This window comes from Equus asinus, chromosome 3, assembly GCF_041296235.1.
Source record: "Equus asinus isolate D_3611 breed Donkey chromosome 3, EquAss-T2T_v2, whole genome shotgun sequence".
Taxonomy (NCBI): domain Eukaryota; kingdom Metazoa; phylum Chordata; class Mammalia; order Perissodactyla; family Equidae; genus Equus; species Equus asinus.
Window position 1 is genome coordinate 42,404,511 of NC_091792.1, and position 60,948 is coordinate 42,465,458.

A 60,948-nucleotide genomic window follows, 5' to 3' on the forward strand; every position below is an offset into this window, starting at 1 on the left:
ATAATACCAATTGCATCTTTGTTAAAACACAAAAAGTAGAAAAGAAATTGCTGACTAAAAAAAACATGACAATGAAAACAATGTTCATTATTGCCAGAATACCAAAGAAAACATTCCCTGGAGGAGGGAGAGGAAACTTTACATATAAACTATGGTTTTCCTAAATAAGATAGGAAAACTGGAGGGGTAAAGTTTCAAATTACTGTTTTCAGAGATTCTCTAGTTTCAGGGTGGGAAGATAATAAGTGTGGTCTTGGCTCTTATCATTTCTTTCTAAAAGGCATATCTTGCCAAGGCATATCTTGGGCAGGACATATCTAAAAGGCATATCTTGGGCAGGACAAAAACAGTCATTTTTTTCTTCTCAGCATCATGTCCCTGATCCAGTGTTGTGCTGGAGCTGGACAGCACTGATTCAAGATAGCCCATTATGCTTATATACTCCCAACTCCCTCTTCAGTTACATCACAGTGGTAGCTTGAAGTCAGCCAAAGCAGGGGAACATTTACATGACAGAAATTGGCAAGCACTCAAATCAGCCCTCCATAACAGAGTCCATTGTTAAAGATTTACCAGCACACCATTGCCCTGATCCTGTAAATTCTAATCCCCATCTACCTGTATTTGCTTTGTCTTCCCACAGAAATCCTGAGTGACTATGCATGCATAGGGAATAAGCCACTAAACTCTCTCCCAGATTCCAGCCACAGCCCCTGTCCTCCTTGCTCTCGTAGTTCCCAAAATTATAGCAAAAAATGTTCGGTAAGGAACCTGGTATTGGGTGGAAATTACAGATAATAGCAACAGAGTGATAGAATCCCACTGACAGGTATATCATAAGGGCTCAGTGAATATAAATTGAGCTGAACTGAATAACTTTCCCCATCTGATTTGGTCAATGCACATTTCTCAAAGGCACAGGCAACAGTCAAAGCTGCCCAGATCTATTAGATGGCCCCAACATTTCAAAGGGCTCAACTTATCTTCAGGCAAACTATTTCACTCTACAGAAGAAACATATCTGTAGCATAGAAAGGGTAGATTTTTAAATCTCCATCATATAAAAGTTTCAGAGAAGCATAGAAAGATTAAATCATATGCTAAATCATACAGCAAGCTCATCATGGTTATAACTTAGAACCCCATCACTCTTTACGCCCCACAAAAGGTCACCAATTCAACATAAGATTCTAGAGCAACAAATATGATCTTTGTGGAAGAAGTACTGATATTTTGGAAATGCAGTAAAAACATATGTTTTGCCTTACGAATGTATCATTTTCAAATGAATAAATGCCATTTTGGAACAAAAGTGAGCAAGATTGAGAATTCTATTTGAGCATTAGTATCTATGTTGAAGACAGTGGCTATCTGAAAATGCGTAATTCTTGGATAGTCTTAGGAATTCTCTTATTGTGACATGTATTTTCCTGTAACAACAATTCTTTATATTTGTATTTTTTTATAGTTTACAAAGTACTTTAATCACAGTCTCATTTCAATTTTATTTTTGCAACATTCCCAGGGAGCAGTAAATATTATTCCATTTAATATTAACTACAGTTTAGGGGAATTGTCAGTTGCTCAAAGTCACAGAGCTTAATTAATTGGCTTCTGATATATCTTTTGTTTTCCTGTATTGTCATTGCAGGCCAAAAATTATTCAAATATGCATATTTTTGTTTTAATATGTTAATTAAAATCTTAATCTTATAACAATTTATCTTGATAACAGTTTGAAATGCAAAGTATTGATGTTCTTTTTTATAGCATGTTTTTTATTTTGGACATCATAATAACAACTACCACTGAATGCTTATTATGTGGCAATATTGTGCTAAGCACTTTACCTACACATCCTCATTCAAAACTCCCAGGATAGTATATCACCCATCTTTATACAAAGCAACTGAAGCTTAAAAGGATAAAGAATCTGCCCAAGACCACATGGTGGTAGGCGGGACCTGCAGTTTAGCACTGATCCTACAGCCTGAGTTTCATTGGTCTGTGAGTATTGCTTCACCTACCACTTTGCCCCTCAGTGCTTGCTCTTCTCCCTCTGCCTTCTGAGAGTTTTTTCTTACATAAGTTAGTCCAAATGTATTCTAATTTGTGGCCAAATATCCTTAAAACAATTTATAAGTCTTTGCTCTTAACTTTAATAATTTTCCTTTCTTTATGGCTTTTGTCATTTATATATTAATTCAATATTTATCCAATAAAAAAGGAAATGTCCAGTCATTGTTAAGTGCACAGGCTCTGAAGTCAGACTAGCTGAGCCTGAATCCTGACTCTGCTCTCTTGTTGTGATGTGTTACATGATGTACTTGCATTCTCCTTCTATGATTCCTCCTCTGTAAAATGGGGATAAAATGATATCTCTTACTGATTTTTGTAGGATGATTAAATAAATGAATACACATGTGGTACTTAGAACAGTGCCTCACATGTAGTGTTAGTTATTTACAATTCGTATATACATCTCCTATATATAAGTAGATGATGTTAAATTGCTCAGAAAATCTATTCAAGGAGTTATATTGCACTTGAAATTTTGTTTGCAAATTCACACTTCATAAGTCATAGCAAAAAGATCTAGCCTCCTAATTTGCAAGAAAATGTCATATAGTGAAGAGTTCAAGTTAGATTGAATATCAGTTCTTCAGTGCATATTTAATTAGAGTCTCTATGAGCTTCCATTTCCTACTTTATAAAATGGAAGTATTTATATCTAGTTCACAGAATTGCCTAGAGGACTCCTTCTCAAATTTGTAAAAGTCAGGACAAGTGTAGAAAATACTTGTATCTGAGCTGCTCACCAGGGTGAAGAGGCGAAAGTGCCTCAAACTCAGGCATCTCTGGCTCTCAGCATCTTGACCCACCTGTACCCCATTCCCAGGTCCCCATGGAAAGCTCTGGCCTAGGGAACCACATGCAACGTCAAAGGATGCCAGAGTGCCTGGCAGAAAGAAGACACTGTGTTAGTTCCACTTGGCTAGCTCAAATTAATGAGACTTTGCTGTGTTTGATGAAAACTAATGAATATCACAGGGTCTGAATGGTGTCTGCTGTATGTAATTTTTGTCACTGTTTTCATTCTAGCATGGCACTTTATCCAACTCCCTACCATTCAACTTTCACTTTCTGCGAGCTGGAAAATTCAATTATCGAGTATTTGAAGTCATGTCATTAAAATTGCTAGTAATTTAAGAGTGGAGCTCTCCCTTTAGGAAAATATAGGAGACCAGTGGTGTTAAGGAGCAGGCATGATAAGAAGCAAAGAAAACCATTGTGTGATTTCTCCTAATTGTTCAGGAATGCCACTCTGGGGCTGGTTCTTCTCTCATATACTCTAAGACAGGCTCCATACATTTTCTGGGCACTCTCATAGTGAAAAGACCTTCAGCAATTTATTTCTTAAAAACACGCTCCTTCTAGTAACTAAAATGCCTAGTCCAGTGTAACACCTGCAACTTGAGAGTTGATTAACAGCTAAAAGTCTCCTCGCTCATAGCTTGCTCTGCTCCAGCAAGAAGCCTGCAGTGGAAAGGGGCTTCGGTGGCCTTCTTCCCTCTTGATTCACCCTGATACTGGCATTTTCTCTCCTGGAGCCCTTACACACATCTCCCCTGCTTCCCATAACTAAGAACTGCAATTTCCAGCTGGCTATTTAAGACGCCATTCCCAGCCCCCAGCCATTCAATTTTGAACACCTCAGGCAACTTTCTTGGGAGGGCTTTCTGCCTCTCCAGGTGACCCATTAACACAAAATGTCAGGCCACCCCTCTCATCCTTCTCAAGTATGGCCCATAGGTCCATAGGAAACACATACCTCAGAACTGTAATCAGTGCCTGTGCAGTTTCTTTTTAAAACAAAACCACAACTCTGCTGTAGAAAGTCTCTTCAGGCAGACTCTGACAATCAAGACTTCTCAGATACAAGCCATCAGTTCCCTCTGTCTTTCCAATGCAGGGGATCCACAGCAAGTTTTTTTGGTGGTCAGTTGAAGCCCCATCACTAGTCTTGAGGAGAACAAACAGCTCTCATTCCTTCACTGTGGTGGTGGTATGTGGTGGGGGTGGGCACACAGCTCAGCTCTTTCTAAAGAAAGCCTCACCAATCTTCAACTTTCCTAGCCACTTCAATTTCAAACCTTTTATATTTTTGGTGAGTGCCTAAGTGTAACCCCTCTTTGCAAGTTCTGCATGGCTGACTTAGTACCTTACTTAGAAATGGGAAACTGGTTAGTGGCTACAATCTTAAATCTGCTATTAAAAAATCAGCTTTATTGGTTATATTTGGATAATTTAATTATCTAGAAACATGTCTTCATCCAGGTGAAGTAAAACTGTCTTAAAATCAGGAAAGCTTCTGTTTTAAAAATTATGGGTCATGCAGAAACTCTTCTAGGGAATACTATAATTTTGGGTAAATTCATTGATAGTTTAAATCAACAGCCAACAGACTTTTAAATTATCTTAAAGAACATAATTACATTTTACATGACGTGAAATTGGAAATAGTGTTTACAATTTTAGTATGCAAGACTGGAATTCAAGGCACCCCTGATAGGATATTAGAGGCCAGATAAATAATTATTCCTGTTACTCTAATCCTGGGAGGTTTGCCAGATTCCAACTGATTATGCTGCAACCAGGACATCCTGGTGCCTTGGTTGCCCAGCAACCATTCTCCTCCCATTTTTTCTCTTCCAGAGGTGCAGAATACAATGTCATTTGGGGTTGAAGTCGGCAGATAAGAAATTCAATCTCATTGCATCAGTCAGGTCTTGTTTGATGTGGACACAGCCTGGGCTATAATGTCAGACAAATCCAAACTCAAATATTGACCTTGGAAAAGATAATTAATCTTTTTGAGTTTCCTTTAAAACTGAATATTACATTTCTGGCTTATGCCCAAGTCTTCTAAATGGAATTGTCCCTCTTGCAGTCCACTGCTCAAGAAGGCAGCACTTAAGACATTCTTGAAGGGGCCGGCTCCGTGGCCGAGTGGTTAAGTTCATGCGCGCCGCTGCAGCGACCCAGGGTTTGGATCCTGGGCGCAGACATGGCACCTCTTGTCAGGCCACGTTGAGGCGGTGTCCCACATCCCACAAGTGGAAGGACCTGCAACTAAGATATACAACTACGTACGGGGGGGAGGGGTTGGGTAGATAAAACAGAAAAAAAAAAAAAAGGTTGGCAACAGTTGCTAGCTCAGGTGCCAATCTTTAAAAAAAAAGACATTCTTGGCTTGGAGATGACCACTCCATCATACAGAAGTCGGCTGGCCTGTGATCCAGGGGAGACCAACCAAAGTTCTGTCAATAATCCAGAGAGGTGCCCTGGAAACTCTCTGCCAAAGGAAAGTGATAGTAGTTAGCCAATGAATTAATTCATTTTTTCATTCAAAAATAGTTATAGAGTGCCTCTTATATGCTCTATAAATTGTGCTGGGCAGTACAGATTCAATAGTGAGGGTGAACACAATTGCTGCCCTCATGTAGCTCACAGTCTAATGGATACAATGACAACACATGAGTAAATAGGGAATAAACAAGAAGTTTACAGGCTGTGGTTATTGCTAGGAGAGGAACAAACAAGGAGGGGTGGGGGTGGTTAAACAGAAAATGCCAAGAGGAGACCTCACTCAGGCATTGAGATTAGAGACGTTCTCTTGAAGAAGGGACATTTAAGATGAGACCCAAGGAGCCTGCCAAGAAGAGACCCTGAGTTGGAAAAGAAAGGGAAATAGATCAAAGGGATTTGTATATTGGGCTGAGTGTGGAAAAAATAGTAAGGCATGGAAGCTTTAGCTGGCTGAGGAGTTCTCAGAATACTGAGTCCCAAGAGTCCCCTCAGGCATCTCAGACTTGTAAAGCCCTGGTCGGGAGACTTCCCTGTGGTGGTGTAGTGCAAACCAGGGGAAATCCTGTATTGTTCTATTTCTTTCCAAACCCATGTCAAACACCGTAGGAGTGAGCTAAGAACCAAGGATGTTAGCTTATCGTGAAAAACACATGAATACAAACTGGAATCCTCAATTCTTTAAGAGCAGCAGCTGTTTACCACTAAACCACAACACGACACTGGGAACATACAGAAGGCGCTCAATAAATGTATGCAAAAATCTGTAGGACATGAATAAATGAATGGCCTAGGTACTAAAGAACAGTGTGACGATGAGCTATTCACTAATTCCACTTGCAAATCTTAATTAATTATTGCTTAAAATGTTCTCATGAAGCCAGGACAAAAGGTACTGTGAAAATAATAACTATTGCTGTTATAAAGTCTACAGACTTCTTCCATAAACACATAGACTGGATATGCCTTAATGCCTTAATTCTCTTTGTCAAAATATTTATTTTTCATTGTTATTTTCAAACTTATTTATAATACGCAAAATATGACAGTTTATCACTGTTTGTAAAAAGGAAGAACTGCCTGTAAACCATGCCTCTATCATTAACTCTGTGACCTCTAAAGCACAGAAGGAATTCTCATGACAAATTAGCATGCATATCATTTGGAAGAGGCAAATAAAATTGTGCAGACTGCTGTAGTAGATTACTGTGCACAGAGTCTATTAGCTTTTAGAAATGGATGGAATTTTCCCAGTGGACATAGGTAGAGAATATTTTTAAAACCTTGGTAACCTTTTCCTTTCTTATGACCCAGAGCCCATTTACCGTAAAAGTATATCAGCCCCATCTCTCATTCCTACCACCAACATTAACAATATTCAAAACCACAATTAAATTTATTGAATGTATAGATTTTTTTTCAAATTCTCTTGACAATAATACATTTTAAGACCTATGTTTCAAATTTAAAATAATTTCCAATTTTAATTATTTCCAAAGCAACCCAAGTTAACCAAATTAAAGACAGGATAATAATGATTGAATAAAAAAAAAGAAAAACACATATAAACCCACTCACCAAGTAATAAACACAGTGTAACTTTTGTGTAAATGTTCTAGACCTTTCTCCATTTTGTTTATTTGTATGTTTACATATTTCTTTTTTGTTTCTTTTTTTTTTTGGTGAAGAAGTTTGGACCTGAGCTAACATTTTTTGCCAATCTTCCTCTTTTCACTTGAGGAAGATAGTCCCTGAGCTAACATCTGCGCCAATCTTCCTCCATTTTGTATGTGGGATGCCGTCACAGCATGGCTAGATGAGCAGTGTGTAGGTCCATGCCCAGGATCCAAATCCACAAACCCCAGGCCACTGAAGTGGAGCATGTGGACTCAACAACTACGCCATTGGGCTGGCCCCCATATTCCATATTCTTTAATGTGATAGCTCATCCATAGTTTTCATCAACCATTTTTTACCATAGCTTATCTCCATGTAGATAAAATTATGTTACATTGTTTTAGTAATCACATACCTTTACACATAACACACACACAATACATACATCAGAATTTAATTTTATCACTCTCTATTTCTTGACATGTAACTATTTTTCAACTTTTAATCCTTGTAAACAATGCCATACTAAACAATATACTTAACTAAATTTTGCACATATTTCTGACTATTTCCTTAGGATCCAGAAATGGAACTTATTAACCAAGATTTTATACATTTTTAGGCAAGGGATTCCATTGTGAGCTGCCCTCCAAAAATGTAAAACTTTGTGCTCTCACCTACACTGTATGGCATAACCATATTCTGAAGCTAAACCAAGGAGAAGGTATCATGCAATCTGCAAAATTAAACTGAGATGAAATTATGTGCTGATTTTAATTGATGTGCTAATAACAATAATTTAATTATGTGCTGATTTTAATGACGTAGAACATCTCAGAATTGCCTTAGGGAAATAGCCATCTCTTTTTGGAAAAGAGGATGACAGGGGTAGGAGTTTAAATTCTGACTCAGTTTGGAGGATGTTTGGTTACAATGTGGCTTGACTCAGAAGTGCAAATTGCTGTGAAAGATGTTCAGCTGGCCATTAAGCAGCCGCGCACAGGCAGGAAATGACAGAGCACATGAGGCTTTTGTTTACTTATCACACACTCAGTGAGTTGTACTGAGCAGCTATTTTCTGCTCAGTGCTCTTCTAGGCACAAGGGCAAGTAGAAAAAGTGTAGCTTTGTTTCTTATCCTCCAGGGTCTTATTTATTTAAGAGAAAAGATGTCTACAACTGAAACATTCCACAGACATACAAAGAAATATTTGAAAAATAATAACTAAGTGGTACAAGTCAGCTTCTGACTGACTTGTACAACTAAGGTTAGACTAAAGTTATAGAAGTCTGGGGAAAAGAAATCTTGTGTAGTCTAAATAGGAATTTATGGGAAAAATGAGAAATTTGAACTGGATACTGAAAGACAAGTAGGGTTGAGATAAGAAGGAAAGTAATAGAATCCAAACACTCAGAAATGAAAATAAGCAGGTCATAACTAATTTTCACAATTTTCACTAGACCTCTTTGACTGGAATGGGAAGATTCTGTTGGGCAAGTGTGGAACGTAATGTGGGCAGATTTGCCAGGACCAGATATGAAAGCACTGGGTTCTAGGGTAAGAAAATTCCACTTCAACTTACAAATTAAAGTGAGTCATTTGAAGGCTTTTGTGTAGGGAACTGAAATGAAAGTCGAAATTCATCAGCTCATGCAGGTGTGCATCATAAATATTTTTCAGAGACATACTACGAACTACACATTAGGAAAGAGAATTCGATTCTTTTTAAGAGTCCTTGTACTCATAAATCCTGCAATTTGGGCAGAATCATTTATTGTGATATTGACTTTACTTTGGATTTGCTGCTGTAGACAAATCAGAGACCAAGAGCTCCTGTGGGGAAATCACCTTGCCCTTGTCATGTGTTCCCGTATTCAGGGAGAGGCTGTAGAAACACTTACGTTTTCTCTCCCTGCTATGGACTCAGAGCTCACCATGAGAGGAAAAGCAAATTATCTGTAGTCTGAGGTTGGAGCCCTTCTAGGCTCTGTCTTTTAGAAACAGTCTGTCACATCCTATCCTTGTTCAATTGTGACCTTTCTAGCGGGCGCTGCCCCTGCTGAGGAGACCTGAGATTGTCCGACTGTGCCAGTAACTAAGTGGATAAATCTAGTTCCCAGGAGGTTAAGTGTTTATCATACTTAGTTGGCCACACATCTAAAACCACGCTTTCCAGTCAGCTTTCTCAGTAATGAAGCCAGCCTTCTGATCTCTATTGGTAATCTCTGACCACCTCTCAAATGGTCCTGAAATAATGAGAGGAAGAAAGGAAGGATTTGCTCTTCCCCGCAACAAAGCTACATTTTGATATGGTACAAAAAGTAAAAGATACCTGAAGACATTTTCTTTCAGGTTTTTCTTCTCTGAAAGCTTGAACTCTGGAGGATATTTTAGAAATAATGATGAGAGAAACATACGACTGTGAAGGGGGCGAGGCAAGGGCTCAGAGGGTAATGAGAAGCTTCCCTCAGTCTCAGGTAGACATGGAGTCCACAGGCCTTGGGGATTGTGGCTTTGTCCTCTGCTCCCTGGCAGCATCCTGGCAGATTAGTAACACCTGGAGGAATGACAGTGGGTGTATCTCACAAGCCTTGACACTCAGCTCAGAGTCCCCAGCTTCAGCAGAATCCAGTGCCCAGGCCTGGCATGAAAGACACTGAGTTCCTAGATTGAAAAGGGCAGCACCATGCGTGTCAGTTTTCCTGGAACAGTCCTGGTTTATTTTGTGTTATTCTGGTATGGTTTTTATTTGTACTCCCTTTCACTCTTAAGAAGGTCCCATTTCGGATGATAAATTATATGATCACCCTTAAAACTTTTAAGAGACCAGGCAGAGATGTGCAATAAAGATTCTAGTAGTGAACAGTGTGGGCAACAGTCAATGAGCAAGAAATTCTTCAACCGAACCTCGAGTAAGTGGAAGGCCCTCATATGGAACCTAAGAGCGACCCTTCTCAGGGGCTCAAGTGCCACCACCTTCTTCTCCAGCTTCCAAAACTTCACCTTCTCAGTCTGTAATGTAATGTAATGCTTCAAATTCTTCCAAAATATTGTGGACAGATCTTTCACCAGGACCCACAAGCCCAGTAAAATCAGGAAATGTCTAGTATTATGGACTGAATGTTTGTCCCCCCCAAATTCATATGTTGAAATCCTAATGACGAATGAGATGGTGTTAGGATATGGGACCTTTCAGGGATGATTAGGTCTGGAGGGTGGAACCCTTATGAAGGAAATTAGTGTCCTTATAGGAAGGCACACTAAGATAGAGCTCGCGGCCTCTCTCTGCTCTCTGTCCTGTGAGGATACAACAAGAAAGTGGCTGTCTGTCAATCAGGAAAAGGCCTTTCACCAGAACCCAACCCTACTGACACCCTGATCTTGGACTACTAGCCTCCAGAACTGTGGGAAATCTTGGTTGTTGGTCTCCCACTCTATGGTATTTTGTTAGAGTGGCCCGAACTGATTGATACCTAAGGATTTTACATGCAATAAATCACATGCAACTCCTTTATCATAATCCGTCTTTTACTACTGTTCCCCTGTTCACTTCCCCTGAGGCACACGGGCCTCTTCGAACTTGTGAGCCAGGCCTCTACCTCAGGCCTTTTGCCTTGGATATTTCCTCTTCCTGGGATGCTCTGCTCTCAGATATATGCATTTCTTGCCCCCTCGCCTAATTCCCTTCTCTGCTCAAATGTCACCTTATCACTGAGCTCTTCCACAGCAACTCCAGGAAAGGGTATCAACACTGCCCCTTCCCTTTCCTCTGCCCTATCAAGTCCCTTATTGTGCTTTATTGTTTCCCATAGTTCTCAATAACTTGGTATACAATGTCTTTATTTGTATCTGATTATTATTTTCTCTCTCTATAAGCTAAGCTCAAGAGGTCAGGGGTTGTTTTCTTGGCTGCAGCCCCAGCTCCTTGAATAGTGCCTGGCAGATAGTTGGCACTCAAGAAATATGTGCTCAATTAAAGGAAAAAAGTGACTAATAGAGCCATGAAAACTTGCTCACTGAATAGAATGACACATAAAGCCACCAGAGTCTTGGTCTCATTCATGAAAACATACTCTGCATCTTTCCTGTTTATAGCTCAGCTTTTTAACTGCAATAACTCGAAAATACTTTTTAGCGTTGCTGGAAATTATGCTTTTGTTTACTTTGTTCTTGAGAATCCTATTCACATATCCTCCATTTTTGTAAATGTCACCTTTCTAAAGGAAGAAAGAAATCAAATATTCAAAGTTAATGATTTTTACTGGATTTCGTAGGCACCAGTCAGTTTAGGCATGGTTTTACCAGATCTTGAATAAATACTAGGCTACCTTAGAGGCTTCTAGAGGAAACTGAGCAATTGAGTGACTATTTAAAAATCTGTTCTCCAAGTACAACAAGAAAAGTAATCCTTGGTAATTTCAAATCATGTCAGAGTGAGTGGGTTATCTTCATTGAACCCAGACTCAGAGGTTTAGCCCAAATCTAAAGAAGCCCACATAGTTTGATCCTAATTGACACAAACTGGACAAAACAGAGAGTTTCCTAAAGTCCACTCTTAACTGCTGGGATTTAAGACTTTTGCATGGAGCATATCAAAGATCTTGACATGAAGCATTGTTGGCCTATAGCCCATAGGTCTTTGCAATATCTTAAAGACAGTGTATTTATGTTTTTTGCTTTTGGTCCTTGGGGAAGGTTGTGTCAGTCAAATCATCTTTTACTTGCTTGCTAAAAACATCTAGTAGCATAGGCAATACATTTTCCTGTTTTAAATGGCCTAGTTTGTTGAAATGCAACCAGCAACTGAGCTCAGGGATTGAAAGGCATCCTAGATGCCAGGGGCACACTGCCTGGCTACTCAGTGAACATTAAAGGCATCGTGCAGAATTTTCTGCCCTGGCTAGTCTTTCATGGTAGGCTATCAACTGTACATCAGAGATGATTAATGAGGAAAAATGCCTGTTCCACAGATGTAGCATAAATAGATAGTCCATCCAGTCCAGTTCAGGAAAATCTGTCATTTATAAACACTATTTTGACCTTTTTTTCACATTTTCTTGCAAAGATTTAATATTTTATTTTGATTTTGGAAAAGTAAAAACAAGCAGCAAAACTTTATCACCACTAGACCAAAATATCCATGCCAAATAAGTTGCGATGAACAATGTTATACCTTAGAATAGCAAATTATTCTTTAACTTGACTATGCTGGCATATTTTTAGAGGTTTCGTGTAAAAGGCTGTTTGGTAGCGAATCTCCCTCAGTATTACCGCTTGTGGCAGCCATCAAAAAGTGCTGCTCTGATCTCCTCCTGCAGGGGGCGTAATTGGCTGATGACCCCAGCTACTGTCTCTGAATCTGTTTCCGTGGTTGCTCCTAGCTCATGACAGAGCATGGTGGAAGTACCAGGCAGACCCTTTCCCGTAAGATCTGAGACTTCCAGTGGGCACCGGTTGTTCCAGGACTACACATTGGCCTAGTCAAACATTCTTTAGAACTGTGCTGTAGTCCAGCGTTCTTTCTACTCAGTACTCCTCCTTCCTCGCTCTCCTTCCACAGAAGTCACAATCTGAAGCCCCCTCACCCCACTTCCTCTTGCTTCCTAACAAATAAGTCTCTTGCATGACTAATCCCATCTTGGCATCTGCTTCTCAGCAGACCTAAATTGACGCACCATTGAAACTTACAAAGCCCTCTCATCAGAAGTCTCTTTTATCCATTCAACAAGTATTTATTAAGCATCTGCTTGTGCCAGGCAGCGTCCTCATGACTGCAGATGTAGCTGTTACACAAATAGTGAACATATACGTTAGATATAGACTTTATGCTATTGAGGAAAATATATATGAAGCACATAATTATGAGTGTAATGAAAAAAATGGTTCAATGGGAGCACAATTTGGGGGAGCCAATAAATTTTAAGATTTGAGGACAGTCACTCTGAAAAAGAGAGTTTTAAGCTGACACCTAAAGGTGGGGTGGGAATTAGCTAGGCAAACAGGAAGGAGTTTTCTAAGTAAACTCTGAGAAAACAAAGCCCATGGTTTGTTCTGGCAACTAACAGAAGTCCAGTATGGATTGAAAGAACCCACAAGATACATATAAATTCAATACGATGAAGAATCTGAAGAATGTATGTGAGCAGTGCTCCATGCATCCACTTCTTTTTCTCAGATAAAGTAACTGGGATAAATGTCTTATTTGAGCCTCTCCTTTTCATTTCTATTTGCTTCCTTCTACACATCCCATGATCTTACAATATTAGACTCCCATAACTTATACCATAGTGATGTCTTCCTAATTACGCAACTTTGTAAGATCCAGCAATATGACTAATAGTGTTATAGCAGATAAGCCAGAAGCTCTCATATTTTTCAGCAACTATGCCCTGATATTGATCGGTGCTGAATAAATATATGTTGTGAATCCGATGTGCATATATACCCTTTAATATTCTGATATGAAGAATAGTATTTAAAGTAGAAGACAGCAATTCCTCCAGGCTTAATTGTCCCGCAGATATGTTTTTTCTTAAGCCTATATCTACAGAAGTTCCAAATGAAGCAGTCACTTTTCTGGTTGGTTCATATGAAAAGCTTAGTCATATAATTCATGTCTAACATGAAAGCTGTAAGGTCATGATTACTCAATTCGGCTTTTTTTCATGCATTCTATTAATAAATATTTTCTAAAGATCTTCTCAACTTATGATATCTATTGGTGAGAAGGGAAAGAACGTACAGGAAAAGAACAATATTTATTGGATACTTCCTTAGAGGCCTGCCTCCAGGCTAAACTCTCTATTTTCTCTCTCTTTTTTTCTTTCTCTGTCTATCCTAAACCATCTATCTAGCTATCCTGCCACACGCAGTCACACACCACACAGGTAAAAAGTCATCTAAAAAATATCTAGAGAATTAAGGAAAGATAATTTTTCACTTGAGTTATCCAGAGACTTGACTCAGGTTAACTCTAATTTCTGTTAAGAGAAGATCTTTGAATATATTCAATTATGTGTTATTTAAATAGCACCTAAATGCATTTCCTTAAAAGTACTAGTATCATATGTTTTGCTAAGCATAATGATAAATCTGTCATCTTAATCTTCCTTTCTCTATCATTAATTATAATGCAGCTATTAGGTTAACAATGATGTTGCTAAATAAGGTACACTAATTTCACATTAGGATTAAATGTTAAGGAAAATTACATCTTCCTTCAAGAAAATTATTGAAGTATAAATATAGTATAATAGTGTCTGACAATACCTTTCAGAGAATATCACAGGAACTGTTTTTTAAATAGAAAGGAGTCACTGAGGACATATGCATGGAATAATCCAGCATATTAGAATATGTAAATAAAGTGCCAAATAATATTATGGAATATGGAGAATTCTGAGTAATAAAATAAGTCAAGATGGGACTTCAAGAGGTCATTTAGTTTGGAATTCCTGCATATTTCAATTTCAATTTAAGTCCATAAATCACTAGAGAATTCAAATGCTTAAGATACATCAGAGAGAGACAGACATAGCTGCAGTGAAGAAGCAATGACACTTTAAGCAGTCTCTCTTTAGATTCCTTCCACTCTCTTAACGTATACGCGGAAACATTTGTTTAGATAACCGCTGGAATTTGGAAATTAATTTGTCTGCAAAATGACCATAATTTTGATCTAAGTCAGGGATCTACAAGCTAAGGGGCCAGATAATGATTTAGGCTTTTCTTGTGAGAAAGTTTCTGTGAAAACTACTCAATTCTGCCACGGCAGAGAAAGAGCAGCCTTAGATAATGCCTAAATGAATGGGTGCGACTGTGCTCCAGTATAGCTGATTACAAAAAAGGTGACTGGCCATATTTGGCCCGGGCCATAGTTTGCTGACCCCTACTCTAAATAGCAAATAATACCGCCTAAAGACCTATGCCAATTTCTTTAAGAGCTCCTATTCCTTTCTCAGTAGAATTCATGTGTTTGAGATATTTTTAGGTTTCAGATTTTTAAAACGAATTTTGAATAAGTTGTTCAAGGTGGTCTCTCCCTTAACTTGAATGCTCTTATTTTCATATGCAGTCCTCGCAATTAGACAGTTATTTGTCACTTACTACAGGCCAGTCACTGCTCTAGGTGCCGATGAGACCCCAGTGAATAAAAGAATCAGAGACTTCTGCCTCATGCTACTTATATCCTGGTCGGGGAGAGGTGGATGATAAAAATCAACATACTATATGAATAAGTTATACATGATTTTAGAAAGTGATACATGCTTTGGAAACAGAATAAAAGTGAGACAGGGTAAAGGCGATAAAGAGGGTGGCGTGGAGGATGGATGGAAGTTTGCTTTACCAAATAGAGTGGTCCAGGTAGACATTGTTGTGAAGGTGAATGTAAGCAGACTGGACAATGCAGGAGTTGGCCAGGCAGATATCTGGGAAGAACATGCCAGTGGAGGAGAGGCTAGAGCAAACAACGGTGCCTACGTCTTCTGTGGACAGACAGGGGGCCGGTGTGGCTGGAGCAGAGCGAGTGGAAAGCGAGGAGGACAGATGGAGGACAGTGATAAGGAATTAAATCACGAGGCAGAAGGCAGGAGTAGAGCCTTGGGAACCATTGTAAGGACTTCACTTTTGCTTTGAAAGAAATGAGGGACTCTGCAAGGCTTTTAGCACAGGAATGACATGAGCTGGTTTATATCATGAGAAGGACTATTTCACTTTTAGGACTGCAGACCCTACGCTGGAAGTAAAATATGACAAAGGATAAAGGTTGAGAGTAGCAGGGAGTGTCACTGGGCCTCAAGAAAATCCAGGTGTCGTGTCATACTCATCTTATACTCTTTGGATTGAAGAAGTCCATACTAGCTTTTTCCCAGAAATAGAACTGTCCATTTCTCAGAAACCTCTGGGAAAGAACTCTCCACCTTTTCATGGGAATATACTTTTTCTGCAAGAAAATAAAATGTTTTCTCTTTATCTTTTCATGGCAGACCTAAGTGTGAGAAAAAAGTTGCCTGATGATTTACCTCATCTCAGTCTGAGTAATCACAGGCACACATTCTTAAAGCATACACAAAGATATTTTTGTGAAATGTATTCAGTAGCAGATTCCAGCATTACAGCCTTCATTTACGCAGATCACTTTATTTAATTCGTACTTACTGGTAATATTAAGTAATGATTTCATATTCCTGTGAAAATTCTCCCTTGAAAGCCAATTCATTCATAATGAAAACCACATTTTCAGCAGTGAAAGCGTCCAGCTGGTTACACGAGTAAAACATTCTCATCTTCTCAAGCACATCTCGGCTGAAGTATTGCATATTCATATGAGAGAATGTTTTCTGAATTCAAGCTTCATTCGTGAAACACGAAGTCAGTGATATGCAAACATCCACTCACTCCTCTGCTATCTGAGAGACTGTTATCAAGAACACTCTTCTGCTCATTAGAGCATTGATCAGACACATTGCTTATCTGTTAACATTTCTCTGATCAAATGAAGCTGCTTAAACGAAAGAAGTGAAAAACTAACAGATTGGAAGAACTCAACCAGGGAAATATAACTCCAAAAGTGAAACACTCTAAGATCTAAAACAAACTGACTTCAAGCATCTGACTTACATGACCATTGTTAGCTTTCATGCCAACTCAGCATGCTTTAGACCTGCTTGTGGGCATGAAGTCATTTGCTGCCAGCATATAAGAACCTTCACTTTGTGTAATTCCCCTAATACATATGGTCTTCAGATTTTATAGAAAATCTACAGTTTTATTATTTCTGTTTACCTCCTCAGGAAATGTACACTGGGACAGAACAAACTTGATTCCTAAATAGAATCTTCAAAAAGGAATTTTGTTAAGCCTTTGTTTCAGTTAGAAGTTTCAGCAAAATCATTTTCAGTATGAAAGCCATAAGCAATCTATAACTTCACGACGAATTCATTAGCAGCCTTTTCTCCAGGCTCCTCTTCTTTTTCGTGTTTATCTACATTCTCATCCTCTTTTTCTGGTAATTTATGTCCATTACTATATCAGATAATATAAAAGATAGAGCACTTTAAACTAAGATTTAGGTTAAATCTTTGACCAAAGATTTAACTTTAAGTTAAGAATATCTTAGCTAAGTTTCCCTGAGACTATCTTGGTAATCAAACCAAGCTGTACTTCACTGTGTGATTTCAGAAGGCTATCCACCCAAATCTTACTAAAAGTTTCAGAGAATTATTAGGACTCTTTTGAAACAGTTATTCTTTGTGGTAATATGTACCATCAACCACACATACTCTTGTGTGTTACATATCAGATTACTCAGATCAGTGCACCAGATGGCTTGTCCACAGCATTAAGCCTCGTCTCTCCTTGCTCATATACCCCATCAAATACTTCTTATCCTCACTCTGTGTGTGTATTAGTTGGACTCCCAGCAGGAAGTAGATGGCAACCTCAAGCTGATTAAGGAGCAAGCATGTAATAATGACTATATTTAAAAATGTGGGCAGGGCTTAGGGAAAGCAACCCAGATGATGACCAGTCCAGGGTTCATAACAGTGGGAGTCATTACTACTCTTACTCTTGAAGGGACAAGGAAGAGGAGCCATTTCTAGGGTCCAGAGAGTGAGAGAGCTGTGGAGAGAAGGAAGGGCTCTTGAAGGGAGTTGTGTCCTTTGGTTGAAGGAACCAACCCACTCATGCCAACCCCTACAAGAAGGAGCCAAGGAAATAAATATCAGAAATTCATGCTTCTCCATCCCTCTCATTTCTTCCCAGTAGCACTCATTTGTTGAATCCAATCAGAAACCAGAGAGCAAGGGAGACTTTTGATGCATTCCTCACAGGTCAAGATCCCAGGACACAGAGCAAAGTGGAGAAGATAGACAGTGGATCTCAAGAGGCAAACAGGACATTTCCAGGACAGATTCTAAATCAATTTCACCGTCCACTTGGATAGCGGACCAAAGTATTCAGGTAAGTTAGATGGTCCCCTGAGGGTGACTAGAAGGGTTTCTTACTGAAATCCTTGTAGTAGCTGAATTTACCTATGTTCCTTCAGGAGGGCCTCTTGAGAGGCTTACGTAAGAAGCATGACATGTGTAATCAATTTCTATAGTCAGCCCTTCCAATATGTCTGTGATTAGCATGCTGTTGTTAATAATTTTCTAAAAATTTTAAGTGGCTAATTGGCACCTATCCTTAATTTAGTGAAACTACTTAGGCATTGACAGAGGTTCAAAACACAAGCTTGAAGGGAATCAATACAAATAAGGAAGATGTAGTTGATAACTGCTGGCACTATTCAAACTTCATCCTATTCAACAAAAGAATTGATTTCAAAATGTAATTAAATTTTAAAATCACTTTGAGGTATTTTATTAATTCTCTTTGGAACAAACCTCAAATCATGCTCTCTAAAAATTAAACTGTTCAAGGAAGCTCCATCACGTCAGGCGGTTCTACAGTTCACCAGAGAGGAGCTGACTCTCCACACCAAGTATTTATCAAGTGCCATTCTGAGCCCGATAAAGTAGGCCAATAGGCACAGAGGTGCCCATTATTTGAAGGGATCAAAATCTGTTCCAAGAGTTGAAAAGACTTGACTTGTACACAGGTGTTTGGTTTGACTGTACAGTGTTTTTCTTGTTTATTTGTTTTTTGAGGAAAATTAGCCCTAAGTTAACGGCCTCCAATCCTCCTCTTTTTGCTGAGGAAGGCTAGCCCTGAGCTAACATCTGTGCCCATCTTCCTCCATTTTATATGTGGGACACCTGCCACAGCATGGCTTGATAAGCAGTGGTAGGTCTGTGCCCGGGATCCGAACCTGTGAACTCCAGGCCACTGAAGTGGAGCATGCGAACTTAACCACTAAACCACCAGCCAGCTCCTGTTTGTTTGTTTTTATTAGTGTCTTCGGATGTGTTATACACTCTCAACTTCAGGGTAGTCTGTTACCTAACTAACATCTCATGGAATTCAAGTATATGACTTCTGAGACATTTACTCAGAGACAAAGCTCTGGCCTTGTGTACAAATAAAGATGAGAAAGGCAGCACCTTTGGCCAAACGTTATCACTATTTTCTGCTCTAAATTTTGATATTGGCTATAGAGTGATATGATCTGAGTTTCATTCATAAAATCTATCTCAACCATAAGACTAATATATTTCAATCTATTGGTTCTTTTTGCCATATTAACATTTTAGGGACTTTTTTTCATTTTATGATGTTATATAGCTTAGCTTACTATCTGTTTAATGACCATTGCATGAGTTATTCTAAATGGGACACCAGATACCCACTTAACTGAGTTGCCTAAAATAAATTTAATTCATCTCATCTAACCAAGACTCCTAAGGTTCCAAAGGAAATATTCATTCTTATTTTGACTCACATAAAATAACACAAGAACTCTAGGGTAAAGTACAACTCTCATTAGAATTGGCTTCCTTCTGACGAGGTTAAATTGTCAGAATTTTCTTGGCTTTTTCATACCAAGGCTGTGTATCACATTCTGACTGGATTCTCAGAGTGCCATTTTTTTCCTTAGTGTTACTGGTCTTTTTCAATTTCTTAAATCCCTGCTATGAATCTTTTCCCCAATCCTGGCTGTACTTCTGCATTTTCCAGGGAAAAGATGTCTAGGAATTCTCCTTCCATGGAATACTAGGTCCAATTTGAGTAACTACAGAGTGGCCTTACTTGAATAAAATGAATAAAGATTCTTCTCCAATGTAACAAACTTGTTGACTGTGGAACAACAAATGTTTAAAACATAATTTTGATTGTGCTGTCTTCCAGCTGACTGAGTAAAGGAAAACTGATTGGCTATTTGCTACAATGATGAAATACCTGTTTCCAGAAAGTCCTAAATAGAGATATTTTTCTTTCTTCCAGAATTAACTCAGTTTGGGACAAAAATATTACTCCATTGACACTTATGCATTCTATTATTCTCCCAGGGGGGAAAGGAGGCTACTTTTGGACATAAGGTGATTGACCCACCTCTGCAGTAATGAGATGGGGGTCGGGGTGGGAGTGCTGCTTCTGCTGTCAGCCCAGTGTGCACCGTTAAGATAGGACTTGACTCAAGATGGAATGATTCTCTCCATTGAAGAGCTCTTTAATTTGCAACAAGAAAAAGCCAAAATTTCTTTCTAAAATTTGGGTTTAGACTGGCAAGTATTAAGGATTTGTTGGTTGGCCTTGCAATCTGGGTAGCAGGCAGCAAGGCCATATGGAAGAGCCACTTACATGGATTGAAAGTAAGAGTTTCATGGAGGAAGATACGGGTTCCATGGGAGAAGACATGGACCTTTTAAAACTAGCCTTACGTCTAATGGATAAAATGAAGAAGGTCCAATGACAGCTGCCCCATGGAAATTCCTGTACCTTACTTATGGCAGGGTTTTTAGTTTTTTCACATGAGAATATAGAAGCAAATAATTGTTTGACAACCAGGGAACTTAATAATTTTTCCCTAATACACAAAGCTCCATGTGAATGAATAGTATCATTTTTTCCCCTTACGATAGTATTTCCAACAGCAAGCTCAAGTATAGAAACTGAATTCAGGTTTAAGATTCATACTTTTCTGAGTCCCTATTGTCAAAGTTTATTTTCTGTAAATGATTTTTTATGAATTTATATAGGTAAGAAAAATACAAACCCATGATAGCTACTCCAAGTATAATCTATAGTAAAAAACATCTTGTAGCAAATGGTTATTGGGGAATGCATTGCAAACTATCTGCATATGCAGAGTCATATGCACCACTGAAGGAGAGAGCATCTAACAACAGCCTTTGCCAATTATACATAAATGGAATCACAGAGATACCTATGCTGCATGTTCTATTGTGATCTACTAATAGTCAAATGGCTAAAGGTTAATTTGTCATTTAACAAATAAGTATTTAGTTTGTACTGTGTGGCCAGCATTGTGTCAATAGTAATTGAGAAATTGATGAAGGTAAGAGATTGGAGCAACAGATGAGCGACAGAAGTATAATGTCCATGCAAGAAATAATGAGTTAATTGATTAATTCTTGAAGACATTGTCAAGAGGGAAAAATATAAGGCTTGCCACTATATGTGGGAGGGAGGCCCCAACCCTCTTCTTCTTTTTTTTTTTTTTTTTTGAATGTTATCTAAAAGACAGGAGGACTTTGAAGACATCCGGACAGTAGATATCATTGTTGCTACTTTTTAAATCTTACAAGAAATATTAAGGTTTATTTGTACTCTGTGATGAGCTGGTGGCTGGACTGCCCCAGCAGGGATGGACTACGTTTAGGGCTATGCCTGACACTTCCCACAGTGCTAGAGTCCCAGAGAAAGTAAAGCACGGAAAGTCTTAATTTTCTGAAATTCTGTTTTTTTCATCACAGTAGAATAAGATCTCAAGGAGAAATTCAATTAATTTATAGAAATATTAGAAAAATTAAATGTCTTGAAAATCTGCATCCAGAACTAAGACTTATATCTGTCTCACAATATTTAAAGGTCATTTCTTCATTCTGACCACAGGTTAGATAGCTATTACCAACGAGTGTGGGTAAAGTTATATCGCTGACACCCAGAATAGGTGCATTTGTATGTCAGCCTTAAAAAGAGTCAGTGATTTTTAAACCTAAATATTTTAAAATTTTTGAACACCAACACTGTCCCGACTTTTTAGTCTCAATAAATATATAAGTTTAAAAAAGTATGGAAAAAACTATGGGTCACAGAAAGTTTCGTATCTCCTCAGAGATACAAAGTAGACAAAATACAAAAGTATTGTCTATTATTCATGTCCTTTACATATGAATCCACCTGGTAAATGCTATTTAGAGGCTGGAAAATCTGGCTTTATAGATTAAAAAGGAGATAAACAAAAAAATTAAATAATACAAATTATTGCATTTTTCCCTTGATTTAGAACTGTATTAAATGACTCATTATATCCAGGGTGGTCTTGATTACCATTTTAAGAATCTTCACCTAATCTAAAGGGAGAGAACTAATAATTCATTCTTCAGAGGTTTCCCTCTGCAAGAACTCAGTGTTTGTGAGGTTCATTGCAAAGCAGCCTTGAGGCAGAACCATGTTTAGGTCAATTTTTCTCTCGTTGTTCTGTATTCACTTCCTGCTTCTTATTGTTGACTTCCTGAATTTTTGGCATCATGAAGGACTGATTCTTCAAGATCATTATCTTCTACTTTGTTCCTCAATGTAAAATTTTCCTTTCACTCTTTGGCACATGATTTGTTTCAAGATTCTTCTCCTGGTAGCGCAGCTCTTCTGAGACCTGTCCTAGAGAACTAGCCCGACGCGTGTACCTTGCTAGGTTCTGCTTCCCCTTGCTTGACTCTGGACTGCGAAAGCAAGCCCCCAGATGAATTCCAGTCACTGTTTTCGCATAGATTTCAACATAATTCTGCTCTGAATCATCATTATCTTTATTTTAATGATCTCATCATGCAGGTGTCCTTTTTTTTGAGAGGTCTCAAATGTCTTGTAAAAAACATGGGATTTATGAATTATAGTAAGGATTATGATAGGAGGAATTTATTTCACAAAATTGAACACTGGTATTTGTGAGGATTCCAAGTTGGTTGTTATAAGAGTTATAAACATAACTACAAAAATTCAACTTATCTGCTAAAACCTGTAAACGATTCTGCTAAAAATACACATGTGTTGGTGTGGATGTAAGTGTGCATGCATTTTTTTAAAGACAATTTTTTTATAGCCATTTTAGGTTCACAGCAAAATTGAGGAGGGTACAGAGATTTCCCATCTACCCCTTACCCCCATAAATGCGTAGCTTCTCCATTATCAACATCCTCCACCAGAGCTGAAATGTCAAAATGTTTCTTTTTTACTGACATAAGCGCTTAATGCTGTAAATATCTCTCTAAGCATTCCTTTTGTTTTGTCTCACACATTTTGATACATTGTTTTCTGTTCTTAGTCAGTGCAAAATACTTTATAATTTCTCCTTGATTTATTCTTTGACCCACTGGCTATTTAGAATATTTCAAATATTTGGAGATTTTCCAGATGTATTTCTGTCATTAAGTTCTGCTTTCATTCATTTGTAATAAGAGAATACACTCAGTATGACTATAATCTTTTAGAATTTACTAATACGTGCTTTATGGTCCAGAATATATGGTTTATATTGGTAATGTTCCAAGCATACTTGAGAAGAATGTGCATTCTGTTATTATTGGTTGGAGGGTTCTATAAATGTCAATTAGATCAAGTTGGTTAACAGTGTTCTTTGTCTTCTGTATCTTTATCATTATTCTATATCTGTTTTATCACTGAGAAAAGGGGTGTTTTAATCTCTGATTAAAATTGTGGGTATCTTTATTTCTCCATTTAATTCTATCTTTTTGCTTCAAGTATTTTGAAGCCCTAATACTAGCTGCATAAACGTTTAAGATTGTTATGTCGTCTTGATGAATTGACACTTCTATGATTACGAAATGACCTAGTTTATCTCTGACAAAAGTTTTTTCTCTGAAATCTCCTTTGTCTGATGTAAATATAGCCACTCCAGTTTCCTTTTAATTTGTGTTAGCATGGCATATATTTTTCATCCTTTCATTTTTAACTTTATTTGTATCTTTATAATAAAATTGGGGATCCTATAGGCAGTATTTGGTTGAATCTTTCTTTTTCATGTCATCTCAAAATCCCTACCTTTTAATTCAGGTTTTAATCTCCTGTGTCATTTATACTTAATATGGATTATTGATGTGTTTGGGTTTGAGTCTACCATCTTGTTATTTGGTTTCTCTTTGTCACATCTGTTCTTTGTTCATCTATCCTGTTTCTGCATTCCTTTGGACTAATAGACTGTATGATTATTATTATTTCATTTTGTCTCCTTTGCTGGCTTCTTAATTATAACTGTTTTTTTTTAAATAGGTGCCGTAGGGTCTATATCAGCAGTCAGCAAACTATAACCCACAGGTGTAATTCAACTCATTCTCTGTTTTTGTACGTAAAGTTTTAATGGAACACAGAAATACTAACTTACATATTGTCTTTGCTACAATGGCAGAGTTGAGTACTTGCAACAGACACTATATGGTCAGACAGCCTAAAAGATTTACCACATGGCCCTTTACAGAAAACATCTGCCAAACTCTGGTCTTTTATACATCCTTAACTTATCATAGTCTGCCTTTAAGTAATAACATACCACTTCAATTATAGTAAAAGTCTTACAAGAAAATACTTCTATTTCTCCTCCCAACTTTGGGTTAATACTGCCATACATTTTATTCCACGTATGTTATAACGCTCCCAAGGCACAGCCTCTTTTTCTTTAAACAGTCAGTTATATTTTAAAGAGATTCAGAAATAAGGAAAAATATTTTGTTTCACTGACACATTTGCCATTTGCACTGCTCTTCATTCCTTTGTGTGGATCAAGATTCCATCTGATATCATTTTCCTTCTGCCTGAAGGACTTCCTTTACTATTTATTGTAGTGCAAATTTACTGGTGACTGACTTGTTCAACTTTTATGCATCCAGAAAACTCACTTTTTTGGCATTCATTTCCTAAAGATATTTTTGCTGGATATAGAATTCTAGTCTGATAGTTTGAGATTTTTTCCCTTTCAGAACTTTAAAGATGCTGCTCTACTGTTTCTGACTTACATTTTTCCCAATGGAAATCTTGTCATTCTTTGTTCTTCTGTACCTAATGTATTGTTTTTTTTACTGACTGATTTTAACTTTTTCTCTTAATCAATGTTTTAAGCCATTTAATTATGGTGCTCCTTGAGATAGTTTTCTTCAAGTTTCTTGTACTTAGGATTTTGAACTTCTTAGACCTGTGTTTTTATAGTTTTCATCAAATTTGGAAGACATTCTGTCCTTATTTCTGTTCCCTACCCATCTCTTGTCTCTCCTTTGGGGCCTTCCATAGCACACATTTGAAACTTAAAGATCCCCTCAGCTCACTGATACTCTGGTCACTTTATTCAGCCTTTTTGTCCTGTATTTCATTTCAGCAACTTTCTATTATGTCCCAAATTCACTAATCTTTTATTTTGCAGTGTCTAATCTCCTGTTAATCCTGTCAAATGTATTTTCACCTCATATATTGTTTTTTCCTCTCTAGAAGTTTTATTTGGATGTTTTGTGTGATTTTTTTAAAAAGTGTTTTAGCCTCTCCAGAACATATTTCCTCCACCTTTCTGAATAAATAAGAGTTACAACTCCATACCTACTAATTCTATCATCTAGTCATTTATAAGTCTATTTTTATTGATTAATTTTTGTCCTAGCTATGGGTCTTATTTTTTTGTTACTTTGCATATCTCTTACCTCTTTATTTGTCATAAATTGTTAATTATACCATTTTCTGTGTAAATACTTTGATTTCCTATTAATATTCTGGAGATACATTCTGCAGTGCAGTTAAAGTCCTTGGAAACAGTTTTGTTAGGTGGGACCAGAGGATCCTATAGTCTTAGGCTAATTTTATCTTACTGTTGAGGTAATCTTCTAAGTGATATACTCTGTGAATTAAAAAGTCTTTCCACTCTGGCTGTTGAAAACAGGAACTATTTTCAGTTCTTTGTGACCTCTAAGAGTTGAAAGTGGTTATTTCTCCAGCATCCACTGAAGTTCTCACATGCATGACCTATCTGATCAGCACTCAGCTGAAAATGAGGAGCCTCTGCATTTCTCTGGAATTCTCTCTCTCTGTGTAGTTCTCTCCTTTCAAGTACTGTACAAGTCCTTAAAGCCTCCTTGGCATTCCCAGATTCTCATGTGGACCACCAGCTCTCTCAGTTCTCTTCCTGGGTTCCCCCTTCAGTCAGTAACCTGGGGCAAACATAGAATTTACCATGTTTGTTTCCCTTCTTTCAGAGATCCCTCCCTTTTGCTGCCTGATATCATCAGTCTCTGAATACCAGTAGTTCGTGTATTTGGCTCTGTTTGTTAGTTGTTTCTAGTGGGAGTAAATCTGGACCATCTTACTTCAACTCAGCCAGACCACATATGGTTTTTAGAGTGTGTTTTTAACATTTGAAAGGAATCTCTATATATTTTACTTTCATTTTCACATCACCTCTATAATGTGTTTAAAGGGAGCATAATTATGTTCACATTTAACCTTTGATGAAATCTATGCTTATCTATGATCACTTCACCCCTTTAGTGGAAATGGCTGCCCTAGAACTCAGAGCCCTACATCTAACCATAGGTTTTGTCTAAAGAACCATGTCAAAAAAGTGGCACTTTTACTTTGAAAGGTAAATAGTTTGGGATTTTTAAAAAATCACTTATATATGAGGTGATTATATACATAACTTTTTTCCCTAATGTCTTGGTTAAATTATTTCTTCCAAAGACTGTTCCCATTTTCTTTTCACATCGAAGACTGGATTATTTTCATCTGGAGCTAAAAGCTTCCCAATGAGTTAGAAGATGTATAAATATAGAATTGACAGTACATTATTAATGTCATCTTATCAAACACACTTTTCAGACTGAACTTTTCTGCAGCTGATTTTTTTACTGCTAAGGTTGATGTACAAATATCAGACAAGGTCAATTTTAAAGGGAGAATTGAATACCAAGTTCACAAAAATATATCCTCAGCAATGTTTCAGGAAAAGCAGTGTGATTTTTTTCAACATAATTTAAAAAAATTTTTTTATTATAAGTATAATGCATCTTAATTGTTAAAAAGCTTAAAATACAAATAAACAAGAAAAAAATGAAAATTACCCATAATTTCAGAATTTCCAAAATTTCAAAATTTCAGAGTCAGAAGAAACTATTACTAACATTTTGGTGTATTTCTTTCCAGTCTATTTTTCTCTATTCATATAGGACTTTATATGTTTATTTTTATTTTAAAATAATGTAATTAAATTGTACATATTTTGTAAACCTACCTGTTTGCTTTAATATTAGTTCATAGGCTTCTAACAACTTCAGTTCTCCATTTTGGGGATTTATATTTAATAAATGTAAATTTACATAAACTTGCTTAAACTTCTCTTCTGTTTAAGAGCCAGATGTTTGTCACTTGCTAATATTACTAAATCTAACTCTAAAAGAAGCAAGACAAAGTTTGAGACATAGAAAAGTAATTGTTACTTATGAAGAAGAAAAAAAGACATGTACAACATCCAAAATTTTAGTCTGTACTCCAAATGAGACATTCAAGATGGACATTTACCTTTGGTTAATCAATTATTTGTTGAACCAATGTTTCCCTTTAGGGTGGATAGGTTTTCTGAAGCTTTGTTTCAGGAATTCTCCCTTTCGGATTTTTTGCAGGGGACTGGTAGAAACAAGAGACGTTATTCATGCACGAATAGCCCACTAGCCCATTATTCTCACAGTAGGTGCTAAGTGGTAGATGTTACAATGGGAGCGAGGGAATCAAGTTGGCATCAACAGCTTGTCAGAACCCATAAGTGCTCCAACATTATAAGAATGAAGAAAACTCTCATTACCCAATAATGTGTAAAGGAAGACAGTATTAACGACATGCTTTCCAGCGTGGATGGAGAATGAGATTTTCTAGTGAATTGAGATATGCATTTTTTTGCTTCTGTGTTTCCCAAGCAGCCAGACCAAAACAATCACCTGGGGCATTTGTTAAAAATCCAGGTCCCTCTCTCTACCCCAGAAACACTGAATAATGTGTCCCAGCAAGATTCTATTTTTAACCAATTCCACTCCCCCAGGCAATTCTCAAAGTACTAAGCTTCGGCAAATAATCTGGTCCTAAAACTATATTGAGGGGGCTGGGCCTGGGGCCAAGTGGTTAAGTTCACATGCTCTGCTTCAGTGGCCTAGCGTTTCGTTGGTTGGTTCGGATCCTGGGCGTGAACATGGCACCGCTCATCAGGCCATGCTGATGCAGTGTCCCACATGTCACAACCAGAAGAACCCACAACTAAAATATACAACTATGTATTGGGCAGCTTTGGGGAGAAAGGAAAAAAAAAAAAGAAGAAGAAGATTGGCAACAGATGTTAGCTCAGGTGCCAATCTTTAAAAAAAACTATATTGAATGCATCTGCTGATTCAGAAAAGGCATTTCACAATTTTGCTGGATTCTAAGAGCAGCAGGAACACACATTACAGAAACTGTTGAGAAACTGAGTTTTATGGTATGTGTTTTTTTGCTACAATAAAAAAAAGAGCATATATTGATGCGGGGTCGGTGAGCCGAGGAGTCGAAAGAAAGATTTCTTAGACTCTTAAGATCTGGCAGTAGTGCTCTTTTATTTAGAGAATAGTGTAGCATGGGGACAGGACCCATGGGCAGTCAGAGCTTCTGCTGCTGCCTCTGCTGCCCCCGCTGGCATGGGGACAGGACCCACGGGCAGGCAGAGCTGGTGCATGGGGACAAGACCCACAGGCAGTCAGAGCTCCTGCTGCTGCCCCCACTGGCATGGGGACAGGACCCATGGGCAGTCAGAGCTTCTGCTGCTGCCTCTGCTGCCCCCGCTGGCATGGGGACAGGACCCATGGGCAGTCAGAGCTCCTGCTGCTGCCCCCGCTGGCATGGGGACAGGACCTATGGGCAGGCAGAGCTGGTGTGTGGGGACAAGACCCACGGGCAGTCAGAGCTCCTGCTGCTGCCCCAAGTTGAGGGTTAGGGCTAAATTTAAGGCATAGGTATATGATTCATCTCTTTACAAGACAAAGGAAAGAACATGAAAAAAAAGTTAAAATGGTATCAGTGCAGGTGGGGTCTGGTCATTGGGTGATCCCATGACTTTTAGACAAGAATCAAATCGGATTAAGTAAAGGTTAGAAAGGTTAGATGCCACCATCCTAAACCAGTTACATGAGATTGCCAGACAGCAACCAACTTAAGTTCTTGCCTTCCCCATTAAGAGCTTCTAGGGACAAGGTCATCTCTCCTCTTCTTCCTGGTACAGAGAGGGAGGCACCTTTTACAGATAGAGATTTACCTTACAAATGTAAATGTGTCCCAACAAGGGCAAGTTCCATTCCCCAGAGCCTCCTTCCCTGTCCCAGTTTATCGAAAGCAATCAGCCCAAAACAATCCTGATGCCAAAGAGACATATCCTGGGGTGGCCAATTTCGGGTCCCTACAAGGTCACCCCCCCTTCCTTCACAAACGCAATTGTCTTTCAGAAGGGCAAGCAAAATTCCAGTCCTCGGAGCCTGCTTCTCATCTGTAGTTTTAAAAGTAACCAGCCTAAAATCCTCATCATATATTATGATGGAATTATGTAGGTTGTAAGAAATAGAGTGTCTCATTTAACTGGTGATTTTTAATAGAAATTTCATGTATGGCTGATGTTCAGGTCCTTTTAAAGCATTCTATAGCAGCACACTCGATTTTTGTTGATCAGCAAGCACAGTTGTTATCAAACTCTAAGTTAGCTTGGATAAATTTACTTGCAGCCATGATGCGAATCATGTATTTTGTTCCACCATCTCAATGATTCGTGCCATTTCTTACAAAATGACTCATATTACTTTCCTGCTAACCTGAGCCAACACTCCTTCGGGGAAAAGCCAGTTTCTCTATCAAATAAGTAAACTCCTTAACAGAGTACCACAGTCATATTTATCAAGGGATGAGGATAGTGGGAGCTAAAAGCAAATAGGATTTACCCATCGGTGTAAGAGAAAGATACAGAAACACCTCCTGTGATGGGTCATCAGAGGAAAACAAATGCCCCACAATAGCGGACATGAAAAGTAAGAACTCGGGAAAAAAATTCTCTCTTAGGAGAAATTTGTCTTCTTCTAGGATCCCAAGTGGTAGCCTGGAAATAGCACAAACTGGAAGCCATAAACCTTGACTAGCTTGTTGCTATTTTGCCTGATTACTAACAATTCAGGCAAGTCCAGTAATTACTGATTGCGATTCATTACTTCTCCTGTTTGAGTCTTTTTTATCCTTTTAATAACCTTACTCATTCCTATATTTTAGTCCTTACATAAGATTGTTTTCCATTCCAATCTCTTTAATAACTCTATAAGGCAGTATGTGATATAGTAATTAATAAGTGATTAGCAATGTAAGTATCTATTATAATTTGCTCCTGTTTTCTCTTTTAAAGTGCATTTTACTTCATAATACTTAAAGAGGAGAGCACAGCCTATGAAGTTGACTTTTCTTCCAGTAAGGAAGTAGCGGATGAATAACAGCATTGGTGGGCTAGCAGGGCAGAGCACCATCTGTGCTGCAAAATGAGTAGCCAAATTTGGGGATACATGTTTTGAGCATCTGTATCTTTGGCTTTCCTTCCTTTAATCAGTAAACTGACTAAAAGCAAGCTGGATATATTTTCCTTGAGATAAGATAGATGCTTTGAAACTCTGCAAAAGAACGAGGAAGACAAATTCATCATGTCATTTCTTTCAGTCTGGCACCCAGATGATAAGACTCCCGTTTTCATGACTATAAAGGTTCAGTCCTGCTCTTGGTTTTGGGAGCCTTAAACAGTCAAAGCTTTATCTCTGTGAGCACTAACTCATCCCTATCCCTAGTTATTTTCATTACTGGTTTCTTTTCTTTTATTAATTCTTTAAGCATAATGGCACCAATGACCTCCGTAGCTAATTTATATATATGCCACATTAGCACATCTTAATTGGTACATAGTATATATATTGGTACATGGTACATTCTCTCCTATTACTTTGGGGCTATGTGTTAAGTTGTGCTAAAGTTTTCAAAGAATTCTTATTTTGTCAGGTATAAGACGAAAACCTTAATGTATTACTGTGATGGGTATTGCCTCTATCGGGAAAGGACTAGATGGGCATCTAATCCATTATTTTTGCAAAACTAGTCTGAATAATGTCCGTCATAAATCACTACAATAAGTAACTCAGCAAACTCAAATGAAAGTGGCCACATTATTGAACCATATTGGTCCCTGGTATGCCTTACGTAAGCCTGACTCATGGCAGGGATTGGGAGTGAGAGTAAGAAGAGGGGAGGATGACGGGCCCACACAGGATGAATTGCAGAAAGACTAATGATTATGAATTTACTATAGTAGAGGCTTGCCAAGCACTGTCTAATTTATTAAGGAAAAATAATCCTGAGTGATAGATATTATCATTCCCATTTTACTGATAAAGTTACTGAGGCTAAGTGATGTCAAAGGATTTATAATAGTTCAGATAACTGCAATGTGAGAGCAGGGGTTGGAACACAGACCTATCTGCCAAGCACTTACTCATTTTATTAGACCACACTTAAGAAATAATGTTTTCTGGGGCCTGCCCCATGGCTAAGTGGTTAAGTTTGCACGCTCCACTTGGGCAGCCCAGGGGTTCGCCACTTCAGATCCCAGCTGTTGGACATGGCATCAATCATCAGGCCATGCTGAGGCAGTGTCCCACATAGCACAAACAGAAGGACCCACAACTAGAGTATACAGCTATGTACTGGGGGGCTCCGGGGAGAAGAAGAAGAAGAAGAAAAAATAAAAAGAAGTTTGTCAACAGATGTTAGCTCAAATGCCAATCTTTAAGAAAAAAATAATGCTGCTTTCTTATCAAGTCACAATTATTAATATCTAATACTGTCCCTCAGTCCAAATTATGAAACAATGTCATTGCCATTCTACTCTCAAAATGTACATTCATTAATTTCCTTAATTATGACGTGACTTATCCTACTACATCATCAATTACAAAATGGAAGTTCAATTTGAAATCCCCTGTAGCAAAAAATGTATACCATTCTGTAAATTAAAAAAGACATTAATAATATCATTATATTCCCTTCTATGAGCAAAATCTGTATTGTTACCTAATGGACGTTCACAATCAGTGGCATGGTAGAATTACATTATATTTTGAACTTTGTAACTAATCTTGAAGTTTTTTTGTAATTTATTTCTATTAGGAAGTTTTATGCAGTAAAAAGCATCCAGGTTAAAAAGAAAAGACTGGCTAGAATATAACTCTGATATTCTTTAAATGAATTCTCCTTAGAGAGAAGGCACTAGGGTGAATTTTGGATGTGAGTCTTTTGAAAAATCAGCCTAAGTGTATCACGGTATTAGAATAGTAGGCACTATTTTTGGAGCTATTGCTGGTGAACTTTCCTCCAGATTTAAAGACACAATCTGAACCCTGCCTCAACTCATAACTCCTCTAGCTCTTGGAGAAGACAATCGCAATCACGTCTGCCCTGGCCCACCATGGAGCACTGGACCCTCATCTCTTACTGCTCTTTCCACTGTTACCATCCTTCAGCCAGAGTTGTCCTTCTTATTCTCCAATCTGTTAACTTCCTTCTTGCCTCAGAGCCTTTTCAGAGGCTATTTTCTCTGTCTCTAATGCTCTTCCCCAGAGTTTAGTAGGTCAGCCTTCTTTTTGCCATTTTCAACTTAACATCACCTCTTCAGCAAAACCATCCCTGACCACCCACCTAGAGAATCCCACCATTGTTTGCATTACAATGTCCAGTTCTTTTCCTTTATCAGCTTGACTCTTTAAATTGTTTGCAGCAATTTTTCAAAAGATTTCCCAGAAGCAGTGAAAAGCCATAGTAATATTACAGAATGTGAGAATTGGAAGACACTATCTGGATCAGAGACCTCAGTTTCAGATCAGTAAACTGAAAGGCCTAGAAACAGAAGTGGATTATCCAACACTACACTGTTGGTTAGTGTCCGAGTCACTCAGTCCAGCAATCGACCTGCTGCCTCATCTTTGTATCTAGAAAGAGCCAAAGAAACTAAACTTTGCTGCCTAAAGGGAAAAAAAGGCCCCAACCAAGTAGGTCATTGCATGCAGTCCTGTCTTGGGAGAGTGGAGGAGAGGCAGACTTTGATGTAAAACTCTGCTTCTTCCATGGTGGTTAGACACTGACAACACCCACCCAAAGCTCATCAGAACCTACTTCTGCTTGTCAGATACTATCTAACTCATGGGCAAGAATTGGAAAGGGAGAAACTAAGACCCTCAGAGGCATTAAAAACTAAAGATCAGGCAGATGAGACCAGGAGCAAAGAGAGCATGAGGAATAGAAAACAATCAGCTGTTCCAGGTCTGAGGGCTCACCGATGTTCAAGATTTGAAGAGTTACAGAGATCTCTCAATGTCAGGCTGATGGAAGAATGAAAGGGTTGGGCCCAGGAGGGGTGAGAATGTTTCTTCCTTGTCAATAATCAACCAAATATTATTTTTAATCAATAGAGTTATTGAGTCATGAAAGAAAATATATTTTCAGAACTATATTATGTATATAGATGTCTATTATGTATCATAATCACATCTATAGCTTCAACCTTTCGTGAAAATAAAAATGAAACTCAGAGTTAGTGCACATGGTATAAATGGGCATGCTGCATCCTGTTAGTCTACACTTGTCTGGCTAATTAGGCTGAATTGGAATAGCTGGACCCTATTCCATTCTTCCTTTTCTTCCGCTCCTGTACTTTCTTCAGTCGGGTGATGGCTAGGCCTAGAGTGAATGGACAGGTGATTTAAGGGGCTTTGGGTGATTAAAAAGGAGCAGGTAAGGTAGAGGTACAGCAGAAGAGTCAGATCCCAGGGCGAAGCAGAGCAGGAGGGCACAGGCTGGAGGAGGGATGAGTGTGAGAGCACTCTTTGGTCTCACTAACCAGTGTGTGGGGCAGAGGGGTGGGACAGGTCGTGGATTTAGCCTTCTCAAGTGCTTATTACACGCTACTGGTTATGTTAGGCACTTTACAAATTCTCTTTTAGTTATCCTCACTATAACTCTAAGAAGTGGAAAACTGAAGGCTTAAGTCACATGCCTGAAATCCCACAGCTTAGAAGTGATAGATTTGGTATTCAAATCTAGTTGTGTCTGGCCTTGTGCTTTTCTCTATTCAGTACTGCCCCTTAAGAAGAAAAAAAGAATGGATGTTAGATTGTCACATCCTCAATGTCAATTCTGACATCGTTTCAATAAGCAATTTTTAGAAGAGAGAAGGAAGGACAGAAGGCAGGAAGAAAGGGAGGAGGGTGGGAGGGACAAACGTATGCAGTGAAGAGAATTCCAAAGAAACTAGGAAAATCATGAGGGCCTCCAAAACCCAGGGCAGAGCCACATATGGTCCACCCAGGTTACACCTTCTTTCTCATGATGATGTTCTCTTCTGAGCCCTAGCTTGGCAAGTTTCTGTATCATTTATTTCCTATATCATTAGAAGACTCAAATTAGTGATTTTCTAATTATCTCATTCCTTTCACAACTATTAGTTGGAATACTTTAAAAAAGCACTTTCTACTGTTAGCTGGTACCATTTGGTTACTCTGAATCACTTTTGAAAGGGAAAAGCAGGAAAAGCTTAGAATTATCATACTGATCGGGCTCAGAAAATTTTGTGTTCTCCAGCTCTTTGGAGTAAGGAGACTGTTATGACCACCATCACCTCCAGGAAGCCAGCCACAGCCCACACTGCAGCCCTAGGAGCTCATGTCTCTGACTCTGAAGCCTTTGTTTTCTTAGAACACAAACCACAGAAACCTGGGCATTTTCTTAAATATGTCTTAGGCTTTGAGGCATTGCTAGAAACACTCGATTATTTTATGTAATTCATAGAGAGTACATAATTATGAATTTGGCAGAGGCTTATAGAAGAGTGAAGGAAACAGAGAGAGTTTTTAATACACTCACTTCCTGAGAGGGCACTGCCTCCCATTCTGCAATATATTTATACAAAGGAGCCCCACACTTTGTCACCACTTAGGACCCATCCACCCAGCTAAACATTTTCTCCTTCACAGCCTGACCTCGAAAGCTAGAAATTGGATATGATTTTCTCCATCCCACCCCTACTCTCAACCCAATGGGAGTCTCCCTGGTTCCTGTCAAGCAATGTGTTTGCTCACAGTACTTGTCAGATTGTTTTCCTTAATCAATGTTTCCATTTGTGGCAAAAGCAAATCAGTGTCAGCACATTGCCAATGGAGACATGCTTTTCAATTATTTACCAAGGGTTGCTTAATTACAGCAGAAACAATATGCTCTTTGAAACACATGCTCTAGAAACCAATTTCATCGTGGGCATTTTTTCCATTTGAGTTGCTGTTGTGTATGTGGTTGATAGTTTTCCTACTGAACACAATTGCGATATTTTTAATACCAGGTTAATTCTACAACAATATTATAAGTCATCAATCCTGAGTATATAAAATTCAGTGTTGGATGTTTAAACTTATTGTGGTAATCATTTTGCAATATATACATATATCAAATCATTATGTTGTGCACATAAAACTAATACAATGTTATATGTCAATCATATCTCAATAAAACTGGAAAAATTAATTAAAAAAATGATGCAGTGGAATATCCACTCTTATACATATAAGAACAAATCCACCATCATTTTTTGCCTCATATTTTCTCTTGAAACTCTGGTAATGTAAAAATCCCAGCATAATAAGTGAATTCTATGTATATACGCATTAAAATAATTATCATGCATTTATACTTTATTTAAAAGAAATATCTGCTTTCAAAAGGGACCAAACTAACCTCATTTACATTTTTTTCTGATCTTTTGTGATATAAACCATTACTTAAACAAGTCAAAACAATGGCTCTACTCTGAGAGATGCTGGTATATTGTGTTATGTTTTATAAATATTAGAACAGATTTTTATGGATGTGAAATATTTTGGGATTGTTTATTTAAATTATGATACATTTATAAGATGGGATAGTATTCAGGCATTAATTTTGATAATTATAACTAATCAATATAGCCCTCACTATGTTGTTAATACAAGCTTTACTATAGTAACTTATTTACACATCACGCTAACCTTTTGAAGTGAAAGAACCGAGATGGAGAAAGGTTAAAGAGACTTCCCAAGGTCACACAACAGGTAAATCATGCATTGGGATTTGAACCCAGGTAGTTCACCTCCAAAGTCTAGGTGATCAAGCGTTACAGCACGTTGCTTCGCACCTGAAATCACATTGCAGATAAACGAGGAATCATTTAAATATATTCATGATCTCTTATTAAGGGAGCAAAGCAGTTTACAAATCAGTATCAGATCAAGTATATTAAGTACAAAAATATATGTGTGTGAAATGTCACATAAATATATATACATCTATATATTTATATATATTTATGTATATATGTATATACATCCATATATTTATATATATTTATGCATATATATGTATACACACATGCACACGCACACACAAAGATATAGATACAAAAAGAAAAAAATTCGAAGATTATATTATACACCTAAAGTTTAACAGAAGTTAACTCTTAGTGATGGGATTACTAGTGATTTTTTTCTTTCTTTAGAATGTTCCGTATTTTCCAAATCTTCTATCATAAATATGTGGTTAACTTTGTAATTTTTAAAAATGCTATTGAAAACATTTTCCGTGAAAGGACCACTTACTTTTTTGTTTTTGTTGGTATTTTAAATATTCAATTATATGTTAGTAAAATAATATACACATCAGGGCTGGCCTGGTGGTATGGTGGTTAAGTTCATGCGCTTTGCTTCAGCAGCCCAGGGTTCATGGGTTGGATCCTGGACATGGACCTATGCACCACTCATCAAGCCATGCTGTGGGGGTGTCCCACATACAAAATAGAGGAAGATTGGTACAGATGTTAGCTCAGGGACAATCTTCCTCAAGCAAAAGAAGAGGAAAATTGGCAACGGATGTTGGCTCAGCAATGATCTTCTCACCAAAAATAAATAAATAAATATATATATATACATAATAGCCCCAAACTTATTAATTTCCTCTTCAAACCTCTTCTAACTTGCTAACACAAACATTGCGTGGAAGGGTCCAACGGGGAAATTTTTCTTTCCTCAAGGCTACTCCCTTCTAACTTTTATTAAATGCCTTGGCTTTTTCATTTTTTCTTTCCATCTGAGGCTTCCATTATCCTTTATTTCTCTGACAGTTAGCAAGCCTTCAACCCCCTGTCTTGTCAAAGGAAACTTCTCAGTCTACAGAGCTACTATGTTGTGAGATGTCTTAGCCCTTAACAATTCATGAATATTTAAATCTAAATTAGTTAACACTAAGTAAAATTAAAAATTCAGTTCCTTAGTCACACTAACCACATTTCAAGTGCTCAATAGCCACTTGTTACTAGCAGCTGCCACATTCAATAGCACTGCTCCACGGGTATGCTGAATTGCAACTATGCTCTTCCCCTCCCATTTATGCCGGCTGGTTGCAGAAAGTAAATTCTCAAACCCTGGACTGTGCTTGCTTGCTTGCTCTTGGAGCCACAGATTTCTTCTTTTTTTCTTTCTACTTTTCTTTAGTCTTGCCCACGTATCTAGAAATAGCAGAGCTCTTCCACTCCAAAAGACAATTTCTTGCCAATGGTGCATATGGGAATTAGAGATGAGATTTTCATTCCCCTGCAAGCATAATTTCTGCGATTTATTTTGCTGAAACACCATGTGTCTCCTCTGTTTTGAATTACATTACAGAGTACTATTCACTGAAACCTTGGAGGAACCATGCCCAATCACGTTGAGGAGACATCCTAAAGTTTTTGACTTGGGAAACTAGAAAGATAGTATCTTTGAACATGAAGTGCCTTGGCATATCAAAGTTAAGAAAGCCAGAAATCCACATTAGAGATAGCAGAGATATCATTTGAGGACTCATCAGCTTATAGTTGGTAATGGAGGCTGTTGTAATAAATATGGTCATCTGCAATAAGGGGAAGAACACATGCTTTGCATGATTTTTGAAGAAAAGAAATAAAATGATGTATGTAATTACATGCTTAACACATCGTTTTGAAAAAGGGGGCTGGCCCAGTGGCATAGTGATTAAGTTCACATGCTCTGCTTTGGCAACCAGGGGTTTGTGGGTTCAGATCCTGAGTGTGGACCTACACACTGCTCATCAAGCCATGCATTGGCAGCATCTCACATACAAAATAGAGGAAGATTGGCCCTGATGTTAGCTCAGGGTCAATCTTCCTCACCAAAAATAAAAGTTAGTTCCTCAATCAGTAAAGATTTATGTTCAATAGGAAATGACAAAGATAGTAATATAGAGGTTTATGTAAATTAGAGGTTTATTTTCTCATGTAATAAGAAGATGAGAGGTAAGCATTCCAAGGTTGGTTCAGCAAATCAACGAAGTCCTCAGGAAGCCAAGTTTGCTGTTTGTATCACTTAATTCCCACCTTGAAGATCACAAGATAGTTGTGGGAGTTGTAACCATCATGCACATTGTAGCAGCAGAGATTCAGGTAACCCCTCACAGGCCCTGTATTATGGTGTTCACATCCTTGTGCAATCCCCTCCCTTGAGTGTGTTTAGGACTTGTGACTCGCTTCTAACCAATAGTATCAAAGGTGATGGGATGTCACTCCCAAGATTACATTACCTTATATAATGCTCCATCTGGCCAGCAGACAGACTAGAGTCTTCCCCCTCACCTGCCTCGAAGAAGCAAGCTGCTATGGATTAAGCAGGCACATTGGAGAAACCCACATAGAAAGGAACTGTGGGCAGTTTCCAGCAAGAAACTGAAACCCTCAGGCACGCAGTCACAAAGAAACGATTTCTGCCATCTGAGGGAAGCTGGAAAAAAATCATCCCCTTGTAAGCTGCTAGTGAGACTGTGGCCCCAGCCAATACCTGGATTGAAGCTAAGCTGTGCCTGGACTCTTGATCCACAAAAACTGTGGAATAATACACATGCATTGTTTTAAGACATTGTGATAATTTGTTATACAGCAAAGATAACTAATGCATCCAAAGAGACAGCACAGAAGAGAATGAGACAAAAACAGCAAGCACCAGATGTCTTTGCCAGTTTTAAAGAGCTTTCCTTGATGTCTCACTGAACAACTCTTTTTAGGTCTCAGTAGCCATGATTAATTACATTATCTATCTACCTATCTGTCTATCTACCTATCTATTTTGTCATCTGTCTACCTGTAGTTGCAAGTAAGGGTGATAAATAAAATCTTACTAAGAGACAGTGCCTCAATGAATACATTCAGGATTCTGTCATCAAAAAAGGGAAGGGAAATTTATAGGGGGGAGCAAAATGAGATGGCTTCACAGAGCCTTCCTCTCTTATGTCTCAATTTGTCTTCTTCCTATAAAACTAGATCTGCTTCTCCAAAATCTCCACACGGACAGGGATGGGAAATGGTAGTATCCCTTCCCTGTAGAAATTTGTTTTCATCATGTCTCCGCCCCAAGTATCAGCAAAAGTAAGAATTCTTTGTGTTCTAATAGGGCTCACCCCCTCTTTCTGACTCAGATTTTAACTAGACTGCTCAGCACACATTCTCTCTCATTCATAACCACCAATTTATATGTACCTGGAACGACACTGAGTAGATGATTACAAATTTTTCCTTAGTAGTAATTTTCAAGAAGGAATGTAAATCTGACATCTTACTAATGACATAATGTAGAGGAGGAAGACATTTCCTCTACCTGCTCTGGGCCCTTCTGCCTGGAAAGTGAATTAAATTCACATGAGGCAGAATAACAGGAGAAAATTAAACAAAGCTTTATAACATGTATACATGGCAGAGGCTCAGGCAAACTGAGCAACTCTCCAAAATGGAGGAAGTTCTCATCTTAAATAACATCCTCAGCTAAAGACAAAGGAGGATGTTGGGGGTGGGGGAAGTCAGTTATGGGAGATTACCAGAAAAACACAGTAAACAAGGGTAAGGTTATTATGCACATTTAAGTCCTTGTCTTCTGCATTGATTAAGAGTTTCTAGAGAAAGGTCATCCCCCCTTCTTCCAGGTACAGAAAGGGAGACCCCTTTACAGATGGAGATTTCCTTTACAAATGTAAATGTCTCTTAAGAAAGGGTTAACTTCTGCTTTTCAGAGTTTCTCTCATGTCTGCAGTTGTTAAAAGTAACCAGCCCCAAATAATCCTCATGCCAAAGAGACATATCTTGGAGCAGCCAGTTCCAGTTCCCTACACGTAAGAATCCGTAAGTTAAGTTCTGCTCCTCCATCTCTCTCATCTTCTATCTCTACATCTATCACTGGCCATTTTGAAATAATGCAATTAATACAGTGGGATTTGTTCTCAGAGGTGATGCTTCTGGTAACAGATGATTTTGAGCATATATCTTCTGCCTCCTCATATTAATAAAAAAATATTCAATTTACAATATTAAATATAATCTTAAGCTTTAAATTTTAATACAAACCTCAGATGTGAAATCTTATTAATAATCAAAAGAATATACAGGCGTGTATTTTTGGTTAACAATCTATCTGAATTTTTAGTAACTGTTACCAAGCCAGGTTCATTTTTGCCCGCTGCCCAGAAAGCCAAACACCGAGATGATGAGATTGCAGCAGAGGGAGAGTTTACTCACAAGGCAGCCACGTGAGGAAGCAAGGGCATGAGCCTCAAATTCGCTTCCCCGAGAATAGGGACTCAGGGATATTTATGGGATGGGGGCAAGGTGGTCTGAAATGTGGAGATAAGTGATTGGAGGTGAGGAGAGGTGAGGTAATTGATGATCTGCACAAGCGTAGTCAGACTTCATGCCTCTTTGTAGGACCCATGTTCACAAAATGGCAGTGTTAGTATGATCTGAGGGTGGAGTTTTTAGCCTCTTGACGTCAAAAGGTCACCTATCGAACATCTCCAGTTGATGAGTTGGTGGTCTCAACAGGCCTGAAGTGGACAAGGAGTTCTAATTCTTGAAAAACAGCTCACACACCCATTACCATGGTGACCCGGGCTCCAGGGAGATGTTATCTGTAGGAGCCTATCGGGAGTCAGCATATTGCCTAAGCAGCAGAGTTAACAATGGGTGAGTTAAACAGCTAAAAGCTATAATCAGTAATTACAAAAAGGAAAAAAAGCTTTAGTACCTAGATACTTAATCATCAATGGCTGTTTGCTGGTTTCAACTCCATGAAAAATTTGAGGACCGAATCTAAAATCATGGGGAAATTGTGATTCAAAGAAGTTTAAGTTACTGAACCTCTTTAGTTCTCAGTTTCCTCATTTGTAAAATAAAGAATGAGAATCCATATCATCTAATGTAACCATGAGTCTGTGAGCAATCTGATTTTATCAAAAACTTACCAGAACTTGTGTTTTATATCTAGGCTTGGATGACGACCACAAGAGGAATGTGAGGTGTCCATTTGTGTGACCCATTCTCAAAATTGATGGGAAAGACTGAAGGTGGAAAGAGCTCACATTATCAGTTGGAAAGCAAAGGGACATGTCGTCTGACTTTTCTGGGCCTGTAAGTATAGCAGGAAAGCGTGCTAATGTTAAAGGTAGATGGTATGCAGAAGGCAGTTGCCTCAAAGGACAGAAAGGAAATCAGAACATTTCAGTGAAATGATTTCAAGGGAAATGATTTGGGGAAGATTTGTAAGGCTGGATAAACATCATACAGTTTAGGAGACACAAACAAAGTTCATTCTGAGTTATCCATGGAATCTGGATAGCTATGCTTCGGTGGGTTAGTCTTCACTATCGTGCTAAAGTTTGAACACTGGCAGAAACCAATTTCAATTGCTGCTATATATTCCAGCTGCTATTTTTTTCTATTTAAATATATGTGTTGTTTAATTTTTCCAACAAATTTTTTGCTTAACATTTATTAACTTAAAAAAGCCCTAATGATGACTATAATTTGATGCCACTTTTTATTTTTTTCCCTGATAAGAACTAATTAGTGTGAGAAACATTTTGTCAATGTTTATCAGTAAATCAGACTGGGAGAAAATGCTATTTTTTTGCTGGTGCCGAAGTTCTTGATCATAAGGACAAGACAACTGTTATGTTCTTATGCCAAAGTTTGAAAATATTCTGTTTGTTTTTTGGCTACGACTTATCAAGACCAAGTTCTTCATACAGGAATGAAGACAACTTGCCGATGATGATTTTGGATCTAATTTGAATGTTTTCCTAAGTTTGGAAAAACTTTTTATGGACGTTGTAATGCCTATAGCATGCTACTTCAGTATAGAAAATATAGATGTGAGTAACTATGTTTTTAATTGTTTATTGTTAAATCCTTGTAAAAGGATTATGAATATCACCTTAAGCCACAGTAAAAATAAGCTGCTTACTGTTCATTTGCAATTTCCTTCTCTATTCTTTTTCTTTTTTATAAAGATTTTATTATTTTCCTTTTTCTCCCCAAAGCCCCCCAGTACATAGTTGTATATTCTTCGTTGTGGGTCCTTCTAGTTGTGGCATGTGGGACGCTGCCCCAGCATGGTCCGACGAGCAGTGCCATGTCCGCGCCCAGGATTCAAACCAATGAAACACTGGGCCGCCTGCGGCGGAGAGCGCGAACCCAACCACTCAGCCACGGGGCCAGCCCTCCTTCTCTATTCTTTTTAAGAATAGGACGCCTTATGTGTTGAGGGCAAATCAGAGGGTTCTAATCTCAGCTCACACTTCTCCTTAGCTATTGGGAGGATTTCCTTTCTCAGCTGAGGAAGGTACCTGGCAACTGAGCCCCAATCTTTTAGTCGTGCTGTGTAGTTTGGAAACATACCTGTTAGGTAAGTGCCCAGACCCAAATGCGCAGGACAGAAGACACTCTGGGAAGCCTATCAAGTCACAGACACCCAGAGGATTGATGAGACGGACCTCAAATCCTCTCCTAACCCCTCCTCTCCCTCTCTGTGTCAAAGTCACAAGGAGTGGCCCCATCCCCAATGGGGAAGGAGGACTATAGGTTCAATCTTCTGCGGAAGTTTCAGCAGCAAATGTCTACAGACAAATAACTGCTCCGTCTTCTAATCTCTGCTTCTTTTATTTATCCTTTTTCTTCTCTTTTTTCTTTTCTCCTTTTCCTTCTTCTCTGTATTTTCTTCTTTTGTTTTCCTTCCTTTCTCTCCTTAAACATTCCCTTTCTCCTGTTCTCTTTTCTCGCCACACATCTCCTTAGCTGGACTTTCTCTTTCTACTTCTTCTCTTCTTTATTTTATCTTTCTTTTTCAGAGAGAACTTTCCTTTTCCTTTCCTTCTCTTCTCACTCAACCACTACAGTAAGGCAGATGCTATTTAAAAGACTTATGGTCTCACCCAGCATGCACAGAACTTCCAAACAAACTGTATTTAGAGAATTCCAATTCTCCAATGGTGGGTACTGAAAATTAAAGGCCTATCAGAGAATGTAAAGGGTTGGGTGGCAAATTCTATGTTCTACTAGGAATTTGCTTAGTTCTTAATCTAGTAAGGCACTAAGACTTTTCCCCACCTGATGCTGTGGGACTTAAGTTTAGAAGCAAACTTGAAGAACATTGGCCATGATTCTTTCTGACTGACTTGAGGCTCTCCACCCATAGAAAATCCTAGGGGCCTGTCCTGTCAGAGGAATGGTGACAATATTTGTTAACTTTAAATTGCACACTGCAATTGATACCTTGGTTTAACAAGTGGACATATTTCTAACAACAATGCACCCAATAAACAAACTATGGTAGTTCTATCTTGCACTAACATTGGAAAGAGGATTGGCGTGTCAGGTCACAATGAAATTCCAGAGCCTGCAAGCTCATACCCACTAATTAAATAGTTTCCTTTATTTGCTTCTGTGTATTCAATAAGGGCAAGATAATAGCTTCATGCTTGTCTAAAATTTTCCACTTAAGGAATTTTCTGTTTTAGCATTGTTAACTGCCTCTTTATAACACCTACTTAGTGTTGTTCTAAGATTTTTTGATTAAAGTTAATGTTTATTAAATCTTTTTCATGGTGAGGATTTTAAGGAGGGATAGACATTATTCAGGTGGCAAAAGCAGTTTACACCTCCTTCTAAAGAAACTGTATTTTTCACAAGAAGGAAGTAAAAATTCAAACCACATAAACTAATTTGTTTTTTTTTATCATTCGAAGTACATTTTATCTTCTGAGGTTTAAATGCCTATGCTGACTGAGGATAAATATTTTCTATCATTTCAAAATTGACAAAATTAGAAGTCAATTATCTTTTAAATCCTCTGTAATGAAGTGTATACAAAAGAATTATACAAAATCAACACAGAAAAGAAATTGTCGGATTCTCTTGTGAGTTTCATACCTGCTAGAAGAGTCAGCAGCCTGTGTTTAGAATGAAAACAGTTCCAACTTCTCCAATTTTCTGTTTGGTAAGAGAAAAACCGATTCTAGGAAATCAACTATAGAGTTCACTACTTATTAATTTTCTTCTCTTCACTCAATTACAATTTTAAGTTTCTTCTATTTATCCTAGCTGAAGTTATTAATTTTATCTAAAAAACATCTTTATACCAGAGTCAATCAGTTATTCCTGAAATTGCATTATTTCAATGCAGCTAACACATATTCTAAAAGATCAGATCCTTTTGCACCTTTTTCAGAGCAGGGCCATGTGAAGCCTAAATAAAACATATTGAAAGAAGATTTTTTTAGTAAGAAAATGCATATGGCCTGTTCATGCTCATTAAATTGTTGACTTAGAGTCTGATCTGGACTCCACATTCATTGACATTTCTGTTTGCTTTCTTCAAAGGACAAATAACAGCAATCTTTGTTTAGTAAGGAAAGAAAATATATCCAATCCTTTCCAGAAACATCCTGAACTTCCTAAAATAGGGTGAATGGACTATGGGGAAAAACTGCTAGCTCTTGGACAAAGAAACAACTAATTCAAAACAGGTTTAAATAAGGGCAGCCATAAGGCATTGGGTTGGAAAGAGGAAAAGGAAAAGAAAAAATTGTTTTGTGTTTTAAGAGAGTTTAGGAGATTTCTTTCAAGTCTAAAAACCACAACCAAAAGGACATAAAGCTTAACCAAAGTAACAGCACTATGATTCCTGGAAAAGAATCAAGACATTTTTTTCAACAAAATGATCAGTACATCTGAGGGATCTACTATAGCAACAATCCTATGATATTTGTATTGATGTTGCAATATAAAGCAGTGTATATATTGGACGAAAGTCATGCTAAAAGAAGGCAACACAGCACATGGTTGACCACAGAAAAGTTGTTTTACTGTGTAAACTTTTATTAATAACAATACAGATACATATCATCAAACTGACACGATTTAAGACGAAGTAATTATTCTCACAGTTTGGTTTTAATAATTTACATGATTAAGTGATTCCATTTTGAGTCAATTTCTTAACAAACAAGAAAGTCAAATTAATGTAGTTCACATTACAACTAAAAAAACCATAATTTTATATGAAATTTTAAATGAAATCTTTTCTAAAGATTCAAGGGAACCACAATATTGTGCATGGATACAAATGCATTCATGCTAAATGCATAAGGGACATATTACATTTCATCTGAAAAATATGATGTCTATAAAACCATACAAACAACTATTCAGAAATATGATAGCTTCTCATTTACTCTGTAAATATCTAAAACATTTGTAAAAAAGAATACTTCTCTGAATTTTGATAGCAATCTATATCAGAATTTCCAAATTAATGGAACAAAATAGAAAAAAAGTACTTGAAACCATAAGTTATATTTAGGTATTTGTCAAGAAGCCAGATTCCATGGGTTTTGAATATCTGACCCTTTGGCATCTTCCCACATAATCAACCCTTTAACCCAGACTTGGAGTAAAGGGAATAACAGTATTTTTTCCCTTCTCTGTTTAACTTGGCTTAACTTTCTGTAGAAACTCCTCTTTCCCACAGCCTAATTCCAAACAAATTGTAATGTTAACAATAGCCTAACTGTGGTTAACTCAGTCATTTTGCCAGTTAAGCTGATGAAAGGCCAACATTAGATATTGTTTCCTCTTTAAGTGAGAAAATAATTAAAAATTTCAACCTAACATTGACCTGTATTCTTATTAGTGAATTTCCTTTTTTTCTCCTCCCACTGTACTTCAGCAAAAATTCCCAGTCATAGGGAGATCCTAACAAAAAAGCCATGAGGGAAATGATACCAAAGGACCTAGAAAAATATATCTTTTGCCTTCATAAGTAACAAATAGGTAATAGAATGCTAGAAAATGAACCACAGATAAACCTTTGAAATGATAATTTTTCCAGAGCAAATTTGGAAGGGTTAAATGCTTTGTTGCTTTTTTGTAGGCCTTAGAGAGAAAATATAAGAAATAATCATGTTCTCTAAATCAAGAGAGAAAAAAGTGAGGAATTTATCTGTGATGCTTTTGGTGGAAATTAAAGAATAGCTAGGGGTTGAAGAAGCAAGACAATCTAATTCCACATAAGAGAATTGAACATGACACTATGGGGGGATGGGTTATTTCAGCTTTGCTCCAGGTTTGCTTAGTTCCTTTGATAGAATAGCAGCAACCAGAATATATGTCAAAAGTCTCCCTTAATGGGACAAGGGGCGGTGGGGGGGGGGGGGGTTCTGGGATTGCAGATCTGCTAGACGCAACACTGGGCAAACAGCTGGCTAGTCTCTGTGTCAGCATTTTCCAGGTTGGGGGTCAGTGGAACACTAAAGCCCCATAAAACATTCAGATGTGTCCACAGTGTGTGGGTGAGAGGTTGCGGGTAACTGTGTTAGTGATTACATCTGAGTTAGAAATGCTATTCATTTATTAACGGTTTGAAATTTCACTGTGCTAAACAAATGCTTTAACTTTGTTTAATCCAACTTTTCCCAAATTTACTTCTTCTCTGTCCCTCCCCATGTACACACACAGAGACACATACACACACCAAATCCTTACAGCCTATAGGACATAGGTGACGGTGACGTGCAAAAATACATTTCAGTAAATGGTGATCTTCATCATTGCCAGTTGTCTGAACCATGATTGAGTGTATTGGCGAAGAAGGAGGAAAATCCTAAGGACTTTGTGAATCTCAGGATGTATTCAGTGGTCTACCGCTATTGATGAAGGCTAAGGAAAAGCTCAAAGTCTAGTTCTCATTTTCAGGAACCTAAAAATGAATCATGTAGCAGCTTAACTTTCAACCATTTAGAGTACTCTATGCTGAGTGGCAGAGAAATGGAATCTCTTCCATCTTTCTCGGTATCCAAAGCAGATATCTGGCATTCTTACTCAAGGTTGGGTAGTCATAGAGACCCAGTATTTAAAGATTTTTCTTTCTTTCTTTGCTTATCTAGTTAATTGACTTTAAGATCTCCTCTAGAGCATCAGATATTTTATATAACTGCAGTTCCTCTTCTTTCCCAGAGAAAATTAATTTTCCCAATTTAGATAGAATTGTAAGAGCAAAGCTCGACTCATTTCAGTTATGAACGCTCTTAAATGAAATTGATGTAAGTGGCAATTCTGTTTCATACAGTACATAAAAATGCAAACAGACCCTGGAAAGATTTATTTGATAAGCCTTGTCTCTTCCTATACTGTGTAGGATGGAATAAATGTCTGGAGAGGGTAGAATTGGAAGGATATTGAAGATATAGTACAAGAAAAAGTGTAACTCATGAAACCTTTTGAAGGTCTCCTCTGATTTGGAATTGAAGTATTTTATTGCTCAATCCTGTGGTCTCCAAGAGAGTTATAAAATAGCATAATTGTAAGCCACTGTTTTTGGTCATTTTATTTTCTATGTTATCCCTACATTCTGAAGATCCAAAATGTGGCTGGGAAATGGGCAATCCTGATACTAGCAATAAAAATATCCACTCTTTATTGCTGTCAGAGGAAGTCAGGAGAACCACAGTTAAATAATGTCTTTCTACACTTAACATCATGACCTGAATATAGCAATTATTTAATGATGCTGTTAAAATTGTATTCATGTCAAAGTTAAGGGAGTCCTCACTCACATTACTGGAAGATACTAGGAGCCTACTCAGTATAAAAAAAGAAAATAAGGCGCATGCAATGAGCATTCATTTAGTAGACAGGAGTCTTGAATATTAGTCCCTGATTTGTTTCGTCATTAGCTCTATGACTGTGTAATCAAGTCAATTAATCTTTCTGACATTCTGATACTTTATTTCTAACCTAGAGATAATAACATTTCCTATCTTATAACATGTGGTTTTGCGGAAATTTCACCATGATGAAGCATATTTTGAAAAAGGCAAGTTGCTATATTTCTTTAAGATAGTGTTAAATCATAGCTTTTCGACAAATTTAGAACCATACAAAATGGCACTTTTTCCTTTTTCTCCTCATTATATCTCTTTGACTTAGTTTGGTTAAATAACAGCACAATGTTTAAAATATTCAGTTCTCAGAAAAAAAGCTTTTAAAGGAAGCAAAGAATTTGTTGAGTCTCAAAAGTCTTCAAACTTATTTCTATATGTGTAGTATCCTGGGTCATTAAATGGTAACTGTCATGCACAAAAACAATTTACTGTTACAAAAATTAGGCTACGACCCGGTGGCGCAGCAGTTAAATTCGCACATTCCGCGTGGGTGGCCTGGGGTTTACCTGTTCGGATTTCAGCTGCGCACCTCTGCACTGTTTGTCAAGCCATGCTGTGACAGGTGTCCCACATATAAAATGGAGGAAGATGGTCACTGATGTTAGCTCAGGGCCAGTCTTCCTCAGCAAAAAGAAGAGGATTGGCTGCAGAGGTTAGCTCAAGGCTAATCTTCCTCAAAAAAAAGAAAAAAATTGGCTATTCCTAAGCTACCAAAAAAAAAAAAACCTTGGCTAGTTTTACTAAGTTATTATACACAGAGCACCTACAAGACCCTTAAACAAGTTTCTTTAGCTTCAAATATATTTAAAATTTTGTGTGGTAGTATATATATATATCATCTATATATTAAAGCTAATATATAGAAGCTAATTAAATATATTATATTTATTAAGCTAATTTAATGCCAAAAGCATCCCACTGAAAAGTAAGCATTCCATGCTAGATGCAGAGATTTTTAATGTTAGTTTGTTTGATAAACTTCAAATTTCACAATTTGTAGAGATAAAGAGATTACTACTTATTCCATGCCTGGAATTTTTGTGTAGTGAATTTAAATTATAGAAACTAGTCACAGGTAAATCATATAATTAAGATATTTTCCATAGATACCGTTCATCCCTTCATTCGTTCACATACCTGTATTTATTGAGGACCTACCATGTGCCAAGCACAGTGCCAGGTGCTAAGAGTAGAATAGTGAACCTAACAGACAGACTAGAAGCTCCATGAAGCTATGGAGTCTACTCTGTGTATATAGTCACATATGTTGGCCTTTCCTGTCAAGAAATTAACTGAAAGAATCAATGTTTCCTTTTAGTGTTTGCTGGATTTTAGATTCTGTGATTTGATAACATCATTTTTTTAATCTCCTTTGGACTTTGGACTTTCTTTGCTTCAAATTAATTCAAAGTATATTTGAAACATAAAAGCAAACAACATCTTTTTATGGAATTGCTAAAAGCACTGTTTTATGAATTTGTTGACAGCTGTGAAATTTGCTAACCATTTCTCACACAACATGGCTGATTTATCTGTAGCAATGGCAAAGGAAGAAAATTAAAGATATTCTATATTTATTCATATTGCCTCTAAAGCCCTATATGACCAAAACGTGATTTCTGATGGAAAAAAAGAGGTCTGCTAAAACATGTCAAGAAAACTAATCAGTACATCAATGACAATTTTCATACACTAGATGAGCATATTTCCTTAATCCCAGGCAAGGAGTTCTCAGATATCAAAAGTGTTCCACTGTTTAGGTATCTAGAAGGACTAGAAAATATGGTAGCAATTTGTGGAGGTTTTTCTGGTGTAATATAACTTATATTACTTGTGGTGTTGGTACAAAGTAGGAAGATAATAGTAAAAACCCATCACGTTATTATTTAATGAGTGGAATTCATTCTATTCATTTCAGTGTCTACAATGCTTTCCTTCTCCACCTTCAATCATCCGACTCCCATCAACACACTTTGTTACGTATTTGGTTGACTAACCCTAACTGTGCCGTGTTTGATCTTCTCACATTTCTCCCCATGACATTTGTACCCCACCTCTCATACATTTACATTCTATCCGCAACCTACTTTAAAGACCCATAGGTAATTTCAGATTATTGAAATTTGTCAGTATTTATGGCCTTCTTTAATTCACCAATTACTCATTCCCTGATCCCCTACAATGTAATGTCTAATCTTCCACAGGCTATTGAACTTGACCATCCAAGTTCCATCGATGACCTCTTCATCTTTAAATATAGCTCCTCCTCCATCCTTGCTACCCCCAGTACTACCTGCAGAAGCTAATATCTGTCTTAGCACCCAGAAATAATATGAAATAACCCTGTGCATCAGAGAAGGTGCTTTGTTTCAAGCAACAGAAACCAATGCTGGCCATCTTAAATAAGAAAGAGACTTTTTAGAAGAATGAGGGGACTCATGGTCAATGAGAAGCTGAGGACCTGGCCAGGAAAACTGTCAAGAACAAAGGGACCTTGGCAGTAGGATCCATGTACTGCCAAGTTCTTGTAGCTGGAGCAGTCTGACGTTCTCACCCTCTAGATGCCTCGCTTAGTTCAGTTTCCAAGCTTCTTTGAATAGGAGTCAAAGCCTTACTTATTCAAGTAAGAGTCAAAGTCCTAAACACAGCATCTGATTGGACAAGCCAAATACATCTCCGTACTTCCTTCCACCTGTTGTCCTGGCTATTTCCACAGAATCTCTCCACTCTTGGTTTCCAGGAAACTATATCACTATTATTCAGAGAAGGAGAAAACCTTTGGCTGCATCTTCTCTGCTTCCTTTGCTAGAAGTGGTAATTGTGGCATAGCCCCCTTTCATTTGTCTATCTCCATATTTTCTCTTCAGAGTCACACTCAATGCTCAAAGAATACCTCTGCCAATCTACATCTTTCATCAACCTTGGCTTTTCTTCTTTTTTCAAGCTCCACTGCCTTCTGGATATTTCCTCTTTCATGAATTACTGTCATCCCAAATTTTAAAAGTTTAAGTCTAAATTTATAATCTTCCCTCTCGTCTCTCCAAAAAACCTTAATGCCACGTTATCCCAGGTGCATACATCAATTAGCCTTCTACCAGGCTGAAAACTTTGAGTTATTTTTAATTCTCAGTAAATTACTGCTCTAGTTCCTATGTTCTCTTCCAACTCATCCATCTGAGATATCAGTTTATTTAATTTAATATCCATTAGTGACCCCATGTGCAGAACGCCTGGATGCTGCAACAAGTTCACTGATGGGCTTCATTTAAAATGTCAGTAACAGTAATTCCAACGAGGTTCAGAAACTATTTGAGAAATGGGCACTGTTAATAGAAAGAAATACAGAGAAGAAAAATAAAGAAAGGAAAGAAGGAAGGAAGGAAGGAAGAAAGAAAAAGGAAGAAAGAAAGAAAGAAAGGAAAAAGAGAGAAAGAAGTAAAAAGGAAAGAAGGGAAGGGGCAGAAAAGGAAAGACAGGATGGTATAAATAAATGAGAACTAAATAAGAATCTAAGAGAAGCTAGGTTCTACAAATTTTTCCTAGTGGAATTTTGTCACAGGATCTCCATAGCCTCAGGCTAAAATCTTTGACCTGGTTCTGTGTGTGTGTGCACACACGTGTGTGTGTGTGTGTGTGCTTGGGTAGAGTATTAAAGAAAAAACCTAAAAGGCAATGGGCTAAAATGTAAATGAGATGTTCAAAAATGAAAGTAAAATATATAAACTATTCTTTCAATGTTTTCAATATATTTGATAGTGAAGGGAAAACATTTAAGTAGCAGCAAGAGGAGGGTAGAGATTGGAAATAAATATTCATTGAAACGCTATTGCATGTATGACACTATGCTAGAGAGTCAGAGATATATAATGCAAACATGGACCTAAAACTATGCTGTGATTTTAACACAAAATGAGAATTATCATAATTCTAAACCAAAACCATACTGCCTAACATCTTTGATAAAAACAGACTATATAATAAAGAAGAATAAAGAAGAGAGCATGTACATTGGCCAGATTAAGGAAGATGGCGATTCACCAGATCTCCTTGTAACACTTCTGTAGGTTTGCCTGAAATTGGCTGACCTCCTCACTATCTCACACTTGTGATCCAAGGATAAGTTGTCCTTCAAGGCTAGTGGAGTTGTTACTGGGCTTGATTACCACAATGAAATTGGACACATTCAAGGGACTCATAGGACAAAAATATAGTCTAAGCTATAATTTATTACTAAAACTTTTCACAGAGCAAATGTGTGATAACAGAAAGTGAGACTGGTGCATGTTAGAAGTCAATGATAGCAAACATTTTCCTTTTGGTGTTCCATCTGTCATCACAGCAGAGAAAATTTCCCAGTACCATTGTTGTTCACACAGCTCTGAAGCTGAAAACTTTCAACAATATTTGGGGAGGTGAAAACTGATTTGACTACTTTTTCTTTATTTATTTACCATTCATTCGTACAACATAGCTATTGCATAACATTTGTGCACTAGGAACTAAGACATAGGAATAAAATGATGAAGAGGAAAGAAATGGGCCATACCCTCACAGAGTTGACCATCTAGTAGGGGACACAAGAAATAAACAAACAATTATGATGCAGTGCATTGAGTATTATTATTACAGGAAGCACAGAGTTCTACAGAAACACAAGAGTTGCACCCAAAGAGTTAGAAATGGATTATGAAGAGAATAAAATTTCAGCTGAGACAATAGACAGGAGTTAGCTGGGCAAAGAGGGAGAACTTCCAGGCAGATGTGTCAGCCAAAGTAGGCTAAGTTATGCTGAGATAACAAAAAAGAGCTCCACATCTCAGTGGTTTATACCTACAAAGGCTTATTTTCCCTTCATTCTGTCTGTCCTTTATGGACTGGGTGAAGCTCTGCTCCATGTCTTCTTTTTTAGGACACTAGTTGATAAATTGTCCTCCATCTGGGACACTGCCTGTCTTGTGGCAGAAGAAAGATATCATGTTGAAGCACACAGCGGCTTTTAGAGCTATTATCCAAAAGTGACACATGCCACTTCTGCTTAATTTCACTGGGCAAAACAAAACATGTTGCCAAATCTACAGGGAAAGGATCTACAGTCTCCCAATGGGCAGGGAGGGACACCACATGGAGAAATGGACCCAATAGTAGAAGAATGAAACCACTTATTGATGATATAGACAAAGGAATGGACCCAACACAGAACTTCGTACAGCATAAGGCTGGAATTACTTTCAATATAGCTTGAGCTTAGATGACGAGGCAGAAAGTGATAAAGCATGAAACTGAGTCAGTGAACACAAGCCAGATTAGGCAGCCTCTACAGGCCACATTATCACAAACATTTGGGTAGCCATTGATGGCTGACTGGTGTGTGGAAACTAGATTGGACAGAGGCCAGCTTGCATTCAAGAGGGCCACTTAGAAAGTGTGGACGTTAATCCAGGTGAAAATTCATGAGACCTGAATAAAGGCGGTAGGAACAGAAAAAGCCAATGAGATTTAAGAGTTGCTTGGAAAATTGAATCAGCAGTGATTGGAGAATGCCTGTACATGAAGGATTAACAAGGAAAGAAGTAAGGATGCAACCCAAGTTCTGTTTAGTTTCAGTAAAGGGTGGTATCAATCCCAACACAGAAAGGGGTCACGTTTCAGAACAAGATGGTAAATTCCATTTGGAGCATTTTAAGTCTGGCGCTCCTGGAAGGCATTCCAGTAAAAGTGTCCAGTGGGTAGTTATACATTTAGGTCTAAAGTTATGGAAGAAAGGAAATCTGACCCAGAGATATAAATATGGGAGTCAGCAGACTATAGATTGTAAACTAAGCTAACGAGTGACTCATGTGACCCAGAGCAATAGCATGAAAGGAGAAAGGATAAATAGGTCATGTAGCCACAACTCTAAGACTTTTCCCGTGAAGAGGGTTTCTACGGCTTTTACTAAAAACATATATCCCTATACTTTCATTACTCTGTCGGTGAGGGAAGGGCATTCACTCTTAAAGAAGACTCACAGGTTGTACTTCCTCAGGATATCCCAAAGCACTCAACATAAAGTGGTCAGAAGAACGAGTAAGTGGTGAGTCAGACAGTTTGGGTTTTGGTTCGCAGCTTTGCTCATAGCAACCATGTGTCCTCGGAAAACCCCCATGTCTTAGGAGTCTCCTTTGTAAAACAGGAGTGTGAATACCTCTACTCCATCCTGAATGAGGGCCTCAGGACTAGCAAAGCTGAATGATATAGGCGAAAGCTCTTTGGATACTGAAAAGGATCTTTTAATTACAAGTTGGTATTATAGTGTTCACTCTAGGAGAGGAAATTCCTAACTCTATTTTGAGGTCTCATAAAATATGGAGAAAATAGAAAGTCCTTTGCCAAACCTCATGAAAGCAAAATTGACAACATTTCTGATGTGACTCATTCTTCCTTTGAAAACCTGCTATCAGATAAGGGTCAGCTCCTTTTAAATAGAAACTTAAGAAAAATAAAATTTTCAAGAAGTCTTTCTGGAGTGAGACTGTTGTTTTTCACGTGGCTCATTTTGGAAGTGTCTGTTACTTATACGTGAGTCATTCTATGGCCCTAACCCTAATCTTTGCGTTTTTCTCTTCAGGAAGATACATTTGAATGGTGACAAAATAGTTAAATTTTCCAATTATGTCAACAAATTCTCAGTGATCTTTCTTGTGGAGCTCTCAGCCTTAACCAAAAGCTCTGAACTTCCTTATGGTTATAAAAAAATTAATTCGAGAAATCTTGTCTAGAGATGTGAAACCAAGAATTAGAGTGTTTATACCGCCAATGGCCCAGTGAATGTGTTCCCTATAACTTACATTTTCAGACAGTAATTATGATCTTCTTTTCAACAATTTTTATTTATTTAGATTAGAGCCAACCTTCACTGTCATTATTTATGTGCTTTGTTCTTTTAACCTCCAATTTAAAAACACTGTAGTACCCACTATCCAAGGAGTTTATAAAAATTTTGGACTCTTGGTTGTATGTCAGTTTTATTTTAAATATTGTGTCAAGAGTAGGACTTATGCTTTCAACCTACTATAACCTCTTCATTTTATTTTCACAACCAAAAATCGCCCCAAACATGGAAACGTTATGAAAGTCATCAAATACCAAAGAAAGTACTGACTATGATTTAGAGAGGAAAAGAAGTAAAACCTTCACTACACATTTGATTAAATTTAAGTTTTGGAGAATAAAATAAATATATATTCACGGACACATAAATAATAGATTTTTTTTTGTCTTTGCAGTTCATTTCTAAGCTATATTAGCTCTAGGGATAATAAATATTAGATATATGGGCCATCACTCACTACTCCCACTCTAAACACCACTAACCTATTGTTAGACACTTTCTCAATGAGTCCTTAGAATCTTTCTCAACACAATGCTCCAGACAGCCACTTCCAATCACTTAGAATTGGCAAAGAAGATGAAACCTGTTTGCTACCTGAGGCCAACAATCTAGATAGGTGATAAATATCTATAATCACCCAAATGTATTTCGTCCTACTTTATCTATAGTAGATATATCTTGTATGTAAATTTTATCTTTCAGTGTAAAGAAATCTTCTTATAACTTAATTTGTGCTATAAGCACCAAACCTACAGGCAACTGTCTATTTTCATTTCTGGGTATTAACACTACATGTGGAATACTAAATTATTACTGTCCTACCAGTACTCTCTCTGTCACTCTTCACTACCATCCAAAAACATTGAAGTGTTTGCAAATTATTAATCACTAAATGCTCATTTAGCAATTATCACTACGCTCATTTCAAATAAACTGTTCATTTAGGAAGGGAAGAGTATGCTGATTTTAAATCTTATGCAAACTTTGATCAATTCCATGACTACAAGCCTATTTTTTATATATCTCAGCTAATCTTTTCATTACTGTTTGTAAAGCAGTAACAAAATGGACATTTATTATGCACTAATGTGGAAAGTTATCATTATTCTTCTAGAATACATCCTTTTGCCTCTTATTGAAAGGCATTTTCCTCTTTTTTACTTTTTTTTGGACTCTTCCAAATGAAACTCCACTAATTGCATTGTAAAGTCACACCATGTAGCTTTTGAGATCATGCATATGTGTGTTGACAAAATAGCTATTTCAAACTTTGTACATGGCTTTGAACAGAAAGTGTTTTAATGACTAAGAAAGGAGATTTGTTAAAGAAAATGAGTTGACGGTAAGCAGCTGTTTCTGTTTTAAACATTCCATCTGTTGGACCACATTTTATATCTGTCCCCTTTTAAGTCAGACTTCAACAGATTCATCTCAGTCATTATTCATCTAATAGTAAATGTCTGGTAGGGTACAGTTTTGGTATTTATAATAAGCTGGTTGGTGAGAATTATATTGCACCCCTGGCTGGGCGCCTTTGGCAATTTTATTGTAGTGCACAGTTCTTAGCTGACAGCAAGAAACAGATTTCCAACTGCTATGGAAAAATGCAATAATATCTCATTGTCTATAGCACTATAATGTGAGCTCTTAAAAATGCAGTTCCTGTAAAAGCACATCTGAAAATATTGGCTTCAGAAGTGTGTCTTGTACCAACATGTACGTCTCTTTGAAGAGAGTCCACATTTAAACCTCACTTTAAATCAACTTAAGTCCTTGCTATGAAAATCTTCTTATGGCTATTTATAAAAGGATCTTTATGTAAAAAAGAAAATACTAATAATACACATAAATAGGTATTTGTTGACTTTTTTGTCATACATATGATATATTTGTGATAATATAGTAATTAAAACATATTTAGACTATTCACATAAATCACTCCTTAAACATCTTGAATAAATAGGCTGATACATTAACTAATTCACTCACTACTAAGTGATTTCTATTAGCAATATTTCTTAAAAATATATATGCCTGTTCTCACATATAAGCAACAGTTTGACCCTGTAACACATTCCTCTTCTCCCACTAGATTTAGCGATACAGAGACAGTAAGGTACAATCTCCACTTTCAAGGAGTTTATAGTTTGGTGGAGCTTAAAGTCAAATAATCAAAGCGTCAAAATACTTGTTTTGAGCAAGATTCATTCATCTGTTTAATTTGTTGACAAAATAAATTAAACAAATCAGCCTTTTGTAAAGCAATTGCGTAGGGAGAACTTTATAGATTCTACTAGAGAAAACATTCCCCCACCCCAGAAAGGCTCGCAATTCATGAGCTGGATAATAGCACTTTCAATCTCTCTTGAATAATTGCATATTTCAAATGAAAATTAAAATGACTTATGCCATAATTGTGTGGCATTGATCAGCACCAGAGAACTTAAGAGGTCTAATTTCCATGATTCAAGCATTTTGGTTGAGGAAAATGTGTGTTCCCTCTCTCAGAACCAGAAAGCAATGATTTGAGGTTTTCTAAATTAATTATATGGCATACTGTAGAGATTTTATTAGATAACAATAGAACTAGTAAAATGGCAGTACATAGCAATCATTTAAACAAACAGCTATTTAAAATTTAAGTGAAACGTCTTAATATATTTACAGATATATATGAGTAGACTATAGTCAATAATTTGATTTCTTCTCGAGTGATATTCTCATCAATAAATCATGGAAAACTAATGGATGAACTTAGAACTGTCTGTAATCCAATATTGGTAAGTCAATGGTCAGTAACCTGGTACTGACATAGCATGCCATACCCGAGGAGGGCCCCCAAAGACTCCATGTACAACCATAAGTTAAACTGCACAATTGAATGGTACATGTGCCTGGTATTCCTGGAGTTGTGCACTGCACAACTTTGCACACTACTTGGCAGGCCTAAGAGCCTGTCAATAGCTTGCTATTAATGTTCTGATCAATAGTTTTGATGACAGAAAATGAGACAGAACAACCATGATACTATTTTCACTTTTATGTCAAGATTGGCCCTAATAAAATGTCCTTAAGTTGCTAAGAGGTCTACTCTGTCCCATGTTTCTCCCATTCAAAGTGACTGTATCTAATGAGACAGAAATTCTCAACTGTGGTTTGTCAAGATCAGTTGTTAAGTGTGTTCAAAATGTTACCAATTTTAGCAAAACACTCAAGTATGTGCAAGAGTTGCTTGAAAAATTAATTAGAGTCGATTTAAGGTTATCCCTATAATAGTATCACTCGCATTTTCATCTCAAAGTGTTTTCTTGAATAGGAGGTGAGGAATGACATCACAATAAGCACCCATGGGACTCCATTGATCTGCACCCTCTCTTGTGTGTAGCACAGTCCTTAACAGAGGTGGACCCTGGGAATGAGTGGCTTGGTGCACACCATTTTCTGTGTCGGATGGACAAAGGAAGAACAGCTCTACTCTTAAGAATGAATTGGACTCTCAAACACAGACTAGTCAAGGGAAGTTCAGACTTTTGTTTGAGAATGGGAAAGTGAAAAAACCTTGAGACCCAGAGTCAAGGGCAGCAGGGTTGCACTGGCAGCTGTTTCTGACCGGACTCAATGTTCTCTTTGGCAACCTTCCCATGATTATTTCAAGGTGGGAGTCCTCTGCTAACTGGGCCACTCGCCTCAGTTAAAGCCTAAAGGGAACAAATTCAATGTCAAAGTTCTAATTGTTGAGTGACTACATAAGCTTTATTAAATTCATCCATTCAATAAATATTTATTAATTCCTAATGAATAAGACATGGTCCTTGTCCTCAAAAAGTTCATCATCAAGTAGTACTGATGCAGGTAAACAAAATATTGCAATATTGTTATCCTAAGTCCTAAATACATATATGAGCAAAATAGACAAGAAACACGCTCAACTTTTGTTCAAGGTTTTGGCATCGAAAGGGGAGATCTCACACATGAGAGGAGATTAGAGCAGGCAAGGAGGTGGGATTCAACAGAATGTCAATACTACTCTTGGCCTCTCTAATCTCTGGAGTACATGAAGAAGAAATCTCCATAAAGGGTCTGCAAGAGGCTGAGGCTGGGGCTTCCTCACAATAGAGTCAACTTTACCTGCATCCTAGAGGTGGCAAGGCCTCCTGGGAAGAAGTACCCATTTATAAAAAGGGAGAGTACAACAGGGGTCCAAAGCGGATATGGAGATAATGGAATGTATCTCCGATTCCTCCCTGGACCACCATGCTTTTAAACACAGATAAAAGTCAGAGAAACTTGTTCTTATACATTGCTGAGGCCAGTCTTTCTTTCTCCCTGCAGTCTCCACACCAGCTACACTCATCTCCTTTCAGTTCTTCCAACATATTATATTTCGTATCCTCAGGACTCTTGCATATACTGTTCCTTCTGTCAGGAACACTTTTCATTCCCCAACACTCCATTCAATTCCCATGAACACGTCACATCTCAGCTTCAACTTCCCTCCCTCTGGGAAGTTCCCTGACCACATCTCCACCTGTGAAGATCAGATTCCCCTTTATAAGTTTTCATACTTCTCTGTACTCTCCTTTCATAACACTTAGGATATTTTTAATTATATGTGACTATTGTTTCCCATCTCACTAACTATAGAGGAGTGGGCAAAATGTTAAACTACTTTGCTTCTACCATTGTATTTTGTTAATGTGTATTTGGTCTAGACTTTACTTAATAAATAAAAATATATGGTTGAATCAATTTGAAAAAGTTATCACTGACACACTCCTTTGATGTGTCTCCTTCAGTGATATCCTCCATTTCTGAATCTCAGCGTGGAATACTCAAACCAGATGTTTTAGTTCCTTTCCATTGCACTCTTATTCTGTAATTTCAAATACCCAAATGAAAATGATCTTTGCTTTTTCAAGAGTAGGACTTAAGGGAAAAATCCTTAGTGTCCACTTTTTCATCTTTGCTGTTCCTTTGATATATCTAACTTGGCAGTTATAAAAATTTTCTTCTGAGAAAGAAAAGACCTCTGAGCCACAGGCCCTTCTAATGTGGGACATAGGAAATTTCTGTTATAAACAGAGGAAGTCAGATGTTTCCTTTTCCATAACTTCTAAGAAAATTATTACTGCTAACATCTATTCTCACCTAAGAATAAAAGTAATTTAATACACATCCAAGAAAATTCCTCATCACAGAAATTGATTTGCTCCATCTAGAGAAACAAATGTTAAACAACATTCTCAACTTGATGGGGATATTTGCTGTTTGTACATAATATAGACAAGTATACTTTAGTTATTGATGAATCTATACCATTTGCTGCTAATGCAAAGACATGACTTTATGTTTACCAAATATCTGAATGTCATAGTGATAACTGGATAGTGAGTCTTTCTAGCTGGAACAGAAGGTATTAAAGTCAAACACTAGCACAGGATTTTACAACAGTGGATTCTTGAGACTTCCCATATAATTGTTGTCCAAATTTAACACCTTTGAGAGTTCAAGAGGATACCAGGAGTAATTGAAATTATATAACTTTTGAAAGGTTTATTTTTTTCTAATAAGACAGTTTCAGTATTCTGTGAATATATATTTCTTTTCAAAATATGTCTATTTTCAAAAACATTTTCTTCTCAAAATAAAGTTAACATATCTATATAAATTAAAGCAGAATGATATTTTAATCATTTTTATATTGATTATCTTGAATATAACATAAACACAACTTTTAGTTTTAACCCTGACATATAAGAGCTCGGAAGTTTTCACTTCCATCTTTATAAGAAAAAAAAGCTAAACAAACTGAAAATCAACCACTTTTTTTGGACCCACCAGGGAACTGAGGTAACATGGAAAACTATAATCTGAAATCTGGAAAGAGAGGAGAATCCAGAGAGTAACAGCTAAGATCTGCTTACCAACAGTAGAAGTCACTGGCGACATACACTGATAGGAACATTTCAATGATAATTTTGATGAATTTCTGGATGGTGAGAACGGACTGGGTTAGAGCGAGAAACTCCTGGAGGCCACAGCCTTAGAAGGGTCCCCTCACTTTGGTGGATTTTACTTCCAGGAATCCTGTCAGGTCATGGTGAAGATCCAAGAAAAATGTCCTCCTGTCTCTGATAGGGAGAGAGAGAAAAAATCGTTGTGAAATATGCCTTCTGTCTTCTCCATAACAAAAGCCTACTCTCCAGGGAAAGAGTTTTACCAGAATCTCATTTTATCTGGGAGAAGGTCATTCCTCCCACTCCAATCTTCCTGGATAA

At 37.5% G+C, this 60,948-nt stretch overlaps 1 long non-coding RNA gene across 2 annotated transcripts; it reads left to right on the plus strand.

Annotated features, from left to right (window-relative positions):
- The first annotated feature begins 17,507 nt into the window (after window positions 1-17,507).
- On the plus strand, window positions 17,508-58,368 carry LOC139044793 (uncharacterized). Of its 2 annotated transcripts, none has more exons than XR_011501973.1 (4): window positions 17,508-17,949; window positions 39,820-39,928; window positions 41,067-41,209; window positions 57,987-58,368. It is a non-coding gene; the product is annotated as an uncharacterized lncRNA (long non-coding RNA). The 2 variants fall into 2 exon arrangements; XR_011501972.1 differs by lacking the exon at window positions 57,987-58,368 and adding an exon at window positions 41,812-42,057.
- Window positions 58,369-60,948: the final 2,580 nt, after the last annotated feature.